The 72089-nt window shown below is 33.7% G+C and overlaps 1 long non-coding RNA gene and 3 other non-coding genes across 4 annotated transcripts; all 4 read left to right on the forward strand.

The window, feature by feature from the left end:
• Positions 1 to 16305: 16305 nt before the first annotated feature.
• On the forward strand, positions 16306 to 17424 carry LOC149578727 (uncharacterized). Its single transcript, XR_016364772.1, has 2 exons — positions 16306 to 16620; positions 16781 to 17424. It is a non-coding gene; the product is annotated as an uncharacterized LOC149578727 (long non-coding RNA).
• On the forward strand, positions 17077 to 17162 carry LOC149578728 (small nucleolar RNA Z196/R39/R59 family). Its single transcript, XR_016358093.1, has one exon. It is a non-coding gene; the product is annotated as a small nucleolar RNA Z196/R39/R59 family (small nucleolar RNA).
• Positions 17180 to 17260, forward strand: LOC149578729 (small nucleolar RNA U31b). Its single transcript, XR_016358094.1, has one exon. It is a non-coding gene; the product is annotated as a small nucleolar RNA U31b (small nucleolar RNA).
• LOC149578730 (small nucleolar RNA Z221/R21b) lies at positions 17274 to 17357 on the forward strand. The gene has a single exon (XR_016358058.1). It is a non-coding gene; the product is annotated as a small nucleolar RNA Z221/R21b (small nucleolar RNA).
• Positions 17425 to 72089: the final 54665 nt, after the last annotated feature.

Genomic DNA, 72089 nt, shown 5'->3' on the forward strand with positions numbered 1-72089 from the left:
CAGGGCGGCGCTCTGGTTGAGCCGCCAGTGTTGGTGGCGACCGGAGCGCAGGCGGTGGCGGCCGTCAGAAATAAAAAATCGGCGCCCGAAAAAAAAAAAAAACCGCCGGTGGTCGTCGCCTATGCCGAAAAACAGTTACCCCTGCCGAAAAATGGGTCCGCGGGCCGGAAAACGGCCTGCGGCCGTTTTTTTGATTTTTTTTTTTTTTAAAATGCCTCGATCTGCGTGCAAAAGGTCGTACGGCCCTGCTGGGCAAAAAAATTTTGCCTCCTGGAGCAACGTTGTCCAAATTGGACAAACTTTATATGGAAACAGGGGTTTTGACACCTTCTGGATCCATCCGTGACGTCCGTTTGGCCTCAACCTGCTTCAAAAATCAGTGACCCCCCTGTTTTCTCAAAAAATACCCAAAAAATTCCATATCTGTTTTGTCAAACCCTCATTCTCCTTTTTCTCCAAATAACGAACAAGCTGCAGCAGATCTGGCTCTGATACCATGAAGGATTTGATCAATACAAATCCACAAAGCCTTCGAATACCTGCATGCAAAAACCTATCACAGAAGAAAAAGACAAGAGAAGGCAAAGGGTTTTGCTCTGAAAAATGTGCTAATGTATTTTCAGAAATGAAAAAGATAATAAAATACAAAGGAGATCAATCCTTATAAAAGGAGATCAAAACCCTAAAAAGGGTAACCTAAAAGGAAAAGCTATTTAATAATTAATAATTAATTATTAAATAGAGATGCAAAAGGTGCATAAAGTAAAATCTTAAGAAGGGAGTAAAGCAAATTTAATAAATGAAATTAAATCCTTGTCCCTATAGAATCAAGTGGTTGCAAGATGAACATGCTTTAGAGGTGAGGGAGCAGTGTCTTGTTAATTTTTAGATTGGGTAGTATATGGATCAAGTGATGTGTAATATTGTGGACATGAGCAATTGACACATATTACTTGCAAATATTATTGTAAGGCTACACATGATTGTGTTGAGAATGTATTTACTATTGAGAAGGGTGGTGGGAAGTTTTCCTTGATTCCTTTGTAAGATGCATAGCTTAGTAGAAGAAGACTAAGTTTTAGAAGATGAGTTGAGCTAAAGGATTCTCAAAGGGGTAGAGATCTGCTTGGAAAATAGACTTGTGGCACACCAAGGAAAGATAAGGTAAACAATTTTTCTTTGCATAAAAGGATTGCATAAGTGGAATAGAGGAAAGAGTGTATACATTAAGGATTTGGAAGATATGTATGTGAAGAATCAACTCGAGGTTTATGTGTTGAATCTCAAAAGACATCCATCCAATAATTGAGGACATCTTTTCACACTTGGGGTGTCTGATGTAGGAGCATCCTGGAGTAGTTGGCAATCCTATATGTTGGAGTGGCTTTTGATTGTGGAGTTAGTAAATTTGGTTGAAAGTTGATGATGCTCAGTCACTTAGTGGTGGTTCTTAGTTTGAAGTCGTTGCTTCACTGATGAACTTGGTGGCTAAATGGGCTTTGGGATTTTAATGGTGCTTGGTGAATGTGCAACTCAATGAATGGTTTTACTCTATATGGTCAATGTATACTCGCTATACTTAGTTGTTGTTGTTGTTGCTCAATGTTTTAGTTCACCGATTGGGTGTTTTTAGTTGTTTGATTAACTAACTTATACATTTAATTTGTGTTGCATTTGATCATGATGCAAATTGATCCTAAGATGCATGAGAACCTATTCTTGGTCTTAGTTCTTTCTCTTATGTGTATTTAATGATTGTTGTAAGACAACTTAAGGCATATTGTATTTGTCTTGAATTTTGGAAATTTCTATTTGTAACAGGCTGACTTGTCATCGTGCAATATAAAAGAAGGGTTTGTTGGCATCTCTAAATTGTCTATTAGTGTCAAACACTTAGTCATATACAAGGTAGAGTCAATTGGTCATCATTGCGATTGTGCTTCTCTATATAGGTCAAATCATGTGGAGACTTGTAAATAAACATGTAGATGTTGAGCTCTATAGGAGCAGAACAAGTCTTTGGTCGTCAAGTATTTTTAGTAAAAGCTGAACCTAGTGAATGCCAAGCATATAGAGCACAATTAAGGCTGAGAAACAACAAAGATAATAGTTATGATCGAGTGTTGATAATGATATGTGCCAAGCAACATAGTGTAAACATTAAAGTTGGAAATGTTGCAAACTTTGAGGTAAATTGTTTCAAGTCAATGTGGACACGACATTTAATTTTTTGTAGATGTTGTTATAGAGAATGTTACACATTAATGATGTGGATCACTGATCCCTATGAGCAATGAAAAACCAATCAAATAAAAGAAAAAAGGGAAGAGTGTAGACAACTCTTTAGAAATCTTTAAATAGGAGGATCCAAACACTATTTTAGATATATAGAGATGCATGTGATCACAAAGAGAGATCATGAGTGAAAGTGCAAACATTGCAGAAGAAGCAAAGTATTTAAGTCTTGGATATTGTATGTAAGAGAGAATTTGTGAAGAATAGAGATAGAAACCTTATGAAGCAGTGAAGGAATTGAAGGGAGGATATTTGTAATTAGCAATAGAGTGCAAACCGAAGGATCAGGTACTGAATCATAACCGAGTCAAGTATAATCTCTTAAGAGAGTGGTTTTAAAAGACATTTCTAAATATCTTAACCAAGTCCTCACTTTATTGTAAGTGTAAAATCCTCTCACAAGGTAAGATCTAACAGTCTCAACAACCTTTAACAAGGCAAACCCCTCACAAGGTAAATCATCAAAAGTGATCAAAATTGTAACTCTAATTGGTTAACTTTATTATTGTAGTAGTGAAGATTTGTGGGTGTCATCCCCACCCACATTTTACCTTCACTTTGGAGGGTTTATGGGTAACCAAATCTTTGTGTTATGTGTTTACATTCGCATGTGATTTATAGTTAGATCTACTCATTACAAGATTTGATTTCACAAGTTACATGTTATGCATGAATTAGACATGAGATGGAAAATATGGTGAATACAGTAAAGTTTTTTGAGGGATAAAAGTTTTATAGATCTTGATTCACCCCCTCTCAGTATCTTAGTTTCCCAATTAACCTCCCAACAGGGTTTGAGGTAGTATTGTAAGTAGTTAGAGGGAGTAGTGAAGGGAAGAGAGAAAGAGGTAGCTGAGAGGACTAGGCAAGACGAGAAAAGTGTAGTAGAGCTAGTACCTGAGTGTGGACTTGGGAAACAAGAAGGTTTCTTGGTGGTTTGCAAGCACAAGTTTAGATCTTTCTTGGGGTTTCTACTAGATTGTTGTGGTATTACACATCTAGGCTAGCTAGGGTTTGATTGGATCTTGTGAGATCTTGCAAAATTGTTTTTGTAATTATTTATATATTTGGTTGTAACCTAGACAACCTTATAACTTGACACATTGCACATAATCAATTGTCAATAAATAAAGAGTTGGATTTCTGTCAAATCTTGTGTTGTGTTGTGCTTCTATTGAGATTGTTTAGCATATTGGCTAGATAGTTTGTTTTCATATCCTCCAACATAGTAGGTGTCATGTCATAACATGCCAGTGGATTTGATACTAGAGTAGCTTTTATGGTTTACTCATGGTATTTTATTAGATCTATTACATAGTAATGTTATTATTATTCATGGATACTTTATTTGCATATCACATTTACAATGACAACTTAGTAAATTGAATACACAAACATGTTTCCATATGATAAATACAATAGCCCTAGATGGATGGTAATGTACATCCATATTTTTGAAGTCTTAATAAAAGTGGTTTGACTACCTAAATAGTATTGAAGCATTTTAAGAAGTTATATGATCCTAGTAAGATCTTAACTAGCACTTTAGACCCCAAAAATAACAACAATAATTTTTTTGGGACATTTTTTGGCGAATTGGTGCACACACTCTTATAGCTACACAATTTTCCTCTTTTATTGTGTATACATCCTTTTCTACTATCATCCATAATTTCGAGTTGCACATAAGTATATTTTCACTTTGAAAACTTATAAGACTTGTTTTGCGCATATAAATGACTTTATTTTGTGCACCAATGACTAACAGAGTTGCACATCAATAACAAAGAGAAGATTATGGGAGTTGTTCTTAGTAGAGTCTTGATCTCACTTCATCTATGGTTTGAACGAATGTTCGTGCTAGTCATATAACAATCTCCATCCTGAGAATCAAACGACCTTAAGTGGTGCCACTAAAGTTATATGAGATGTTTAGTAGGGATATGTGATTCATGTTAGTGGGATATATGGTTTATGTTAGAGGTGTAAACACTCTCTTCCAAAATTGTGAAATGGTTTTAGCTTGCTAGCCAAGAGACCCTTGGGAATAATAGACCATACTTTGTCAAGACAATGTTATACATGCTATTTTCTTAGTTTATGTTCATCAATACATCTTGTATGTTTTGTGATCACATCATGGTAGCATTCATGTTGTTAACATAGTTATTATGGTAGCAAACGTAAAAAAGTTGTGGTGCTTGGTTTATTCATTGTTTCCCAAGGGAATGACAACAACAATTAAATTAAAAGCAATTAAAATAATTTTGTTTCTCAAATATTCTTAACATAATGTTCTTAAAATAATTAAAAGAATGCTCTTGCCACTTGTCAAACATTAATACTAAAATATGATTTTGTCATAATTTTTTTAAATTTTTAAGCCGATAGGCTTATATGTGGGAGCTTTGCTCTCAGATTTTACATTTTTTTGCCAATAAATTGTCAGCCCTTGTCGATTTTTATATTTTTTGATAACATATTTTTCTTTTTGTCAATTTCTGTTTTCTACTCAATTAAGGGATTTTTTTAGCCTTTATTTATAATTTAAAAACTTTATTATTTCTACTTCAATCTCTAAGTTATATTTTATACTCCTCATTTAAAGGATTTTGTTTAATATTTGTGTAGAAAATCAAACTCTTTTATTCAATATGGAATGGTGAAGTTTGTTGCATGAAGGGTTTGCACAATATTTTCTTTTCTTCATGTTAATTTAAAATTATTTGTGTAGATATATTTTATTAATATTTATTTAAAAATTGTTTGTGCAGTGGGAAGGATTTATCTATCCATTTCCTTGATCAACATTGTTGACAACACCAAACAATTCATGCAAAAATGCAAGGTAAGTCTCTTGTTACAATTTTTGTGAGTTTGTTTATGAAATCTTTGAATCATTTTTTGTAATGTTGATATTTTGTGCATTTTTATTGGATTGACATTTTGTCGTCAAATTTATGAAATCTGAATATTTTGTAATTTCTTATTAGAGCATAATAAAGATTCGAAGGGTCTCTATTTCTAATCTTATACATAGCTATTGGTGAATTATACAATGTCTATATCTTGTAGGCTTCAAATGCTACTCGAAATTTAAAGTGAGGTCTTCATTACATCTTTGACATCTAATAAGTTATATATTTTAGGCATGTAGGCCTATTGATGTCAATGTGATATCTAATAAGTTGGATATTTTATTAAGTCTTCATGCCTAAGTGGTTGTGTCTTCCTTACTTTATTGTATATATTCTTTCACAATTTTTCCTTAGTCAATTGAAATGTATTACATGACAAAATCTAATTAGTACAAATCACTACATAAATACCAAAAAAATATATGGGGTGACTTAAATGGAGCAAATGCAATATATTCAAACCTAAGTATATATTATTAAGATGTTTCTAATTAACATTTCTCTAAATTTATCGGGTTGGAAAATAATTTTGAATATAGGAAAAATATTATAAAATTTATAATATAGAAAATTATGAAAATAATTGTATGTTTTGAAAGTTTTGAGTTTACAATTATGATGCCCACTTTTAACATTTTAAAAGTTTGTATCAATTTAATGATGTAATGTTTATATATTTTCATATTTCAATAAAATAAATAAATTTTGAAAATCTAATGAAAATGAAACTTCATATTTTGAAAGATCTTTAATATAACTTAATGTTTTGTATATTTTAGTCGATAGGCTACTTGTGGGAACTTTGTTCCCAGAAATTAAATTGTTGATAGAAAATTTGCAAGAGTTTGGCCGAAAAATTGAAAATCCTTCCCGTTAATTATTTACCGGTCAGTTTAATCTCCCTCCACTTTTAACTCTTGTTTTGATATTTATTAGTTGTTATCTCCACTTTTAACTATTGTTTTTCTTTTTCTATTGATTAGTTATGATCTCACATTAGCTCATGTTGTGATCTATTCAGTTAACTTTTGATTTTTAAAATTGATTTAGATTTTAGTTTTTAAATTTTTTTTTTATATTAGTTTAATTTTTTCTTTAAATATTATTTTTTAGTTTCTGTAATTATTTAGTTAATATAATATTTATTAGATTTTTTTTTTTTGTATTTTTTTAATTATTTTTTTGTAATAGAGTTTTTGATGAGTTTTTTTATATGATTATTTTTTTCATATTTGATAAATTTAATTTAAATAAATAATATTTATTAATCTATTTAAAATATTTTAGTAAATATTATGTTATTTAAATTAAAAATATTAATAATCTAATTTGTTCACATAAGATTATAATTTAAATATCCACTTTTAACTATTGTTTTTCTTTTCTTATTTATTTAAAAAATAATTACTTGTGATCTCCACATTAGATTATGTTGTGATCTCTATTTATTAAATTTTTGGTTAATTAAGTTGATTTAGGTTTTAGTTTTTGAATTACTTTAAATTATTATTTTTATTAGTTTAGTTTTTTTTCTTTAAATATTATTTTTTCAGTTTCTATAATTTATTTAGTCAATAGAATATTTGTTAGAGATGTCGCTATTTTTCATATTATTCTTTTTGTATTTCTCTTATTAATTTTTGCAATAAATTTTTTGATGGGTTTTTTTTTTTTTTTTTTTAAATAAAGGCGTAAAAATTTATTCAAATAACTCCAAATTACAGTGCAAAGGCCAGAGGCCCATAGAACCACTACATATGTCTATCCTCCTATAAAAGTTGATCAATAATCCTACAATAATCATAAGGTAATCCTTCCCTACCACTAATATCCCAATTATCCACTTTCTCTGAAGCCCACTTTGCCAAACAATCTGCCACCTTGTTCCATTCACGAGGGATATGATGAAAGGAGACAGAATCCAAGGAACTACAAAGACTTAAAATTTGTCTTACCAAAGAGGCTAATTCCCAATTAACATTCTCCCAACTCTGGTTATTTAACATATCAACAACAATCTGAGAGTCAGACTCACATGTGATCTTTTTCCAGCCTAAAGAGCATCCTCTCTCAACAACAGTCTTAATAGCCAGGGCCTCCATCAAATTATTAGAGTGCTGACCCTTATAGATAGAGAAAAGAAAAACCAATCCACCCTCATTACTTCTACCTATAGCTCCAATACCAGCATGACCAAGATTCCCCCGAGAAGAGTCATCTGTATTAATCTTCAAGATTCCAGCCAGGGGAGGAGTCCATCTCCCCACCCTACAAACACGTTGCTTACCATAACAATGCCTTTTTCTAAAAGTATGCCCCCGGTTATTACCATTCAGATTCAAATTCCTCACAATAGCTTGGTCACCCAGATCTATACTTTCAGACATATCACATTTTGCAAAAATAGTCTCTTGAAGCCTACCAAGAATCTTCCTCCATAGCCGAGGGCTATCCAATTTGGAATCACAAAATATTCTGCAATTCCTTTCCAACCATAGGTTCTAGAGAATAAGAACTGGTCCAACCATCCAGGCAACCTGCAAAAAGGAAGTCTTTGTTGGAGGTCTGCCCAAGCCTTCCCAAAAGTCAGTGAGAGAAGTGGCATGTATACAACCATGGCACCAAGCCTCCCACCATCTATGCCATATTTCCCTCAAAAAGGGGTAGAGAAAAAACAAGTGAGAGATACATTCTTCATTGTGCACACATAAGAAGTAGATAGAAGGTCCTCGGAAGCCTCTTTTGCAAATATTCTCCCACGTGAGACACTTCTTCTGAGCTAACAACCATAAGAAGAAATTACATTTGGGCCAAGAAAAAATATTCCAAACCTTCTTCCACTAGTGTACTTCCGCCAGACCATGCAGGTTCTTGTCAAGTGTAGCATAGCCTTGAGCTATCGAGAATTTTCCTTTAGGACTAGGACTCCAAGCCAAAACATCTCTTTCCCTGAGAGAGCTACAAAACCTACCCTCCAACACATGAGCAAGAAGAGCACGATCCTCTTCAGAGCCACCAACAAACCACTCTTGAGAATCCTTCCAGCAAGTCACCTCCACCTGATCCAAAAGCTTGACAGTTTTAAAATGCTCCACCTTCAACCAGCTAGCATTAGTAAAAGCGTGACAAAGAGCTTGAAGTTGGGGAAAGCTAGAGATCAAGGGGGGGTGACCATCCCAAGAGTCCTGCCAAAACAGAGCATCTGAACTATCAACCCCAAGAAAATACTTATGAGTAAGAATCTTGACCCAATCCAAATGTTGATTGTTGCACCATCTCTAATATAGCTTAGTAGCTAGTGCCATGACAACTAGAGCCATAGACCTAAGACCGAGGCCCCCAGCATGCTTTGGCCTACAAATATACTCCCACTTAACTAGGCTCCACTTTGATGAGAGGATGGTACCGGACCAAAGAAACTGTTGAGATAGAGCATCAAAATCCTTCACAAAGGAAGAAGGGGGAACTTGCACACAACACCTATAAATAGGGAAAGTTTGCACCATAGTTTTTAGAAGGACCGCTCTCCCAATAGAAGAAACTCATTTGTAAGTCCAATGATTGACTTTGCTCTGGAACTTATCCAAGATCCCCTACCAATACACCTGATACTGAGATCCCCAAGCCAAGGGGACCCCAAGGTATATTAGGGGGAGAGAGCTAATCTGAAATCTAAGGATCTTGGCAATCTTGTTTTGAATACGCTGTGGGGTATTGAAGAAGTAAATAGAAGATTTGCCATCATTTATGCATTAACCTGAAGCCCTTAAGTAGATATCTAGAGCCCACCTGAAGTTCACAACTTCACTAACTCTGGTAGATCCCATCAACGCAGTATCATCCACAAACTGGAGGTGAGAATAGGAAGGGAGAGAGTCGTCCAAACTCCAAACTTGAATAAGACCCTGCTCCACTTGAGACTTAATGAATCTTCCAAGACCTTCTGCCATGATAATGAATAAATAAGGAGATAAAGGATCCCCCTGTCGAAGTCCCTGAGAAGCACTAAACAAATCATATGGTTCCCCATTTACAAGAACATAATAGGAAGTGGAGGTCACACAACTAAGAATCTAGTTCACCCCCTCCTCAGCAAAACCAAATGCCAATAGAATGTTCTGTAAAAATTCCTAGCTTACCTGATCATAAGCTTTAGCCATGTCAAGCTTCATAAACATAGCCCTCTCCTTAGAATTAGCCATAGAATGAATAGCTTCCATTGCAACCACAACACCATCCAAAATTTTCTTTCCTTCAACAAAACCCCCTTGCTCTGGAGAGATCAGAGAACTGAGAAGAGGCTTAAGTCTCTTAGCAATCAACTTAGTGATAATCTTATAAACAACATTACAAAGTGCAATAGGTCTAAATTAAGTCAATTGATTAGCCCCCTCTTGTTTAGGTATGAGAACTAAGAAAGTAGAATTCATGGATCTAAGCATCTGTTTGTTCCTATGTGATTCTCGAACCACTTCAAGGAGGTCAAACTTCACTATTTCCCAAAACTCCTGAAAGAACTCAATCAAAAATCCATCAAGGCCAGGAGCCTTACCTTTCTTCATGTTAAAAACTACTTTCTCCAATTCAGTTAGTGAGATAGGATGTAAGAGAGCCTCATTCGTCTCTGCAGAAACAAGGTGAGGAATGCAGTCCAAGATCTCCTTCTCCTCCTCCCTAGCATCAAGATCCTCCTTAGAAAAGAGATCTAAGAAATAGTTGATTGCAACCTTGGAAATATCACAATTGGAAGAAAGATGATCCCCTTCAGGCAAGATCAACAAGGATAAAGAATTCCCCTGTCTCCGAGCCTTGACCAAATTATGGAAGAATACAGTGTTCCTATCCCCCTCCTGAAGCTAGTCAACACGAGATTTTTGCTTCCAAAAAATCTCCTCCTGAAGCTCCCACTCTTCTAATCCTTTAAGGGCCAAGGACTCAGCTTCACTTAGGCCAACAGTCCTCCCTTGATCCCGAATCAATCGAGTAATGTTGTCTAACCTAGTCTAAGAAACAATCCTTTGAGCTTGTAGGTTCCCAAAACTTTGTTTATTTCACTTCTTAAGCCTGTACTTAACATGCTGGAGCCTCTTACAGAAAGTATACATTTTCGCCCCGTGGGCAGGCATCCCTTCATACCACCAATCCACCATTAGGTCTTGCAAAGACTGGTCTCTTAACCACATTAATTGAAACTTAAAAGAAGGGTTTTTGGTGATTACATAAGTAGTAGTTGAAAGCTTGATGGGCCAATGATCCGAGCCTCTCTAATCAAGAATTTTCGGACTGGTGATCAACCTGCTATTCATCTAATAACAGGAAACCAAAAATCTGTCAAGTCTTTTTGAGATAGCCTCAGCACCACATCTCCTGTTATTCCATGTAAAAACACCATTATTCGGCTTCACATCAATGAGCTTCAAGGAATCTATCATATCTCTAAGAAAATTTGCAGAAGGGTCCAACCTAGCAATCCCACCACGTTTTTCATCTAAACTAGCAATAGAGTTAAAGTCCCCAGCCAAAATTCATGGGAGAAATGGATCTAAGGCTTGGATGTAACTAATATGAACCCAAAGCTATGACTTGCCTAAAATATTAGTAGGAGCATAAATATTAGAAAGAAGGCCTCTTTCTCCGATGTCCAAACAAGATATAACCAAAGAGATAGAAGATCGACTAGAAATCCACCATAAGGGGAGAACTTTTCTCGGGTTCCAGAAACAAGCAACTCCCCCTGAACTATTCTGAGCTCCCACCCCTTGCCAGTTGCCCTGGGGCTAGATGTGAGAAGCACAACTAGCTAAGCCCTCCACTGTAAGCTTGGTTTCCTGGATAAAAACCACATTCGATAACTGAGAATCAATCAATCTACGAACAACCTTTGTCTAGGGATGTTGTTCAACCCCCTAACATTCCATGATAGAACAATCATTTATGGGGGTGAGAGAAATGAGAATCAATGGGTTTCAGAGACCCAGATTCAACCAAAGTATCTCCCATAATCTTAACCCTCTCTTGATTCGTCTTCCTGCCACTCCTTGACGGTTTATCAAGAAGCCCCCTTTTAAAGGATTTCTGTAGTAAGCCTAATGTAGGATGGGCTTTACTGCCTTTGGCCAAATCAGAGGCCCCCTTAGGAGCAGGGGGATATGGAACTACCAGTATCAAACTCATCAGAACTTGTGACCCCTGGTGGTCCCCAGTATCCTTATCCTGGGGATGCAAATCCATATCAATCTGTACATTCTTAAGGTCCTCTGAAGGTAGCAACTAATCCTCTTTCTTTTCCTCTTCTTCCTGAACTTCATGCAGCCCCTTGTCACTAGAAGAAAGCTCAATTGGAATACCTTCCTCCTAAGACAGGTCTTTAAGAACATCAAATATGTTAAAAGTACCCTCATTGTGTCTATCCAACCAAGTTCTCTTCTTACCTTTGCCTCTGTTACGAGATTTAACTTGAGTAAAACCCTCATCATCCACAGGATCAGTAGATGCTGGAGCCTTCCCCTTGTCACCCTTAAGAGGTCCGAAAGCATCCAAAGGAACAGGCTTAAATCAGGGGCATTTACAGAGTAAATGACCATATTCATGGCAAATACGACATCTAAAAGGGAGCGTCTCATAATCTAGCTATTGGATCCAAGAAAAGGATCCCAGACGTATTTCCATAGAATCTGGTAATGGATTAGTTAAATCAACTTCTACACAAATACGAGCATAAGAGATTACCTTATGATCTTGAGTTTGTGTAGCCGCTCCCAGATGCTTTCCCATAAGTAATGAGATTGAATGGAGAATATCCCCCCTCCAAAACTCTAGTGGCAGTCTCAGCAAATGAACCCACACATGTACTTGCAAGGGGATCTCCTCGACTGAATTAAAGCCCATGTGCTAAGGCTTGATAAAAAGCCCCACCTAATTAAAGAAATAAGGGCCTCCTTCAAAAGCCATGTTCCTATCTGACATGCATGAGAAGATAACTAGAAAATAATTATTCGCAGCTAGAATAATCTCCATATCGCCTTCAAGATTCCAAACCCGACGAGCCCAGGAATCCAACACAGGTAAGGAGAGATGAGGCCCAAAAACTTGTAGATAAGGGCATGATTCTACCAATATTCAACATCCTCTGAAATCTGCTCAGGTTGGATGACTAAGACCTGTCAATCTTCATATCTTTCCAAACATCCATTAACTTTTTAAATTCAGGATACTCCCTTTAAGGATGAACCCCCATCCCTGAATGTGGATTTACTCAACAGATCTTCACCATTGGCCTGTGTTGAAGAAGATGACCCAGTCATCTCCATATCCTCAAAAGCAATCTGCAATAATACTGAACCCCAATTCACCATAGGGCCAAATCCACATCCACCCGTTAAAGAGGATGGGACAGGAAGCCCACAGTCTCCAATCCCACCACAACCATTGATCAAAAAACCTGCTATAATGCCAAATCTCAGAAAAACACTTACCCACAATTAGCAAACCTCGCACCCGTCAATACCCCAAGGATCAATCAGAACCCCCCCCCCCCTCACGCACGTAGACACTAGCCCCCTCGCCACACACTGAACTTGGAATGGAAGCTAGGGCACGCAGGCCCTAACACTTAGCTCCGCCTTGCAGATTGCCACCCTGACAATTATCACAAAAAAGTAACACACTTCACCACCAATACCTGACTCAAGAAGGATCATAATTATCTTCGATGGTTTTTTTTTTTAAATGATTTTTTTTCATATTTGATAAATTGAATTAAATGTAAAATATTGAAATTATTGAACACATTTCTTAAACAATATTCAAATTTCCTAAATATTGTAAATTTTATAGTTTATGTTTTAATCTTCAACTTTTTTATTTTTGTATTTTCATTTTTATAAAACTTATATTTACATTATTTAATGTTCATTCTACATTTTTCTTTTAAATCTCATCTCCTATCGGCGCACTCGTTGCACATACAAAAGCATGCGACTGCTAGTTTAATATTGTAATAATAAAAGCAAAATCTATAAAATTAGAAAATCTAACAAAAAAAGAAACTTAAATTTTTTTAAAGATTTTTAATAGATATATGTTTTAAAAAATAGATTTATAATAAATGAATATATATATTTATTTTAGAAATAATTTACCAAAATTTAAGTATTTTTTATGATACAATCTATTTCACTTCTTATGATTTGATGATTGAATTTTTTTTGATCGGTATGATTAAAAAAATAATTCAAAATATAAAAAATGTAAAATATAATAGATTTCTATAGTTTTATGCCATTTTTCATAAACTAGAAAATTTTATTAATTACAAATATTTTTATATTAAAAATATTTCCTGATAAAAATTTAAAATCTTTTATGAAGATTGAAATATTAAAGAACCAAATAAGAAACTTTTTATTTGTTTTTTATTTTCATTAGTTCACGGTTAGACTTTTTGGAACTATAAGGAATGGTTTTAGTCCCTAGAAATTTTGAGAAATAGAGAAGAGCTAGATATGTTAAATAAGATGTGGATAATATTTGAATAAGGTGGAAAATATAAAATCTATTTTATGAATTTTATTTTTACTATTTTTAATAATTAAAATCAAATAAAAATAAATTTAGTCTAAAAAAATTAAATATTTGAATGTCACATACAATTATCATCTAATTAATCATATAATTGTTTGAGACTTTTAATTTTAAGGACAATGACATATCCTTGTAGAAAAATTAACATAAATAGTCTTAACTAAAAAAATGAAAATGAAATAAATAAATAAATAACTATTAAATTTATACTGGCAATCTTCATTGTTATATATCCTATAATAGAAACAATTTTTTATATATTGTTATATATACTTAAATCTTTTAAGACTTTATAATAGAAACATTTGTTATTAAATTAAAAATTAGAAATTATGAAAAAAAATCAAAAAATATTTATTTTAAAAATAGAAAGTATATATTAGAATTTAATTTAAAAAAGAAATATTCAAAGAAACTAATTTAAATCAATAAATAATAATCTAACTAATTTAAATCAATAAATAATAATCTACATTTTTCTGCTAAACCTATTTTTCATAATAGTATTTTTAGCTCATGTTAGGCAAAAGTTCATTATGGGAGAATTTGTTTATATAAAAGATAAAGCCAAGTTTTTTGAGATTTAAATTTATGAAACAACCAAACTATAAGGCCTTAGTAGATTCATAAAGCTTTTCTTAAATTTCCCATTAATTAAATAACCATGACAAATTCTTTGCAATAATATGAACACAAAACCATGTCAAGCTCATCAATATTGAATTAAATCAATTGATGAATTGGGTTTAGCTTTACATTGGAGAATTTTTGAAACATTTTTGAATGTTATCTTATCATATTCAAAATATGTAAGAAAATTTTATAATCTATATTAATAAATTGATTTTGTTTCATTTCTACATAGTAGTCTACTTTATTAGTTATATGTGTACATTGCAACAGATTTATTGATTCTAAATTGTACTTATATGATACCAACTAGTAACTACAATTTTTCATTTTCCACTTATTGTGTATGTAAGATTATTTATAAATATGTATTTACATATTTTAACCTGTCCTCGCAGTTACTACAGAGTTAAATAAGTATTTTGAGAAATTTAGGATTGTTCTAGTTAAGTTTATAAATTTATTTTGTTTTCTTAGAAATTAATTCAACCTAAAATTTTATAATATTTTATATTTATTATTATATAAAAATATTTTAATTAGTAAATTTATAATAATAATATTGTTGTGTTTATAGTTAAGATATAAATATTTCATTATTTTTATTGTTTGATATTAAATGATATAAAGAGTAAAATTATTATTATTATTATTATATATATATATATATAAACTAATACACACTAATTTAAAAATTAAACTTAAAAAATAATGGAAATAAAATCAACTAATGAACTAAACTGTCACCTTACTACCTAAAATTACTATTAAAATAATAATATAAGAGAAGACCTAAAAAAATAAAAAATATAAACAAGAATTTCACATTAGATGTTAGTTGATATAATATTAAAAATATGTGAAAGTATATTTTTGTTATCAACATAATTATGGCATCTTGTTATGGTGGAAATACTAGTAAATATAAATTATTTTAGATTAAAAATAATAATTTTTATATGAATATATTGTAAAACCAAGTGTTAAAAAATGAAAGGGTGAGTGAGTAGTCGAGTTGGTGTGAAGGCGAGTCGTGAGGCGTAGTGTTAGGCTAATGATCTCGGTGCTACGCATCAACTCCGGTTCGAGTCACACTAGGTTTACCACAAACCCTTTTAAGGGTGAGTGAGTAGCCGAGTTGGTGTGAAGGCGAGTCGTGAGGCGTAGTGTTAGGCTAATGATCCCGGTGCTACGCATCAACTCCGGTTCGAGTCACACTAGGTTTACCACAAACCCTTTTAAGGGTGACTGAGTAGCCGAGTTGGTGTGAAGGCGAGTCATGAGGCGTAATGTTAGGCTAATGATCCCGGTGCTACGCATCAACTCCGGTTCGAGTCACACTAGGTTTACCACAAACCCTTTTCAAGAGCTTGAGGATGTTAGTTGGCAGCTGGCCACTGTTGCTAAGCAGATTCTTTTCTTCTCTTCCTCTTTTCAGTTCATTAGGTTCATGTATATTCCTCGTGAATGGAATAGAACTGTTGATTGTTTAGCCAAATGGGCTTCTAGTCATGATCCGGGTTGGAATATTAGGGATAGGGGGCAACTGTCCTTTGAGATGGTGCAAGAATTTGATGATTTTGTTGCTCAGGATCGAGCTCCTTGTTGAGCTCTCCTTGTTGTATTCCTTTATGTCTTAATAAATTTTTACCTCTCTTTTTGCAGAAAGTGTTAAAAAATGAAATTAATTTTTTTTAATAATTTAAAATTGTAATTATTTATAGACAATAGTATAAGGATAAGTTGAGCTTAATAGTTCATATAAATATTTGAATAGTATAAGGATAAATTAGCCCAAAAATTCATACAATTAGCTTTTGAAAGGATTCTTTTGATTAATTTTCTCTCTTCAAATATATCATTCCTATCTCGTTTGCATGTGCTAGTTAAACTTGTATTTATATAAAAGACCTAATAAGACCAGCAACTTGACATAGTCCTAAACCCCGCCCATTCATAAGACCAGGCTAATAGTTAAATTTGTCAGAACATTAAAAAAATCCCGAAACGATAGATAGAAACCTAATTTAGACTCCAATCTTTTATCCCCGAAAATCCCTTTGAAACCCTAAACCTAAGTCATGTATTCTGTCTATAAATCAAAAGCAAAGCTCTCCATACATCAATGGAGGCTCATTGTTTGCAGGCATAGGGCGATCCCAGCAACGGTGTGGTAGCGTTTCGGAGTTACACGGTTTGTGTTCTATTTTTTTTGACTGACAATTCTTTGAAGTTTTCGATTATGGGACTGTATTTCCTGCATCTTTAGGGTTTGTAAGAATCCTTAACTGTAATTTCCTTTTTTTCCCTACCCTGGTCTGTGCTTATGGCGACCGTGTCTAATTACATACCAGTTTAACCCTTGATGTGCATCAATGTCCTACAAGAAACTTTGACCTAAACTGCACAGTTCTTAACAATTGACGGCCTCTGGTATCTGGTGCCCGGAGCTATTAAGAAAGCAAGGATAGGGCATCTCGTAAACAAGGCCAATATTTACACAGCAGCTCTTGCGACACGGATGGCTTAACTTCCTAGCTTGTCTGTTACTTTTTTTCTGCTGACATTTCAAACCTTCATTCTAGGGTTTCACTTCTTTCTTTACCGCCTGAAGTCATCTAAGTGTTCTTATCGAATTACAAGAGGTCTGTGCAGTTGGGGATGAAGATTTGTATCTTGCTGATATAATATATGTGATTATTTATACATTATCACCATCTTTCGGCTGAAACTGCACTCTCTTCAAAATATGGAAATGTGATGATTATGATTGTCGCCCCAGTCTTATGGCACATAGTTATGCTATATGAAGATTGACAACTACAGTCTGATTTCATTTAACAATTGAGCCAATGACGAGAAGTTAATGTCATGCACCACTCTGAGATAAGATGTGCTGATTATGACCCATCACCATTGATTTCTGAGGCTATTGTATGTTTTAAACTTGTTTGAGTGCCTGGCGATTTAAATATTTTTAAGGAACCATTCAAATTGTTCTCTGGTGTTACTCGTTGCAAACGTAATGCTGCTTGTGGGTGTCAAATGTCTTGACTAACTGTGGGATAGCATTGATTGTGGTTACTTTTTTTTGGGGCATTTTGAAGTCTTTGTCTTCTGCCTCTTGACGTGTATCTTCCGTAATTTTTTATTTTGTTCATGGTCGACAGAATCAAGAGTTATAAAGAAGGGTTTTATGATGATTTCATTATTATTAAAATTAGTATATTCTTGATGTATTTTCGACAACGTAAAGGGGTAGTAGTCTGGTTTCATTACTGAACTGATTATTTGAATTAGACAAAATTGCTTTGATGTGTATTGATAATTAATTCCACTGAAAAGACTCGAGCAAACTCAATTCGTATGAGGGAAAAGATGAACATGTGGTTAATCATTAATCAATTGTTAGGTAATAATTAAGATACATCGATGATATTATTTGCTTAATGAATCAAGAAGCTGATGTCATGGGTGTTCCTTTTGAAAGGAATTTTTCTCAGTAGCCAAATATATAGCATATACTTGTGCTTAATAAAAATTATCAACATCTAGGGACAATTGTGAAATGATATTATCAGTCATATCACCTGTACTCTATTACCATCATATGTTCGAGAAAGCTTTTAGGGGTTGGCTTCTGCGGGAAAACACCATCTGCTTTCTAAATGTTGCATTTGTAGGTGTTCAATCCATATAATAATTTAGGTCTACGATTAAACATGAAACGATAGACTTCAGACAGTGGTTGGCTGTCTACACTACCCAAGATTGCTAACTCTACCTGACTCTGCTGGTCGAAAAACATGATACATCTTGGAAAGTGTCGTTTGTTTAGGTGTCATGGTAACTTAAACAAGTTCCATTTCTGGACAACCACTTGCTCCAGTTTCCAATCAACTTCTGTGTAGAACTAAGATAAATCTAGCCCTTAAAAGAGCCCTGCATCTGTCAGATTGTTTCGTTCATATAAATATGAAAGCTTCCAATACATTGTTTCCTTTTCAACAGCGATTTGGATGTGTCATTTGATTCCTATAAATATACATCCAACCTCATGGTATGTTGACTTGAATGTTTATATTCCTATCGCACGGGACTGCTTACTGCCATTCCCAACCCCTCTTTTCTGTCTTGGCTTTTAGCTCAATCCTGTGATCTGGATTGCTACCGCTTGATGTAGTACTACTATTGGTTGACTGTTTTAGGTTTTGGTTTCATTGACGACTCTTACTAAGTTAGTTGCTGTTGATTTTGTCCAATGGAATTGACACCAACCCTTTTTTTAGTTTCCCTCTAATTGTGTGGACCCTTTTCTTATTTCTATTGCTCTGCACTAGCATGTGGTTGTCTCATTTTTGGTGTCCTCGAAGATTTTCTGATCGTTTGATTGTAAAGAAAAAATACATCTAGATTCTTATTCTTCTCCCAAGGTGATTTTCTCATAATAGAGAAGAAATTAATCTAAATTTGTTTCGCGTGTCCCATGTTGGATGCTTGTTGTGTGTCCACATTTGATGTGGGTTGAAGTCTGATGCTAAGTATGTTGTCACACTGCCAATTATTATTGGGTACGTACAATAAGGATCTCTGAACATACTATAAGGATCTCTAAACACGAGTAAAGCAATATAACATAACGTAGATCTGAACCCAAAATTCATGAGGTTTTCCACTCGGGAGAAGGACGGGGACTTAAATACTCTCGTAACACACCCCTTCAGAAGAGATCCATTGGATGGTTTTTGTTGGGATTTGACTCTACCTGGTGTAGTGCTAAGCTGGGCTTCTAGGTGCTAGGACATCTGCTCTTGTTGGTGGTTCTAGACCTGCTGAATGCTCTAGAGAATTGTCTCTCAATTTTTTGTTGAAGGAGCTATGCTTGGGCTGTGAAGTCTCATGCAAAGTTTGTACTATCATGTGGTGGTAACATGGGCTTCTATCAGTGCAGAAGTTTGGTCTGTAAATTTTATTCTCTAGTGCTTTTCAAGATTTACACCGTTGGGTTACGAGTTCTCGGGAGTCCCTAATGTTTGGTGACATTGAGCTATACCTATGCGAAAACCACTCAAATGTGTTTTGTTTGGGTTTGTCTTCCTCATCTTTAATTTCACTTTTGTGAGTTGTTTTTCCCGAGGCCAATGGAAATTCCCTTTGCTATGTCCTAAAATTGGACGGAGCTAGTACAATTTTGGGCTATTCTTTGTTTGTATTCTAGTTGAAATTGAAATCTCTCCAGTTCAATCATGGGTGATGAGAGGCCATGGGTGAAGCATTGAGGGTTTTCCATTTTGTTGTAGACATTGCATCTCTGTAGTATATACATGCCTAATGATTGCCATTTTGTGTTGGAAAGGTGCTGTCACTTGATGGAGGGTTGTGAAAAATGACCATTTGACAATTAGAGCTTCTGATTCTGTTTTTATTTTTCCTTCAAGGACTTGTTTGCGGATGAAGAAGAAACTCTTTTTGATAATTTTGATGCTTCTCATGCTGCAGGTCTGAGCTAGACTTCTACCGCTTCCATTTTTGTCACTATTCTGGATGTTAGCCCTAATTTCGGGTGTAATGCCCACTAGCCTTGTGGCCTAAGTTGTTGATGTTATTGCCCCCACTTTTGTTTTGAGCAAAATTCTGCTGATAATGCTGACTCTTAAATCACTCTTGGGCCTTGTTGACAGGTGTTGTAGTGGAATTTCCCTTGTTGGCAATCCTAACAATAGCATTGCTTAGACTTTTGTCCAACTACATAGGAAGAGTATTTTTTTCGTTGTGTTGTTGATGCCTTATGTTTATCCCTTGTTTGTGTGAAGGTTAATAACCCCTTGTTTTGGCTGTTACAGAAAAACAAGATATTAATATTATCCTTTCAGATTGAACAATATTAGACTAGGAGTGATACTATTTTGAAAAATACAAGAAGCCAAGGCTACAATATACACTCGCTAGCTGAAGCAAATAAAATCCTTCCAACAATAATTAGTAAGAACCATCTGGATTGAATAAACACAATTGGAATCGTGTGTAAAATTACCTTCTGGTCTTATAGAAGTATATCCAAGGAAGCAACTGAATTAACATTTCTGCCCGCTAGCCTTGTGGCCTATGTTGTTGATGTTACTGCTCCCACTTCTGTTTTGACCAAAATTCTGCTGATAATGCTTACTCTTAAATCACTCTTGGGCCTTGTTGACAGGTGTTGTAGTGGGGTTTCCTTTGTTGGCAATCTTAACAATAGCATTGCTCAGACTTTTGTCCAAACTTCATATGAAAAGTTTTTTTTGTTGTTGTGTTGTTGATGCCCTATGTTTATGCTTTCATCCCTTGTTTGTGTAAAGGTTGACAACCCCTTGTTTTGGCTGTTACAGAAAAACAACATATCAATATCATCCTTTCAGATTGACAATACTAGAGGAGGAATTATGCCATCTTGAAAAATACAAGAAGCCAAGAAACACCTAAAATTTATAAAAACTCAAAAAGGAAATATCTTTTGAAAAAGACACATTAGAAAATTTTACACAATCACTAATATTGAGAAAAGCCAGGAGCATAAAATCTTCAATAATCCCTCATCGTTGAACCCCCCAACATCACTCAACAAGAGTACGCACCACCGGCTATCTGATTTTTTATTCAGAAACTTTCACATCAGCTCATATTCTTCACTGGATATTTATGTTCTTCGAAGGAACTATGTTCCTATCTGCTTGCATGATTTTGCATCATGTCCAATTTTTTAGTAGTGATAAAACATCAAACCATTCTGTTATCTTCTTCAGTCTGCTCTGTTACTGCTTCATCGAACATTCTTGTTTATCCTGCATCGCTTTTACTCCATGCAACTTTATGGTTATAGCAAATATACATCGAAAGTTTTAGCATATTTGACAAACTGTTCATCTATGCATCCACTACCTATTGCTTTATTCACACTGAACTGCTATATGTCCGTACATTACAAAAAAATGTTTTATGTTAGTTATTGACTTCTGATTCAACTTCTGCAAAAACATGACCATAACTGTTGCACAATAAATATTTACCAATAAAATTTGAGCAATACTTGGTTTTCACAGAAGGGGCATTTTTGACTTGTTTTCTAATGTGGTAAGGTACCTTTTCTATCATAGATCTGAAAATGGATCCCGTCTTCCATTGATCATGGTGTGTTTTTTAATGTCCGCTATCATAATTGTAGTTTTTGACTGTTCTTTTGCATCTCTTAACTTATCCTTTTGCTTCTCTGTATCTATTTTAATAAATTTGATACTGACTACAATGTCCGTCCATCCTTTGATTTGTTTCCTTATCTATTTCAATCAACATTTCCGTTAACCTTGCTGTTTGGCTTTCTTCTATCAGATTTTGTGCACAAGTTTCAATCTGCTTTTCTTCTTTCCTCAACCGGCTCTCATACCTTTTTTTGCTTTTGACCACTTCTTATACAAGTATGCGAAGTTTCCATCTGTTCTAATCCTTGCAACAACTAGTTTTTAGTAACTACTCATTTCTAGTTGCAAATCCAATTTTCCTAACATAACGTTAACTCGGCATCTGAATGACACTTGAAAGTTGTGTTTCAGGCTTATCATCAGCTTCTCCAGCAAATTTCACATATCCTTCGTATTCCTCTACATTTATAAATTTGTCCACGTCCAATTTGATTTCAACATCTGAACTCATAAACCATTCAACAAGTTCCATTTTGGCATTGAAGGCAATAATCTTTTCTCTTGGTTTGCTAGTCTTTCTTGGATATTTTCTTCTATAGCAAGAAATCATGTTTATAATTGTCACCTTCATCTTGGTTAGAATATCCCTCTATACATCATAGACTCCTCTTCCTGTGCTTTTCTTTCAATCTTCTTTTTGACATTCTCTCTTTTTTTCTCATTATGTCCATCCTTTGATTTTGCTTGAAACTAACAAGCCAATTGACTTAATTTACCACCATTGGAACATTTTATAGAGGTAACTTTATATTTTGGGAACCATCTCTCCATTCTCTTTACAATGTATGCTTTGGTTTCAGCCATGTCTTCTTGAACGTTATGGATTTGCCAGGGACTTCGTACGTAGCTGCTTTCTCTCTTTTTTCTTGATTTCATCCATCCCAGCAATCTCAAATATGACAAGTGAGCCTAGTTGATACTAGGCACAACTATTCAAATTATGACCTTAATTGGATATCTTTTTCATCTTGCTACTACTCTAATTATGAATGACTTTCATCAATTGTTTATCTTTTCGTCTTGTAAGGATTAGGTAGATTTTATCAGTGGGTTTCTTACCACCTCATTTTCTTTGCCAACATAATAGCGTTCACAATCTCATTCACCCTAATGAATGATTCCTTTAACAGACTCAATCATTTGATAAGTACGAGATGATTTCCACAGCTAGTCAAATTGTGATGTGAATATCAGGATTTAACTGTGTGATTTTGAGTCAAACTCGATGACCCATGTTTCATGAGTAGTGATTCAACATGAATCCATCTCTCATGAGAATAAATGGAACACTTAGCACTCATTGGATCTAGGTGATGCTCACAGGGGTGAAGCACCGGGACTTCTCGGGAGGTCACCCATCCCAGTACTACTCCAGCCCGAGCGCGCTTAACTACGGAGTTTCCTCCACAGTTAAACCCAAAGCTTGCAACCCCATTTGCAAAACCTTCACCAAGTGTTGTGCCTTATGAACCATTCATTATGAGCTTAAGGGGCTTTCTAATGAATGGTTCATAAGGCACAACACTTGGTGAAGGTTTTGCAAATGGGGTTGCAAGCTTTGGGTTTAACTGTGGAGGAAACTCCGTAGTTAAGCGCGCTCAGGCTGGAGTAGTACTGGGATGGGTGACCTCCCGGGAAGTCCCGGTGCTTCACCCCTGTGAGCATCACCTAGATCCAATGAGTGCTAAGTGTTCCATTTATTCTCATGAGAGATGGATTCATGTTGAATCACTACTCATGAAACATGGGTCATCGAGTTTGACTCAAAATCATACAGTTAAATCCTGATATTCACATCACAGACTATCATTGTCCATTTTTAGATTCTCGAATGTATGCTTTTGATTTGTTACTTTGGCTTCCTTTCGTCTTAGATCTCCTTTATACATACTGCTGGGTTTTTGCCAGATTTTCTTTGCAGGCTTCAATCCTGTAACCTTCTCAAATGCGTCATTGCATAAACAATGGCCAACAATACGAATCAATTGCAAATATGTCTCAACCTTATTCAATGAAATATATACCGAAATTAATATCAATCTATATGACATGTGCAAAACATTTCATTTATCAATGATAAACCTTCAAATATATATTGAAATTAATATGACATGCACAAATCATTTCAACCTTCAAATATATATTGAAATTAATATGACATGCACAAATCATTTCATTCATCAATTATAAACCTGCAAATATATATTGAGATTAATATAATCAATATGACATGTACAAAACATTTCATTCATGAGTGATAAGCCTTCAACACGTCTCCAAATATAATTTTACATACACAATGGTTTTGGCCAGTCTTGAACCCAAGTATTAGATTATGAAGGAACCCATTTTGTGCAGGAGATGTTCAAAACATGACATGTTATAGTATGACTTCAAAATAAAGCTATTAAATGCAAGTTTTGTGGAGGATGAAAGTACCAAATAAAACCATGCTAAGCTCAAATATTAAATCCTAACCTCAAATATAAATTCTTGATAGCAATATCACAACTTCTCCAACACCCATAATTGTCTCTTATTATTGAGCAAAATCTCTTAAGAATTAAGAATTTCCTCTTATTATTGAGCAAAATCTCCTAGCTAAGAATTTCTTGTATAAAGTACTTTATCTAGATTGATGATTTCATCATTTCTTTTATTACCTGGGACATCAGCAATAAGAAAATATTATTTAAACATAAGAAAATACTATTTTAAATATCTCCAATTTAATGATATCCAATTTAACGACTCAACAAGACATGATAAAAATTTAAAAATTTATCATTGACAAGAGACAAAAATAAGCTGGTTGGACCTTCCACTCCCTAAAAATAGATCCAAAATACCTTTTAGAATTTCACCCTCACACAACTCAATAATAAATAAGAAATTTTTTTTTTAACATCTCCAATTTAATGACTCAATAAGATTGGATAAAAAGTTAAAAAATATATAATTGAAGTGAGACAAAAATAAGTTGTTTGGAACTTCCACTCCCTAAAAATAGATCCAAAATCCCTCTAAGATTTCCACCCTAACACATTCTTATGACTTTCAATAATTATCCATTTACCATAGAAACAATCTACTTAAAATAGAATGTATGATTTCTAAAGTATAACTAATTATTTTTCATTTTTAATTTCTATCATTTATTAAGTTGAATGGCTTGGTAAGATCCTAATAGATTTGAAGAAAAAATCCTCTAAAAAGGTTGACTTTTAGAAGGTGCTTGAAATCACTTAAGGAGATCCAAACAAGAATTTGTAAAAGCTCATAACCAGGGTGAAACATACTTAACCAGGTCTCCGTATTCTTGTTTAAGCTCATAACCAGGGTGAAACATACTTAACCAGGTGTCCTTAACGAGGTGGATAGAGGTGGATATAATTTCTCCTGACATGACAAACATATTACTACAGTAGCGATATTCGTGAATACTTTCTCACCATTGCATTTCCATCTAACAAAGGGTTTCCATGTGAAAAATATTGTTGTTACTTTGTCTCTTGTGTGGATACATGATTTACTTAAATGCATTGTTATTCATTATATGCTTAATATTGTGGAATATAATAATTTAAAGATTTTAATATGTGGTTTCACTAATTTGCCCCATCTTATTGTCATCTAGTATTAACAATTGGTATCAAAGTCAAGTTCCCTTTAAGAAGCCTAACATTGTCAGAAGGATCATTAAGGGTCCAAAACCAGTTATTCTCCAAGTTCGACTCCAAAACCAGTTATTCTCTTAACCACTTAAAATATGTTGGACAGCAACCACTTCAATAACAACACAATGATAAATGAAGTAGAAGTATGGAAACTCACATTCATCAATGGACACAAATTTTTATGTGGAAACCCTTGATGAAAGGATTAAAGCCATGGTGGGGATAATTTATTGACCTGCCTTGTATTACACATAAAAGGTTGCGAACTTTAATAGGATTGTAGACTTTTGCTTTAATGGGGACACTAAGCCATTCAATTGCAATGTGAAAGGGAAAGAGGGGAATTTGAAAATATGATCCCACTTCTAACCCTAATTAGATTTGCAAGGAAATATTAAATCCAGATTATTAGAGGAATATAATATAAGAAAGTGTACTCTTTGGCCCTTTGATAGGATGATGTGAATGTGAAATTGAACTAATTACTCAAGAGATATAAATCTAGATGCTATGTCCACGTAATCAGTCCAATTAAGATACAAATCTAGTGTAAAGATGTAAAAGAATCACCTTGAAAATTGTAGGTTCCATAGCCACAATTATTTTCACTCCCAACTTGCAATAAAAAAAAAAAAAGGGTTTGGGGGTTGTGGTTTAACGACGGCTAGTTTTGGTCAAGCCCTAGGTTATGGAATTAACCATAAATGAGAAATGTAAATGTAAATGATTGTAAAGAACAAGATAAATATTCGAATTCATTTTGCTTGTGTTATGTAATATAGATCTTGAATTAGTGATGTAGGATATCTCCACACTTTGCAATGGATCTATCATAACTTCGTCATGGTGCCATGGACATGGACATGCATCAATGAAGAGGATGAATGCTTCAATGCGGATCTCCTCCTTTAATGACTAACAATACGCGAGAGCTTGAAGTGAATTCTCACAAAGGTTTCTCTAGTGCTAGATAGATTTCTCGTTACTTGAATGCTTGAACTCCTTGAATGCAAAAGACTAAAATCTTCACCATAGAGAGAGCTTGAGTGCATGAGATGATTGGGATAAGAATTGCTTGATGGGATCTTAATGAGATATATGAAAATGAAGCCTCAAAGTCTCCTTATATATGAGTTTTATGACAGGAAAACAACATAGACTGACTCGATAACGATAAAAAAGTAATTAAACCCTTGAGGACTTTTGGGCCCCAAGATTCAGAACTACTGGGGACTAGTCGACCTAGTATAGGACTATGTCAACCTAGTTTGGACAAGGTCAACTTGAGTCAACCTAGTCTATGAGGATAGGTACAGGGTGCTACATAAAGTAAAGACATATATTAGAGAGAAAAGGTTGAAAGATGGAAGAGAGGAGGGAAATAGAGTGAGCATGAGTGTATCCATGGTTTGAAGAGGGAATCATGAAGATGAGGGAGCTTGAAAGTCTTAAAAGGCAAGTGCGTCCATTTTAAGGCGATACATTTAGCCCCTACTTTAGCTGGAGTACGAGTTTCCTCAAACTCATGGTAAACTAGATCAAGAGAAAAAGAACATATCTTATTATGATTGAAGATGAAAGAAATCATCAAGCCCCCAACAGACTTGTTTAATCACATCCAAAGTCAAAATAAGAGAGATAGGTGCTACAAAACAAATAGGTGTAGTTGCTTTCCCAATAAGGTTTGTGTGCCATATTGTGAACCACACAAGGAAACGGAACAAGGGAAGAACCAGGGGGAAAGGTCTCTACAAAAGGGGATGGCATTGAATAATCTAGCAAGTATGTGCGGCATGCTAATCAACCCATTGGTTCATAGGTTTTTGTGCTATTTTGGGAACCATACAAGGAAAAGGAACAAGGGAAGAACCAAGGGGAAAGGTATCTACAAAAGGTGATGGTGTTGAAAACTCTATCAACCCATTGGAGATGAACAAAATGGTCTAGCGTGTGTGGAATGCTAGTCACTCCATCAAGGGATTCAACTTCAAGGGAACTCCATGTCCCAGAAAGAAGAATTAAAAGGTGATCTAGTAGGCATAAGGGTATGTGTGTCCTTATAGGTTCAATATTAGGCTTCCCAAACTGTTAGTAGTCAAAAGAAGGGTCAAATGCAAGGATCAAACTTCCCAAACTATTAGAGTTTAAAGAGAAATCCAAAATGAGACCTTCCTGGAAATAGAGGAAAAAGAAAAAAGAGAGGATAAAAAGACATGAAATAACAGTTCATAGATTTCAGTATACCTTAGAAATCATACAAAGTACGAAGGTTGAAGTACTCCAATATATACACAAAATTTTTATTTGTATTCCATGGAAAAAGATGAGAAGAGTGTATGCCCCCTTGTTAAAGTGATTGCAAACACCTTAATGGGAGCAATAATTTTAATGAAAGTGTAAAATACATCGACAAAATAACATTTCCACTATGAGATGCCCCCAAGAGAAGAAACATACCAAAGGAAATGAGCACATACAAAACAAAAAGATAAGGCACAAAAGGGGTCTACTAACTAAGGGGTCAGTAAGATCATATGATAACATATAATATTATGTCAAGTATGATAATAGCATTATCCCCAAAGGAAGTAGAACTATGACACAATGGAGGAAACAATACAAAAGAGATATAAAGAAGAGTCTTTTTTTGGGCCATAACATAGAGACCAAAAAGAATCAGTGCTACCATATCATAAGCAACCAAGAAAACTAGACAAGATCATTAGTACAAACAATAACTCATGCACAACATAGTGTAGAACAACATATAAAAGAAGAGAGATACAAATAGAAGAATGTAGATGATAAAGCAAACACTTTATTCCCTTGTGCTTAACAAAGCAACAAGGATTGTCTAAAGAAATAGAAAAATAGAAGCACAACATAGGAGAAACACAACACGAGAACACTAAAAACTACCATTATGGATGGAGTTCATGTCGAGCATTCCGCGTGCTCCTCCCACCTCGGTCCAAAATGGTAAGGGAAGGATGACAACTCGCGAAAGGAACCATATCCATAATAATAGGAATTACGAGTTCTAAGCAAGGACTTTGAGAGTCACTATGCTCATTACTAAGAGTGATTGTAAGTTGTGTAGAAAGCATGTTAGGTAAATCATTATCTACAAAATTTAAATTATCATTGCTATTATATAAAGTATCTTCCATATCTAGATTAACAAAATCTAAAATATGAACATAATAATCATGTTTATCCAAATTCATAGTGTCACCTTGTTGAATCTCCTCCAAAGACACGTAGGGTGTGATCAAAGGAAGGTAAAGGTTGAGATGAAGATGTAGGTTGAGAAGAAAGAGAACGAGTTTGAGCCTTAGCTCTAGCTTGGTGATTCTTGCGATGTTGATGAGCATGTTAATTACAAACAATTTTACGAGGGATAGTAGAAGGATTAAGATTGACTACCATAGGTTTTGAAGAAGGAACATCAATGAGTTGAGATGTGATAGTAGATTGAATAGATGTAGAAGGTAAAACAAATGCAAAAGTAGAAGGTTCAAATGAAGTAGGCAAAACAGTTTGAGGTAAACAACCCTTAGGAAGACTAAACTCCATAATCTTTTATGTTGTTTCTATAAAGATGATTAAGATGAGTAAGTGTTTTTTAGGATGAGATGGCCAATAAAAATAAATCTTAGCACAATCTATAGGATGTAATGGTTTATAAAGAGAATTATTAACAATAACAATGACTCCATCATAAGGAAATCTAAGACATTTATGAGTAGGAGAAGTAACAACTTACATGACTTGAAATCAATTAGAAGTAGGAATAACCACAAAGGTAGTGTTGGTGTATTAAAACTATTAAGCAACAAAATGCTCAACACCAAGATGACATTACTCACACAATCTAAAGATTAGCCAATTCTTATTAACAATTGTATGTGCAAACCATTTGGGCCCAACTTCAACAAAACCAAGGGTGGTTTTCTACTCTTCAGGCTCTGCAAAACTAGGGTGGGTATACCCAGGGATGATTCAAGACTAGAAAACACTGTATGAGGAATATTTTAGTTTCATTCTGATTCTCATCTCAAATCCTCAAATACATGCATAATTCACGATAATTTGCTAAACACGTCCCATATAACAGATCTGGCCAAAAATTCTTCTATAGGTCTGCAGATGTTCTCAGCAATAGTGGCTAATTGAAGCTAAAACATTCCATGCAAACAAGTATAGGCCAACTTTGAAAATCTTCAGGAAATAAAAGTAAAATTGATTATAATTTTGCATCTGAAAACCATTTATGATAAATCTCTCTTTTAGCTGAATCAATTTGACCAGTGCCTAATCCATTGGGGTTCAGAGTCTACAACAAATCCTTAGATCTAATTTGTTGCCTTACAACAAATTTTATGAGCAATTCTTATCAGAATTCATCATTCAAAAATCCTTTCCCCTATTACATCAATCTTATCAAATTCATCAAAGCTTTTATTTAATCCATTAAACTAATAGTAGTGATGAACATATATACAAACTAACTGGATTGCATTCAATTGCACAAGCCTTTACTCATACAATATCAAGATAACCAAGTAATCAAAAGGAGACAAGATTCAAAAAGCACTGATATGAGGACAACTCATAATTTGTATTCATTTTCTTTGAAAATTGTATACATTTTCAGTAAACTCATAATGACCTTAGGAGGAAACACAGGGATCATTCTATTATTCATGTATTCTCAAGAATTGACAGAGAAAATACATCATAAACTTGCTCCAAACATGGGACCAAAAATAGACTAAGCATATCACTTAGAAAAAATAGAATTTGGACCCTTTCTTTAGCTCTGGAATCTCACTTATATAGTGTGAGATGCAACAAGCTTCAAGCTAAGAGAAAATGACAGGTGTCCTTTACAAGGAATATTTATATACACCTATCACAAAATGACAAAAATGTGGGTAATAGAAGATATCCAAATCAAAACATTCTTTTTGGTGGGTCAACTTCTGTCACATGTTCTAATGTTGTTGAGTTGGCTATTAATTTGATTCTTCTTCATATGCAACTGCCAAATTAGCCAACGATGAAGTTTGTTCTGACGATGGCACATTAGCCTCCACCTGTAGGCTTTCACCGTCTTTATCCTATATGGTAGGAACAACTTCTACCTTTTCCCCTTCTTTAGTTGTATCGACATCCTGTGGTCTCGGGCCTGCAATTGAAAGTGACAGATTATTCTTGTCTTCTTCTGGTTGGGCCCGAGTAGTGACGGTGTCAATGATTTGGATTTCCTCACCCTGCACCTCATCACTGTCAGTTTCATCTTCATCAAACTGTTCACCAGGAACCATTTCTGCCATCCACTTGTCAAATAATGTGTCATTTGGCCAATTGAATTGCAAAATATCCCTCCTGTCTTTCTAGTATATACTCAGCCTCATTATCAATATAAACAAATTCCTGTTTTAAAGAATCAAAGAATATTTGGGCTTTCACCATTTCTTCTATTGTGGTGGCCCACCATGCATGCCCTGTTTCATTTATAATTCTGTTCATCCTTAAACAAAAAATATCATCAAGCTCCTTCGCCCATTCATCTTTGTTTTTCAAATTGTTGCTTTTATCTAGGGCACGAGGAAACAAACTGAATTTTTGGCTCTTGTATTTGTTCAAGTAGCTTATTATTATTCTCTGTAAATGAATCCTTTTATTGTCAAAATCAACAAGATCAGAAACAATGTCAAAGGTTTTTTCAATCTGATCATGAGAATTATTTATAACAGATAAACACAAAAAGGTCATTGCTTTCTCCCTTCTTACCCATTTATTCACGATAGGCTTTAGAGCCTCATCATTTGCTTTTAACTTCTCCCAGATATTAATCACCTTGGCCAATTGATCATGGATTAGTGGCCATTCAACTTTGTCTCCTAAATATGTGAGAGCTTTTCTTAGTTTATCTTCATACTTGGACTCCAATTCTACATGTAAGGCCCACAATTTACTCTTTTCTTCTTCAAAATCCTCAACAGTGTAGTATTGTGGCCTTTGGGGTGTATTTGGCATTTCTATGAGGGGGGTGGATTTGAAAGCTTCAACTGGGGGGCAAGGGTATGTTATTCTTGGCCTAGTGGATTTTCCCAATAGCTTGTTCTTAAGCTCAATTCTCTTTTTTACCTCTTTATTATAGGCATCCACCACTGTTTCTTACTTATTCTGTAGTTCAAACATAGCCTGTTCCTCCTCCTTAGCAGTGGCCAAAAGAAACTCGGAAGAATCCACATTCGAGTATGCCGGGGAGGTATCAACAACCCTTCTCACAATCATGCTTCCCATCAATCCAGACTCATCTGGTTGTGATGATGGGGCTCTAGATCCTCTTCTCAATGACCAAATGACTAATGCAACTTGATCTTCAATGAATGTAGTGCTTTGGAAATCCCCTTTATTTGGGTCTTGCAACTCCAATTTATTATAAATAGAATTGAAAATCAATTCATCTGCAATATCCCAATTGGGCAATAATAGAATGTTAGATGTCTTTACCATTTGCCTTCCCTCTTCAGGGGTAATGTTCTGAAACTCTTGCATCATTTGTTCCTTTATTTATTTTTGGATGGAGGCTTCATCCATTTCTAGATGCTCTGTTTTTAACTTTTTACATTTTTCTTCAAACATATTCATGTTTGCCCTCCAGGCAAACTACTGAAAAGCCCTATATTTCACAAAACTGTCATCAACAAAAAATTGATGACTTGCCTGTTCTAACACAGGGTCCAATTCCCTTCCTCTATAGTTAGCTATTGTTAGGTCCAGACTTCGTAGAGGAGGCTCTGGAGGGTTACCTTCATCCAATTCTGCTTGAGTAATAAAAATACCTCCCTGTGATCCCATCTCCTCAACTTGCTCACCTGTGAGTTATTCTTCTCCAATCCTCAAAGGAGATTGAGTGGGTGAATATTCCTCAACTTGAGGCCTCTCTTCTCTTATTATCTTCTGCCTCTTGGGACTAGGCTCATCAGGTCTCTCCTCTAGGGCTGCACTAGTGGATCCTATTATTTGTTTGCCCTTATCTACAGGAGCCCTTTTATTGTGAATTATAGTGTAACTAGGCTTCTTCTGTACAATTATTTGACCAGCTCCTATATTAGGAGTGAAAGCCAACCTCCTCATGAATTCTTTGGCCTTATCAGGATAAGAATCAATAAAAAATTGTTTCTTCTCATTCATAGCTTCCATTATTTTAGGGAAGTTACTCATGAGCTTATTTATTCTGTCAGCCTCTGTGTTAGCATTATCTAAAGGATTATAATTCTAATCAAAACAATGAATGAATTCTAGGACTCGGGAGTAAACTTTCCATTTTTCTTTTTTAGTTTCTTGTTCCTGCAATGAGAATTCATTTCTTATAATGTCCTCTGGATAATATGAATCATGTTTGACTGGCCCCAGCTTAATCCTATGCCTCAAAGTCTGATTGAAAAATCTCTCAGAATCACAAAAACGGGGATGGGAGATAGCCATCATATACTGATCCAAAATTTTATGCAAAAAGAGCCAACCTCCTTTGGTAATCACGAACTGATGGGCCACTATGCAAGTAGGGAAAATTGACCCTAGTTGCCTCTTCAATAGAAACATTTCTTCTACTCCTCCTAGTTGCCACAAGACTTCTGCCATTCCTACCTTTAGAGGCACTTGGTAAGGCAAGACATGAGGACTCCCTTTAAAACCATAGATTCTGAAAACTGTAGAAATAGGGTAAGGAATGATATCTCCCCAATTGTGTGAAACTTTCAAGTTATGGAGCTTGTCCATAGGTCTGAGGAGATCCATTAATACTTTAGGGATTCTGGGATTGTCTCTTAATATGAGACATATCAATTTAGAAGCAAAATATCTATCAAATCTGACAAAACTGGCATTATTTGCATCCCAGGTCATATCTACGCTCCACAACTGGACGGGTAGTGCTTCCCTATTTTCCTCTTTGTCCAATTCCATTTCATTACCAAAATATGTCACCCCCTTGAACAAGAACATATGCATTAATAGAGAATAGTGGCCAAAAGTTTTCTCCACTTTGCCCTTCGCAATTCCAACTAATCCAATGTGAATTTCTTCAGCCAAAAAGGAAGCAAAATCAAAGATAATATCTACATTGAAAGAAGCAATTTGAACCATCATATACATAAGGCCAATGGGCATGAAATCCTACTCATCTTCACCAAAAACACGGCACAGGGTCCTGTATATCTCTACAGCCCGAGAAATGAAAATACTCTTTTTGAAAGGTTCTCTAGAGGCTGCAGTAATTACTGGCAGAGTTCCTATAGTACCAATGTGTGCCCTCAATGCACCTCCCATAATTACATTTTTCTTTTCTTTGTATTCATTCTCTAATTCTAGCAAATTGATTGGCACGTGATAATCTGACAATGGTTCTAGGTGAAAAAATTCTCTAATTTCTTCAACGCTAATTGAGACCAGAGGCACACCATCATTTCTTCTCACAACCCTAATGGCTTGATCATAATTTTTGGCAATGTCTTCTAGCAAATCATAATCCATGAAAACACTTGGAACTACTAGCTTTCCCAAATCAAAATTCCAGATATTAGTGTGAGGGGCAAACAAATTCCTTTCTGAAAACCACTTTTTAAACAAAACAAGGCCAGTTTGAGTAGTTACTGCATCCCTAACCCAGTTCCCCTTGTCATATAAGCCATCAGCAATTTCAAGCCTAGGGTTTAATGAAATTAACCTTTTAACTTGAGCAGGCTCTGTAGTGGATCCTGGGAGTAATTCTAACAAATCATCGTGGACATTCCTGTCTATATAATTAACTTGCCCAAAAAATGCTTTCTTAGGAGACATCTTGATTGTAATAATGGGAACTAGAATGTCATAGAGGTTATATATGAGTACTTACTTGACTTGCCAGAATTATCCTTCTTTGAATTTCTGTAGTTGCTCTCGAACAGATGTGGGATTGCTTCACGTCTTTACCAAGCTTAACACAATGTGATCGACAGGTTTTTGTGCTCAGAAATCATGAAATCTTTGTTTGCATGGGACTGAAATGAATGAAAATCTTTTGTATTATACTCTGTTTTTTCCCACACATGAAGCTTTCATTCATCATAAATGCGCGGAATAGAAAAATAGAGTAGCATCACACTTTCTTTTAAATTTGCGCTGTTGATCTTTGAAAAAACTTACGATCTAGGAATGAAAACTAGGTTGACTTAATGTTCTTCTTAGCACACTGGCAGTCAAACCAATAAACTGCCTCCATCTGTACCTTTCCTTCAAAGCTGGCGTTTCAAACTAGGCCCACAGATGACCAAGGACATGTGTCATCAACTCGCTAACTCGCTATACTTATCTTTCGAGCACCTTTTCATAGTGAGCTAGCGATAACCACTGATCTTGCTTTGATCGTATGGCAGATATTTGAAACCCACTTTTTAAGGAAGCAACGGTGGGTCCCTCGCTCGCTAACTCTTTATACTTAAACTTCGAACATCTCTTCATAGCGAGTTAATGAACATCGTTGATCCATACTTAATTTGGTGGATAACAATTTACTGCAACAATGGTGGGGCCCTCACTCGCTAACTCAGTATACTTATCTTTCAAGCATTTTTCCATAGTGAGTTAACGATGGCCTTTGATCCTGGTTTGATCTAACGATTAGAATTCTTTGTATGCTTTATACATGGGGAGTAGGTCCATATACTGCAGTCGTTGAGATGGCTGAACACACTGCCACACACATACTCTTTTTTTAAATCTTTTAATGACATCACATGTTCTTGGCCTTGCCGCGTTTGTGACTTTCAGGTGCGTCGCTACATGGCTACCGGCAAAAACACTAAATATCTGGCTAGCGATACAGTGAGTTCTGATGAATCTAGATTTTCCAGCTTATAGATGCTCAATAGGATGCTACTGTGTAATTTGATTTGCACAACTCAACTTTATCATGTCACTCGTTTGGGGGCCCACCTTTGAGGATTTTCTGATACACCACTACTTCTCGACCAATCGCTACATTGCTACCGGCAAAAAACCCAACTATCCGGCTAGCGATACAGGGACCTCCCAGTAAACATCAAAACTGACGTTGGGAAATAAAGCACAACTTGCACAGAAGTAAAAAGAAAAGTCTGCATAAGATTTTCTTCGAAATCCTCAAAATCATTCTTTGTTATAAAAGAACGCCATCTTTTGCAATGATCGGGCCCTTGCTATGTCGCTACCAGAAAAGTGGTATTATTCTGGCTAGCAATATAGTGACCTTTGACGGATTCTCAATTCTGGTGACGGAGAACAAAACACACATTGATTGAAAAACTACCAATTAATGCTGGTGTTAGAGAAGGTGGCCGTGCACATTTATAATACTGTGTGGGAACTTCCGTGGTCATATCAACTTTTAAAAGAATACTACCTTTTTGGCAAAATTTGGGCATTCGCTAGAAACCCTATTCACCATCAATGGATTCAAATCTGACATAGGGTTTGAACAAAAATTTTCATAGGTTGATGAATGGAAGGTTTAGCTAGAAACCTTATTCACCATCAATGGATTCAAATCTGAATTTTTATACCTGGACAAAGGAAAATTATTATGCAAAAATTCAGACCAACAGGTAGCAAAAATAGTTTTCTTTAAAACAATAATAGATGAAGTGATAGAACTTTGAGATCGATAAAGAAAATCTTTACAAGTTTGAATCCATATAGGAGTTGAACAATAAGTATCTCTATGCAACATTTTATTAAAAATGTGTTATTCAGTGATAACATTCACAACACAGGAAGGATCGACCAAAATACCATGAGATAAGATAAGGTAAATTTATTAATGTCCAATAGGAGACTAACAAGGGTCTAAGGGACTGGAAATAGTATAAAAGGCAAATGCTAGTAGGGGGGACCAGAAATTAGTGTTCGTAAAAAGGATGCGAAAGCAAAATAACAAAAGAACCAAGAAAATGAATAACAACTAAGAACCCTTCATAGGCAAGAAGTAGTCCATAATGGAAAGGTGGGCATTAGAGTAATCAGGTACTTTAGAAGGTTGCTATCAAGTGTGATCTTTGTGGGGTCTTATAGATCTGGTGTGAATTGAGATAGTATAGGGAGGCCGCTTCAATCCTTGGGAAGGGACTATAGGACTGAAGAAAGAGGTGATGAGCTATGTAGGGGTCAATGTCGAGCAAAGCTAGAGCTATATAGTGTGCTCACGAAGCCACATGGTTGCCTAAAGGTAGAGTGCAAGACAGTGCTGGTCAATATATCTGAAAAATGAGGGAAGAGATTGACACTCTAAACAAATAGTAGAATCTCCCTTGAATCTCATAGTAAATGAGACAACAAAAAATAAAGTGAAACTCGGTCTCAACCTCCTTGAGGTGACAAAGTTGGTAGATCTTGTCCTCCTTGTCGATTTGGTGATTAGTCTGAATACATAGCAGGTGAGATCGCACTCTAAAAGATCCCAAGGAGATGTGAAGAGTGTGAGTCCAATGAACGAGTGAGGTACTAGGGGTGTAAGATGATCCTGTCCTCGATATCAAGGAAGTGCCCAACATATAAGGCCATACATGGGCAGAGCCCACTTGGGGGATTCCTCTAGGTCATGATAACATACTATTTGTAGATGACAAGTCTAACATGCTCATTCAACTCCCACTGAGGTGGAAGAAGATGGGCTAGAGCATCCAGAGAAAACTGAAAGGGGGGAAGACAATCCAAACTAATACCAATCGAACCCAAGAGGGCAAAGACTTGGTTGTACCAACACCGAGACTTGTGGCCAGATTCTGAACCTGCAACCTCCATAGAGGAACAATAAGCCAAGTAGGAATATTTGTGAAGACCATCGGAGGAATCAACAAAGCTCCGGAGCTGGTGAAGAAGCCAAACTAAATCAAAGATGGTCCCCAATCTGAAAGGGTGAGCACCAAACTCTACTAGAACGATGTTGTGCGATGTGGACCGATGACCTCTGATAATGCGCCGAAGGAATGAGGCACTCTATATCTTATCTTATCTCACTCATACACACTGACTAGTGAGAAGGAATGAGGTACTCTAGCAGCAATGTAAAGAGGGCCATTAGGTGCCTTAAACATATTACTGACTAAAGCTAATAATAGGTGGTGTTTGTTGAGGATCAGGTGGAGAAGAAATCAAAGGTTGAGACTCTAACTCAACATGATTAACCACATGATTGACTTCTTCTATCTTCTCATCATAATCAATATGGTAACCAGAAGAAGAAGGTTGATTAGTTGCATTCGTTGAGTGTGAAGACAAAGGATTAGTGTAAATTTGCAAATTTTAATTAGGTAGCGCAATAGATTTATTCATATGATTAAATTGAGCATCAACATAAATGGCCTCAGAACCAATAAGGTATTGAATAACGTTCTTCAAACCATAACACTTTTGAGTGTCATGACCCAATTCACAGTGATAGTGATAGAAAAAAATAGAATCAAAAGACTTAGGCAAAGGTTTACTAAGATCAATAGGGAAAATAGGAGGAAGATTAAGAACATGAGCGCAAATAAACTTAGTCATCACCTTAGACAAAGGCTTAGATAAGTTAGTATACTGACGATTAGGATGAAATATAGAGGAAAAAGTAGCCATAGCTCAAGATGTAGTAACCAATTGATCACCATCTGTATGTGGAGATTTGATTTTGATAAAGTTGTTAGATTTAGAGAACTTGTTTGAATGTTTGACGACATCACTCTTATCACTAGAAACAAGAGCCATTGAAGTAGAGCTCTCAAGTTGAATCACTTGTAATTGGTAATGGTAAAGCATTGCACATAAGTGTGAAAATGAGGTATACTCAGCAAAGAGAATCTTATCCATAATGTCTTTTTGTAAATTATAAATAAAAATGTGTTGATTATCATGATGAGGCACACAATAAAAAATCTGAGCATACAAATGTTTAAATCTACCAATAAATTCAATAACTTTCTCTTTAATATTCAACTTACAATGCATTAAATCAATTAAAGAAACTGGTGGACCAATATTATTCTGAAACTATTGAGTTAAAGAATTAGCAAGAGTTTGAAAAGAATCAATAAAATAAGGAGGTAGAGAGCAATACCATTACAAGGCTCTATCCTGAAAGGTGCATAGAAACACTTTAGCCCTAAGCCTATAGCCATGAGCAAAATTACTAGGCATAGTTTGGAGAGTTTTAACATGAATCACATGATCTCCCTTATCATCAAAAGTCTCAAGATGAGGTACCTTAACATGTTGTAGAATAACATGGAGGACATATAAGGAAAGGGGATTCACCACATCACATGTAGGAATATTATACTTTGATTGGGTTAAATGAGTAAGTTGTTGTTGTAAAGCAGAGACAATTTAAACAAAGGTACTATCATTATGATCAAAAGAAACACTAGTAGCCATAGGTATAGTAGATGAATTAGGAAAGGTATTAGAAGCATAAGGAATATGTAAGGATGTCAGTTGAGAATTAGAAGGAATGGGTAAAGGGTTTGAATAAGTAAAAGGAATTGCATTATATGAAGGCAATGAAGAAGGAATGGACGTAGGAGGAACACTCATGGGAAGTGAAAGACTAGGAAGACTAATACTTTTAGGATTGGAAACTTGTGTAGAAGTTTTCATAAGAGGTAGAACATAGGTAGGTATGTTGGAAAGTGTGGTAGAAATCAAGATAGAAAATTCAACAGTTGTGGAAGGAGGGTATCCTAACTCTTGAGAACATTCCTTCAAAGACTTAGCATGAGTATTAATAAGGTGAGATTTACTACGTAAGAGAGAAATGTTATTATAATCATTATTAACAAGCTTCTTAAGAGATTCAACAATAACAATGCTATTGGGATTCTGATTTTCTCGAGCAAGCCAAGTTTCCAATTTATCAAATTCACTAGAATGATTATAAACTTACGACACATGAACTCTAAAAGAATCATTCTCATTTTGAGATGAGTGAGAAGAGTTAGGATCTGTGATAGGATTATGATCATGAGAAAAAATGTGAGTATCATCAAACGAACCCACGAGTCTATGACTATGCCAAACAAAATGCTATAGGTAGGGCTTCGTGTAATTATGCTCATAAAAAAGGAGATCACAAAAGGAAACCCTAATAAGATCTAACCATACAAATGTAATAAAGAACATAAAAGAGAGATCTAACCACACACAAGCTAGCTAAATACAAGTCTAAGAAGAAAGAGAAGGTAGGGGCACAAGTCAGGTTCACCAAAAGGAAGGTAAATTCCTAAAATAAGACAACAAAGATTAATGGATCCAACTCCAAAATCAAAAAGAGGGTTCATGTCAGGTTCACCAAAATGTTTAGTAGTAAAATAGAAGCACTTTAATAGAATTGGAAACTTTCACTTTATGGGGATACAAAGCCATTCAATTGCAACGTGAAAGGGAAAGAGGGGAATTTTCAAATATGATTCCACTTCTAACACAAGATTAGATTAGTAAGGACCCAAAAGGAGAAGGTGCTAATACTAAATCTGGATTATTAGAGAAATGCAATATAAGGAAATGTACTCTTTAGTCGTTTGATAGGATATTGTGAATGTGAAATTGAACTAATTGCTTAAGAAATATAAATCTAGATGCTATGTGAACACAATCAAGCTAATTAAGATGCAAATCTAGGGTAAATATATGAAATGAAATGAAATGTTAAATACTTACCTTGAAATGCATAGAGGAAGATGTATTTATGCTTAATAACTTTTGGATTTGAAACCTTCCTAAACTTCTGATCATGGATCACAAAGTAAAAATGACGAAAAGAACAAAACCCATAAATCTCTCCAGAATCCAAGATTCAAGCACTAGGTCAACTTGGAAGGATGTCCTACAACTAGGTTGATGTATTCTGTGGCTTTAAAACTGATGACCCTAGAAAGCTTGCAAATTGTAGGTTTTAGATATGCAACTCTTTTCGCTCCCAACCTACTAATCAACACACAAAAGAAAGGTTTGGGGTTGGGGTTTGATGAGGGCTTCCCTTGGTCAAGCCCTAGGTTAAAGAATAAATGAGAAATATAAATTTAAATGACTATAAAGAACAAGATAAATGTTAGAATTCACCTTGTCTTTATGTATCTAATGTGTATGTGATATAGATTTTGAAATAGGAATGTAGGATATCTCCACACTTTGCAATGTATCTATCATAACTCCATCATGGTGCCATGGATATGGACGTGCATCAATGAAGAGGATGAATGCTTCAATGTGGATCTCCTCTTTTGATGGCCAACAATATGCTAGATCTTGAAGAGGAAATTCTCATAAAGGATTCTCCAATGCTATATAGAATTCCCCTTGCTTGAATGCTTGAACTCTTTGAATGCACAAGACTGAAATCTTCACCAGAGAGCAAGATATTGAGTGCATAAGATTATTGAGATATGAATTGCTTGATGAGATATAAATGAGATAGATGAAAATGAAACCTCCACGTCTCCTTATATATGAGTTTTTGGGTAGGAAAACTATATGGGCCGAGTAGATAACAGTAAAAAATTCATTAGTTTCTTGAAAACTTTTGGGCCCCAAGATCCACAACTGTGAGACTAGGTTGACCTGGGAGGATTAGGTTGACTTGGGTTGACCTAGTCTAGACTAGGTCATTTTGAGTCAACCTTGTCAAGGAGGACAGGTCTTTGGTGCCACAGAAAGCCATGACATATACTAGAGAGATAAGGTAGAAAGATGGAAGGGAGAAGAGGAAAAGAGAGTGAGCATGAGCATATCCATGGTTTGAAGAGGAAATCATAAATATGAGGGAGCTAAAAGGTCTTAAAAGGAAAGTGTGTCCATTTTAAGATGGTACACTTTATATTGAAGCATGTTCGGTTGAGAGCTCACAAAATGATTATAATAGTTAAAAAGAAATCAAATATGATCTATACTATATGGAACACCTTGTCTAATAGATCTCCAATGTGTACCCAGAAGATACCTCGATCTTCTCTTGCCACTTGGGTGATCCATGTAATAGCTTTGGTATCAGTACTCTCTTTCTTTGCTTGCCCATGTCAGCGATGTATAATAATGCATTGGGTTGATATTTCTCTTTTTTCTTTTCCTCTATTTACAACACTTATTCTACCTTATTTACTTGTTCTCCTCATCTTTGGATCTCATACTACACATCCACTTACCCCACACATAATGTATTCACATGTCTTTTATGATATGCCTAACCTTATATTTGTGGGTGTCAAAACCATAAAAAAAATCTTGCTTAAACCAATGAATTTAGAATTAGAATTATGCTATTGACCAATTCATGAACAACCTATGTCACCTATGTCATAGGATCCAGATTGGAAGCTCTGCTAGTTTGTACTTGGTCTAGCCTTAACTTCTTTGTCCTTTCTTATTTTTGACATTTTTTCAAATGATGTTCTAATTGCAATGCTTTCCATGTATGCTTTTGCCTTTTCATATGGTTGACTCATCATGACGACTATAATAGTCTTGATAGTTTCTTTATCTAGAATGCAGACATGTGTAGATGTCTAACGGTATCTATGAGATGGTATGCTTCACTTGACCTGTTGCTAATCAATGCAAATATTTTGGTGTGTAAAATATTTACAACACCAACTTTCCTTCATAATGCCAATGATACTTGTAGGGTCAACAATTCACCCTTTGTCATTAATGGAAAAACTTATGGTCCTTCTTGATTTTATCACTTTGTGCTTCAACTTGCTTGGATTAATATTGGCAGAGTCTTCACTAGTAAGTGAATTTAGCCAAAAATTATTCACTTTTCTTCACCACTTGTCTTTGTGACTCCCCATGTCTTTGTTAATCTCTTCTTATGTTTATCCTACACTTTGTTCTTCTTGAATTTCTCTATGTAATCATTTTCTCTCCTGACATACTCTTTTGGTGTCTACTCGACATGATCAATATACTTCCTTTATGTCTTCCTGTGCGTTTCATTCTTCTTTCTTGATAAACCCCCACTACCATTCATATCCCCTTAGGGTCATCTCCCCTTACATATTCATATCTTCCTTCTATTTCATCTTCTCTATGACGCAGGAGCATTTTGCATCATAAAATAAAGGGGGGTGTGAAAAAAAAAAAATTTAAAAAATTGTGTAGGAGAGAGAAAGTGATGAAAATTGGAGAAAAAGGATAAAAAGATATTTAATAGGTGGCATTATTCAATATAACTTGTGGCTTGAGGTTTTATTTAATGTAATTTTCTAGCCCTACTTGTGGCTTATGCACATATTTAATGTAAGGGTTTGTTTTAATTTGTAATGGGCTAGGATGACTTGTGGCTTATTTGGGTATAAGTTGGAGGTCTCGTGGAGTCTTTTATGCATTCATTTAGTGGAGTGATCATAGAGAGTGTGGGATCCATCTTGGAGAAGAGCATGAAAGATGGAGTAATTGAGTGAGTGAAGTTTTCCTAAGTGTGGACAGAGTGCCGAATGTGAGGAAGTCTACATGTGGATCTTGGGTAAAGTTTGAGAATGACTAGTAGCTGAGGATTGTGAAACAAGGAGATTGCTTGACGGGCTTGCAAGCACAAGTTGAGATCTTCCTTGGAGGTTTCTACTAGAGTGTAGATTTGGACTAGCTAGTGTTTGGGTTGGATCGTGAGGGATCATGCAGAACTACTATTGTAATTGCTATTGTATTTGGCCGTAATTGGGAAGGCCTTACATCCTGTCACATTGCATGCAAACAATTATTTATGAATAAAAAGGTTCATTTGTATCACATTGTGTATCTTGTGTTGTGTTTCCATTGTGTGGTTATTTGCTAGGGACTAGGACATCTCCTTTGGGGATTCTCTTGCCTTGCACTACACCAGATGGCATTAGAGCACAATTGTTCTTGAGTGTGTAAATAGATCGCCAAAGCTGAGGCAGTTTGCATCAAGACCTTGGGTTGGAGAAGTTGATTGAACATCTTGATCTAGTGGTGGATTATTCTTTCTAGAGTCCTTGATATCTTTTTTATGAGGTGGCAGATCATGGTTCTAACTTACAATTGTAGAGGACATGCAGATGGATGGATGGTTGTGAAGATGGGAGGTTGATCTTGTTCGAGAAGATTGATCTGTTGATGATTTTTTGCAGAGGTTTGCAAAGATCTTGGAAGATACCTCTGAGAGGATTGGACCCTAAGGTGATTGTAAATCCTTGTGATGTGGTGGAGAAGAGGTTTCCAGAGATGTTTGCTCAGTTTGAAGTTGGATTGACCAATCAAGTTAAGGAAGGGATGTTTGAGTTTCATAGAGATTTGTGGAGCTGGAGTCTACCAATCTAGAAGAGAGTTGTCTGCTCGATTAGAAGACTTGTCCATGAGAGAAGATGACATAGTAAGGTCAAGGTGGAAGAGGTTGGTTTTGTTGATTAGTTTGTGGAGTTTGATGCAAAACCTACAGAGAAACTTTAGACTATTGTTGAGGATATTCCTAACCTTGTTGATGTTGGGATGGAGATTTGTTTTCATGATCAGTTGGTTGGATTTGATATGGAAATTGCAGAGCACTTAGTTGTGGATAATCAGGTTGCTGTGGGTGATGAGTTATATGTTGCAGAGAATCTTGTTGTGAGCATTGAGATTGCTAGTTTTGAGAGTTTGGCATATGTTTATGAGGAGTTAAATATTGTTGCTGATGTGGCTTTGGTCTTGGATCTAAATGTTTTCATTATGGATGTGGAGTTGAATGTACTTCTTGTTCATATGGATGGATGTGATAAGTTGTATACTAATTGGTTAGTGGTGATTCAAATGCTTCTAATGTTTGGATGGTTGAAGCAGATCTAGATGATGTGCAAATTGGTTTTCTTGTCCCTATTGGAGTGGAAGCCTTTGGTGAAGATGAAGATGGTTGCAAATATTTATTTTGGCGTCAAAGTGTGGGACACACTTTTCTATTTATCTGGGGAGTCTAATGCAACAACATTTTGCATCAAAAAATAAAAGGGGGTGTGAAAAAAAAAGAGGAAATTTTTTTTAAAAAAAAATTTGTGGAGGAGAGAGAAAGTGATGAAAATTAGAAGAAAAACAAATAAATAAATAAATAAAAATGGAGAAAAAAAGTAAAAAGACATTTAATAGGTGGCATTATTAAATGTAACTTGTGGTTTGAGGGTTTATTTAATGTAATTTGCTAGGCTAACTTGTGGCTTATGCATATATTTAATGTAAAGGTTTATTTTAATTTGTAATGGGCTAGGCCAACTTGTGGCTTAGTTGGATATAAGTAGGGGGTATTGTGGAGTCTTTTACACATTCATTCATTGGAGTGAGTCATAGAAAGTGTGGGATCCAACTTGGACAAGAGCATGGAAGATGGAGTAGCTGAGTGAGAAAAGTTTCCTAAGTGTGTAGACAAAGCGCCGAATGTGAGACAATTTACACATGGATCTTGGGTAAAGTTTAAGAAGGGATAGTAGTTGAGGCTTGGGAAACAAGAAGATTGCTTAGTGGGCTTACAAGCACAAGTTGAGATCTTCCTTGGAGATTTCTACTAGAGTGTAGATCTAGACTAGCTAGTGTTTGGGTTGGATATTGAGAGATCTTGTAGAGCTATTATTGTAATTGCAATTGTATTTGGCCATAACTAGGAAGGCCTTACATCCCAACACATTGCATGTAAACAATTATTTATGAATAAATAGTGGAATTTGGTATCATATTGTGTATCTTGTGTTGTGTTTCCACTGTGTGGTTATTTGCTAGGGGCTAGGACATCTCCTTTGGGGATTCTCTTGCCTTTCATTGCATCACTTTATCTTTTATGTCTCCCCCTTTCATACCCTTTCATTACTTCCCCCTTTTGTGTCTTTTTGTCATCTCCCACTTTTTTCATCAATGAAAAAGGGTCATATAATGGTCATGTAACTTGTCTTAGTAGCATCCAAATGTGTCTACTATGTGTGGTGGAGGTTTCTAAGTGATAGTAAGAGGCTTGTGAATTTTGGTAGGAGACTCTTCATCTCTTCGATGGTATTCATGGGGCCGGTGGATAACATTTTCTCTTCCTCTTATAGATGCTCTTGAATAATTCCTATTACAGAGGATAGAAAGCATTGTAACTCAAAGAACGTAGAGGTTCTCTTGTTTCCATTCTATGAACTTTTCTTGCATTTGACCTATATACTTGGTTGCTGAAATTGCTATGATGTCAAATGATGTCTGAGTAACCTTTAGTGCTTCATGAGTCTTTTTTAGAGTATCATCCAAATTTGTCATGTAATTTTGCGAATCTGACATCTTTTGTAGAATGGGTAAAATATTCTTTAGCAAATCTACTATTGTATCTTTTTCTCTTACAAGTTTTTTTGTATTATGCTCAATGTGGTACATGAGCTTCTCCTTTTGTTTCTTTTTACCAATTTCACTGTTGAGTCATTGATATCTACAATCTTGAGTAGTTGCTCAATTTGATCTATGAGATCTACATCAGTATCATACTTGTCATTAATGACTAGTCCTTTAATCACTTCTTGTACTTTATTTTGATCAATGTCTATCCTTGTTCTTTCTTAGGTGATATTGTCATATCACTTTGAGTTTTCAAACCAATTGATGATGGTGATCAAGCTCTTCATTTCTCATCTCCTTTACTCTTCCTGCATTTCTATCTAGCTCGTCCTTAATTTTGATAGGGTTTTATGCTACTTGAGAATATTTTTCAAATAAAGCTGCTTCATCTTTAGATGATGATGATGATGATGGGGATGGTAATCTCCACCTTTGCCTCCATTTCTCTTTCCTTTCTTTTGGTTCTTCCCTTTTTAGCCAAAGTTTCCTCTTTTTGGGTTTGGGCTTAATTGAGCCTCGATTCCTTTAGGTGACACCAATAGTCATTCTAGATTTTTATAGAGTGGTGTGACTGACCAATGGGTCATCTTCCTATTGCATGGCTCCTTGTATAGGTTTCAATTGGTTTGATCCAGTTATATCCCTTTCTAGACTCTTCTTATCTTTGATAACATTGTCTCTTTGTGATGTTAATGTATCCTTTGCATCCTTATCTACTTCTTCTATAGCTTTTGTTGTTGGGGTCATCTTTGCTTGCTGATCTTCTTCTTGTATACCTAGTTGATTAACACCTTTATCCTTTATTTCCTCAAGTTGTGTTGTGCATGATTTTTTTGTATCAACTAATTGTGGTAGCTCAATTTTTTTGGGACTCAATGTATTCCGATGCTGCTAGAGTGGTGTGTGAATTAATCAGTTCTAGTGATATCTCACTTATTGGAACAAATCCACTATGATTTGTTGCATATTATTTTCTTGTTGGTGATGTAAAAGGGTTGAAGTCAACATGCATCTCTTGAAGTCCTTAAAAAAAAACCCCCCTTCTTCAACTACTATTCTTGATCTGATGGGCTTGATCTTCTTTTCTTGTATCTAAATGTCCTTACATTTTGTATCTACAAAAGTTTAAGATATTTCTTGCTCAATTTTCTTCTATGCACATATTATCTCCATTTTCTCTACTAGTCTTCTGACACTTGATTGAAAATTCAAATACTTATTTTTTCCCACATGTGGTAATCAGTGCAACATTTTTACGAGTTCCAAATTCTTGTAAGTATGCTTCCACATATATTTTCCTTTTTGATGGAGTATATCTAACATGACCTTAGATAGTGCATCATCTAGAATTTGTTTGATTTTTCTAACTTCTACTTGCCACCTTTTCCAAATGAAAGACACTAATTCTTTTGGTAGCTCACACATCACAACTTTAGATGTCCTGTTGTAACTCATATTAACTAGAAAAATATGAATAACACTGTTATGATGTTTCTCACTCATAAATGCATATATATATACATATATATATATATATACATATATATATATATATACATATATATATATATATATATATATATATATACATATATATATATATATATATATACATATATATATATATATATACATATATATATATATATACATATATATATATATATACATATATATATATATATACATATATATATATATATATATATACATACATACATACATATATATATATATGTATATACATATATATATATATATATATATATGTATATATATATATATATGTATAGATATATATATATATATATGTATAGATATATATATATATACATATATATATGTATATACATATATATATATATGTATACACATATATATATATACATATATATATATACATATATATATGTATATACATATATATATATATGTATACACATATATATATATATATGTATACACACATATATATATATATATATACATATATATATATATATATATATATGTGTATACATATATATATATATATATATATATATATATATATATATATATATATATATGTATACACATATATATATATATATATATATATATATATATATATATATATATATATATATATGTATACACATATATATATATGTATACACATATATATATGTATACACATATACATATATATATGTATATACATATAAATATACATATATGTATATATACATATATATACATGTATATACATATACATATATTTATATGTATATACATATACATATGTATATGTATATACATATACATATGTATATGTATATACATATACATATGTATATGTATATACATATACATATGTATATGTATATATATATATATATATATACTTTATTGTGTTGTAGTTTTCATAATGAATTATATCATTTATTAAATCATTAATTAAAAGTGGAGGGGTTGGATTTCTACCTCTTCTTACAAGTCTTGTTGTCCTTGATAATTCTTCTATTAATAGATTTGATCTCTTGTGGAGAAGTGATTGCTTCTTCTTTTCTTCACATTTATTCCTCTTCTTCTTAGTGGCATCCTCTTCAATCATTTCAAGTTCAAGCGAGGACAAATCTCTTCCCAAGTCAATATTCATCTCTTCACCTTCGTGCCTCTTTGGAGTTGGTGTCTCTTCTTCAATAATATTTATCTTCTTTCTTGAACTAGTTTAAGATTGGTTCTACCTTTCCTTTTGCTATCTTTATTTATGGTTTGGTCCTTGTCTTTCTCAATTCTGATGACCACACTCCTCCTCATTGTGCTAGTGTTGTGCATTTTCATCTTGGAGCAAACATGCATTGACAAAAGTAACTAGATAAAGGGTCTAGCCTTTTTATTTGTCAATTCATGTTAAAATTTTGTAAGCTAATGTGTCTTGGGCTTTATCTTGTAAGGCCCCTTTCCTAGTGCCCTATTATAAATCTTAGTAAAATGAATATGATTAGATCTAGGAATGTAAAGGAGAGGAGATGTTATGTTTCTGTCTCATGAATTATAGCCTATTACCATACACTATATGATAGAATGATGATAAGAAGGTTTTAAATCTAAATATGCCATGGTTGGCATTTTTATTATCAATAATGAACTAGAGATCTTATTAAGATTGATGTATATTTTAGTGCTAAGTACCCTATTTAGAATTACATTATGTCGATAAGCTAAGACCTATGGAATAAAGGCTCAGATGTCATAACCTAGAAACTATGTTGATGGGTTCATGATATTGTATGGGCTATTAAGATAATTGAATTTTGGAAAGATAAATCAACATGCACCCTTATGAACATTACTAATAGTCATAGATGAAAATTGTTATCAAATTTGATAAGGGTCTACACAATAGAACTCGGTATGATGTAATACAATAAGCCAATTATTGTCCAAGTGGTATTAGGTGGATATGTGGATATTCATGAGGACAAATTATATGGCTCAATAAAATCTAATGGATTTATTGTACGATTGATTTTGAAAACTATGTGACTATGCAAACCCTTGATTTCCTGACATAATTGATACACCTTATAATATGTTCTATCTCATAATGATGATAGAATATTGTTAGTAATCAAACTATATTGAATCAAAGGATACTAGTCATTATGTTTACATTTTGGTAATGTTGACCTAAGATATATATTTAGAACTAATTCCCATGTTGGTTGGCTTAACAGTATAGATTCAACATTTCATCACCATGATAGAAATGGAATATAATGTGATTCAAAATATTAATTTGATCATGATTGGGAAAGATTAATGTTGATATGTAGATTTTGATATCTTAATGTTTTGAATGCTTTTTATATGAAAACGATTAGAAAAAGAAAGTTTAATTATGGAAATTTGAATATGTGATCATGAAATATTAAATTTTTTTCATGCATCTATACACATGTATTTTTATATGATTTTTATTAGACTATTAATGTTTGAGTTTAGTGTGCAAGCAATTCAACCATGGAATTTAATCAGGGAAACAAGGCCCAAACTTATGTGGACACAGTTTAGCCAAGGAAAAACTTTGGAAGATTCAAAAGTCTCGTTGTGATGTGTTTATTTCATCAGTGCAATTTTGCATGTGTGTAATAGTTAATTCATATATCATTAGAGACATGTCACTATAAATGTAATGTGTTATTTTTATGTGTCACTTGACACTTGTATTGTCCTTGTGTTGATGACTTATAATTTAGTGTTTTTGGGAAAATTAACTTAACCTAAACCTAACCCCAACATAGTACCCCAGCGGACTTCACATTAGAAGATATTAGGATAAGTCCCTATCCATTTGAATTTCGGATTCCAATTTTTGATTTACTTTTAGGGATAAAAAAGTGGTCCTAGGGGGTTACTTGGGTGAAAAATAAGTGTCCACATTTAGTACTATGGGTTGGGGCTCTAAATTTAACCCTTAGTAGGCCTAGATGACCTTGGGAACCCTCCAAACAAGTCACTTTCCTAGAATTTCAAAATTGAAGAGTTCACATGTTTCTCCCCCTTGGTCAAGAATACAATTTTAGAAAGAGGAATGATATAAGAAAAGGGAGGCTTCTTGTTTGGTCCATTTTTAGCTAAGTGGGAAGTTAGAAGCTTTTTAAAGGGTTTGAGGGGAAATTAGTGGGTTGTCTACCCACTTTCTAACTTTAGAGACTCTTAGGGTTTGGAAGCTGGGAGGGAGCTCTTCTACAACCTTTCATTATCATTTTGGCAAAGGAATTCAAGTTTGGTGTTTCTACCATGTAGTTAATTTCTTCCATTTTGAAGTTGAATCTTGGTATTACATTCATGAGAATGTAGGTAGTTAGAATGCCATTGTAAGAAAGAGATGTTGTATTATTTTGTATCATGTTGTTGTGTTGTGATGAGCATGAAGTTTGGAGTTAAATTGTTCTTTTGCTCTTATTTTTCCATAATTGTGTGCATGAGTGTTGTTATGGGTGTGAGGCCTTCACTCACCCTTTGAGAAGGGAAGAGAAGTCTAGGGTGAAGGGGTTAGTTGGGCTTGAAATATAGTTGATAACCTTGGAGTATGGACTTGATTGTATGCCATATTCATTCATATCTTTCTTTGGGGGTGATAAGGGAAGTATGGTGTAGAAAGGAAGTTTATGGAGTATGAGCTCTAAGGAAGATATAGCTGATGGTAGTGTGTTTGGAGGATGATTATGAAAGCCCTGAAAGGGCATAGAAATTGTTGATTTGTGAAAGCTCCAAAAGGGCATGGAAATTGTTTATTACATATATTATTTGATATGGCAAGTCTCCTATTTGAATGCACACCTTCACCTTAGGTTCAAGTTTCCATAGGTGAACCATTGTGAAATATCCTTAAGAGGGAATTGTTAAATGTTGTAATGTAATGTATATGCATTTGTAGGATTGTATGTGAAACCCGGTTTAAGCCTTGTTCCCCTAGCTTGGGGGTGATCTCTTTGGAGGCCTATGGTTGGGTGGAGAGTACCCATGGTTCTTGTTGTTTTCTTTATGATGTATTTGTAGATTTTGTGCTCAAGGGAGTAATGGAAAAAGCTTGGAAAAATCATCTTGTAGATGTAGCTTGAAGGAGAAAACTTGTCATTATGCATTGTACACGTATTGGAGAATCCCTCTCTATCTTATTTATGTTGTTTCAATGAATCATTGCTTAGTTTCAAGGAAGGGATAAGCCATTGTGTGATGCATTGAAAGGGTGCAATCCTTCTCCATGTTATTGTATATTGCATTGTAGGAGTTGGAGCCTTTGGTTTTGTCATTTGTATATTGGATTGTAATAGTGAGATCCTCCCCTTTTATGTACATTGTTGTGAAGGATTGTTCTAAGAAAATAATGAAGAAGTTATAATATAGACATAGTTAGTTGCATTGTAATATTGTTACACATATAGTTGGCAATGAAATAGAAATATGGTTTCACTTTCATAGTTGTAAATGAGAGAAAACTTTAAAAAAAGTTCATGTAAAAGAATAGTCATTTCTATGATGCCTAAGTAGTGATTATGCAAATGAATAATTTATTTGCATGTTGATTTATGAATCAAAATAGTAGATACGTTGTCATAGATTTCTTTGTATAAGAGATTCTTTTCAAGGATAGTCATAGTGTGTGAATGTTCAAGAAATGAACAAGTAAATATAGAATTGTATTCCTTTGGATAAGAAAATGCATTTGTCAGTAAAAACCTTCTTTTCAAGAATCATCATTGGTAGGAATACTTGGACCTAATAGTTCATACTTGATGATGTTCTCATATGCACTACATGAATATAATTTATTGTTCAAGTGAAGTTTTTAGATTTATAAATCTAGATATATACATTAGTATGTTGGAGTAACATCAAATTAAGAAAATTCACCATACCATAGTTGAGTAGTAGAGTAAAGGAACTAATAGATAACTTGATATAAAATATTTATGAAAGAAACTTGCTTTAGATGTATATTTGCTCTTTGGACTTTGTATGGGGAGTAGGAAATAAATCCCCTCTCAATTATAGACCATTATTTTATTCCTAGGGATATTCCTTGGAATCTTCCCTATATAGTCCTTAAGAAATGAAACCTCTAAAGCTAAGCCAAAACAATAAAACAATATTTTAAATAATGACGGAGACCCTAACATGCACGTGACACTTAATTTTTTTTTGATCATCTATTCTTAATACTTAGTAAGCCTCCCTTTAGAAGTGCATAACTATGTTGATAAAAGGATAGTGTTTATAATAATATTATACCATCACCTAGATGGTTATCAAATTCCAAAAGGAGCCATGTACATGTTAGGAAAGAGGTAAATAACAATGAAGTTTTAAATCTAAAGCCTAACCTAGGAAGCGGCCATCACACTCAACTCATCACTAAATTCAACACTAGTAATACATATAATAGGAAAATAACCAACCAAAATTGCAAGAAACTCTTACCAAGGTCGACCACCTTTTTGTCACATCACCTACCACCCTCACCTCACACGTGGGAAGAACTTGCCTAACTTTGCACTCATGCCACCACTCCCCAAAAAACAGATGACCTTGGGACTAATGAAGAAAAAGAAAGGGAAACTTGATTGGAGGGAAAAAGTAACCCCAAGAAAATGCAGAAAGACACCTTTTATGGGGCATATGGATGAGCACCAAAAAAAGGGGTCACTTGGGAGGTGGCGTCTCCACTCACGTGTGTCATGTGCATTTTGGAGGACCATGCCTTGGAATGAGGGAGGGAGTTATGTGTAAGGAGGAAGGGCACTAAGGAGAAAAGGTAGGATTAGGAATTAATATAATAGTTAGGTTTAAACTTTAAATAGGTTCATGAGTAATGGTTAGTGTTTAGAAAATAGTTAAGAGTTAAAGCTAGTATATAATTTTGTGTTAGTAGTTAGTTGGTTTTAGTTAGTAGCTAGTATAAAATGGTTAGTGTATAGTGAATGCGAAGCTTAATAGTAGTTGGAATTAAATTATGGTGAATTCTAGGGAATATGTTAGTAGTATATCACTAGTTATTTAGTTTTATAATTAGTAATGTGTAGATAGTGGTAGGGAGTGATATATAATGTTTTAGTTTTTAGATAGTATAACATGTAAATAGATATGATGTAAAATTTCATAGTGTAGATGTGGATAAGTGTATAAGGATCATATAAATTACAATTAGTTGTAAATTTTTTTAATAAAAATTAAATATAAAAATAAAGATAATTGGTATAGTTGTTATTAGTTGGTATTAAATGATAATAATGTTTTACATAATTAGAGGCTGATTAATATCTAATTATAGGGGATCAAGTGATTAGTGATGATGCTTGAAATATTATTTAGGGATTAAATGTTATAGATTTGATAAGTGATATATATATATATATGATGTCACTATGTAACCATATTGTTCCATATGTCTTAGTTATAGCTCTTAATACTTTGAACATACTGGTATCACTTTGGGTGTCTAGCAAACCTTGAATTCATATTGTACATTACACTTAAAGAAGGGTATAGGCTAGAATCTTCATTGTGAAAACAAAACAAATATCTAATAATGTCAGTTATTAAGGTAGGTGGAATTATTAAGCTTATAGACTATTAGTGGTGAATGACTTATAATTCGGGGAAATGAAATGTAATGATGCATATTATAAAAGATAGCTAGTCATTATTCAATATGCTCAATACTTTAACCATGACCCCTACTCAAGTGCATAATATACAAACATTTAAGTCTTCAACAAGTATACTTGTTAATGTAACCCCACCCTGGATGCAAAATTCATGGTTCATACTAAGTTTAACCCCTCGAAAAAACAACTAGTAATCCCTAATGTATACTAACATTGTGAATACAAAGATGTTGGACTTCTTTCCATTAGATTACGAAGATGCATCATTAAACTACTTCCATGGTTTTCAATGTCAGTTAAAAGTGAACCTTCAACCAACCCAGTAAGGATCGCTTCCATTAGGGGATTAAAAGTTTGAACAACCCTATAGGCATAATCGTTAGTTATCCTAATCTCTTGACCATTCAATAACTTAGATGTCAATGTATAAGACCATATGTGATATTCTAAGTTTATCTTCAAAATAAAAAAATAAAAAAATTGTAGTTGTGTTCTTGCCCTATATTTTTGGGCATGATACATCTCCTATATCATGCATGTGTCTATCTAGGCTAGAAAACATAAATCTTATTCTTGTATTCTTCTACCAGAGTAAAGGGAATCCTTTCCGTTCTTTGTATAACTTCCTTAAAACTATTAAAATATCTTTTTAACAAATCATCTTTATTGTCTCCTAGCATGATATACATGTTGAATTTTTTTTCAGAGATGGGCATGTCTCTTGACAGTTGACTAATCCTTATCTAGGATATTCTTGTTTAAAATAGAAGCATATATATACCAAGATTTCTCCATAGTTGTATAGATATGCCTTGTAGTTTTCTTTAATCCTTGTTAGGTTGATCATCAGTTGTTCATGTAATCATCCACTCAGGTCAAGTGGGGCATTATTGTGGATAATCTAGTTGGCACTACATGCAGATCCATTGGACATGCTATTCTAATAAAAATATGATTGGAACAATTGTCATGTTGTCATTGATGTCAAACCTTATTGGTAAGAAATTTTCTAATAATGTAGACTACTATATTATTTGATTTATGAAGAATATTTGAAAAGAGAGATAACAAGATGACCTAGTAAAGTGGTTGAGTAAAGAGGTTGAGTAAGTATGATGGAACTGCAAAGGGCACTTGATCGGTTAGTATTTGACAAGAAAATATATTGTTTTATCGTTCTATTAAGTGAAGATGAAAGATGCATTAAAGTGTAGAAGAGATGGTTGATAGAAGTCAAGAAGTTAGGTAAAACACTAGTTTGGCCAAGTGATAGGTTATTAGGTCAATGAAGAAGTCAAGCATTACTGAGAAGAATATTAAGGAACTTAAGTACTAGCTGCATGATGGTAATGATCAAGCAAGATGAAGAGAAACTGAAGTAGTGGCAGAGCACAGTGATGGTTGAGCATGCCATTGTGTGCCAAGTGAGATAGATAGGTAGTGATCAAAATACCTAGTGATGACTGAGATGAAGAACAAAATGATGACTGAGTGTCAACAAATTAACAGTTTGAGAAAGAATCAATATTTGAGGCTGACATACTTGAATTTATGGAATAGTAAAACATGTTAAAGATGAGGATTGATGAGATGACATATTGAATTCATGAATTAAGTTTAATAAGTGATATAAGACAAAGCTTTAATGAGAAGTTTCCAAAAGTTTCAAGGAAAGAAGAAGAAAAACAAAATGATGAACGAATTAAATGAATTTGATCAAATCCTAAGATATACAGTTATGTTTAAGTGTAAAAATATTAAACATGTCTATTTAAGGAGGTATTTGAGATGTTGTGCATGTTAGTTGGCTAGTGAATTTGTGAAGACTAATTGGAAGAACAAGAGTTGTAGAGGAAAAGTGAGAAGTTGGTGAAAGTAAGATTAGTTGAGGTGTTGCCAAGAAAATCAGAGATAGAGAGTGTGATGAAGACCTACGAACGAACCTAGAATGAGATAAATTGAGATATAAAAAATGCAAAGTGAGTTGTCATTTATCAGATCAACCTAGCTATTACTTTTAACCATTGTGGTAGTAAAAATCCTTTAATCAAAGTGACATTCTGATGGGATGATTTTGAAGACCTCTAACGAGGCCACTCCTAATAGGGTGATTAAATCCTTTAACAAATAATAGTGTGTTTTGTAACCTTTAAATGGTTGGCTCTTAACCAAGCTTACTTTAGAAGAGTGAAGAAGTGGTAGCATGTTACTTGATGGTTTTTCCCTAATTGGGTTTCCACATTAAATCTTGGTGTCATACTTATGTGAATGTTGTTTTCATGTGTTATTCTATTTACTGTTATATGTTTCTGCAATTCAGCTAACACTAAAACAAAGAGCTAAGTGTTGATATGAATAAGTTGAATTACTGATGATTTTCTATATTGATCGTGTGGATTTACGAGTTTGATTAAGTTGTTTGAAGTTGTTAAAAGTTAAATTAGTACATATGGACCTAAGGATAAATGATTCACCCCCTCTCTTAGTTATTCTAATCATTCTAAGAATTGGTATCTGTTAGGAAATTTTGAAGGGATTAAAGCTAAGGATCAAGATGTACAAAAGAGAGGTACCTAAGCTGAACAAATAGAACTTCCCAACATGGAAAGGTTTTGTAAGATTTTTCTATATGGAGTTGGAGATTCTACACTATACTACTTGGATACTAAATACATAGAAGCACCTAGACCCATGACAATTGAGAAAATAAAAGAAAAGGAGCACAATCAATTGATGATAGATTTGACATCTTCCCTAATTTATGCTGAGTTTGATGATGTGAAGGATTACACTACTACAAAGTGAATGTGGGATAAGTTAGCACAAATTTATGGAGGATACAAAAATGTGTTAAAGGATAATGTTAAAATTTTAAGAGGTGAGTTTGATGACATGAGAATGAAAGAAGGAGCCAAATCAAATTGGTGAATGCAATCAAAGGTACTAGAGAAGACATACCTGAAGAGACTGTGATCAACAAGGTATTAAGAACTTTACTTCTTGTTTATTCCATTAGAGTATGTACAATACAAGAACTAAGATGTACACCTAGTAATGACCTAAATTTTTATAGTCTAATTGGTATAATCACTGCATTTGAATTGTAAAATTTTGATAATTATACACCTTCTAGTGTGAATCTACTTTCAAGTCTCAACTAACCCTTGACTGCTCTAGATGAATAAAAAGTTCAAAAAATAATCTTGTGAATAGTGATAGTGAATCAAATGATGACCTTGAGGATCTAGAAGCATTACTAGCAAGAAGGTTATTAAGAGGAAAAAGAAAATACAAAGGTAAACTTCCTATAATATATTTTACATGTAATAAAGTTAGTCATATTGGTGCAAGATGTCCTAATAGAGATGAAAAGTAGGAAGGAAATACAAAAACTATAAAAGAAGGAGAGACAACAGAGACAACTGAGGTAATGAAGACTACAAGGGAAAATGTAAGATATCTTGTTATATTGTTGAAGAATATGGTTCCGAAAGTGATTATATGAACATGATGAAGAAGTTGTTTATGTTGCAATGAAAGATGAATCTGATGAAGATGAAAAGTTTGAGGAAACTTCTCTTATTTCATATGTTAGTAAGAATAATAAATCGATAATTAATAGTGGTTTCTCACATCATATGACTCATGATACAAGTAAGTTTGAAAAGATAGAACACTCTAATGGAAGCTATTTCAAGTTTGGAAATGATGCACCATATTATGTGAAATGTAAAGGATCTATTATATTGAATGAAAAGATAAAATGTGATAATGTATATTGGGTTGATGGATTGAAATATAATCTATTGAGTGTGGCACAATTAAATAGTTTAGGCTACCAAGCTGAATTTAAAAAAAATAAGGAAAAAATCTATGATGTTTTTGGTGAATTGATTAGAAGTGGAGATAAAACAATAGGTAACTTGTTCTATCTAGACCTATCTGAAAATACATGTTTATTTGCACAATTTGAATATGTTTAGTTATGGTATGAGAGGTTATGTCATGTGAACTTTGATAATTTGATAAACATTAGTAATATGGAAAGAGTAGGAGGATTACCAAGATTGAGAAAACTTGATAAAGTGATGTGCAAATAATGTCAAATGGGAGAAATGACAAAGTCTAGTTTCAAAAGAAAGACCTATTCTTTTGATGATAAATTTGAATTTAGTTTATATTGATTCATGTGGTCCTATTGGAGTGCAAAGTTATTATGGTGATAATTATTTTGTCATATTTATTGACAATTTCTCTAGAATGATGACTGTGATATTTCACAAAGAAAAATATGATGCTTTTCAAATGTTTAAGTGGTATTTGGTTAGAGTTTTAAAGGAAACATAAAAATTCTAAAATTCTTAAGATTAGATAGAGGAGGTGAATTCATATAAAAGGAGTTCAATACATTCTGCAATGACAAAGGAATCAAAAGACAAATGTCTACACCAAGTAATCTACCACAAAAAAGGATAGCTAAAAAAGAAACATATCAATCATGGACCATGCTAGAATGCCAATGATAGAATATAATGTTTCACAAAAGTATTGGAGAGAAGATGTAAGTACTGCTATTTATACACCTAACCAAGTTCAATTAAAGAGAGGTACAAACAAAACCCCTTTCCAACTATGGTATTTCTATGTACCTAATCTCAAATATTTCAAATAATTTGGAAGGAAGTGTTATATATTGAGAGATTCAAGGAATGCACAACTTGATGCAAAGAGTGATGAAGGTATATTCTTAGGATATTCTACCAAAAGAAAGACATACAAGTGTTTGAATACTAACACTAAGAATTTTTTGGAAAGTGTAGATGTTAGAGTTGATAACTTTGCAAAAAAGAATGAAGAAGAATGCAAGAAGGAACCTAAAGCTTGCATAATTTTTTTATACATTTAAGGAGAACCAAGTACTTTACCTAAACTAGAGAAAGAGTTTATTGATCATCAACAAACACACACTACCAAGTTATAATAGAAAAGCTCTATTGAGCATCAATAAGCTACTGAGCATTAGGCTATAGATACCAAACATTAGATAGAGGAAGCTAAGTTACAATAGGAAACACCTGAAGAAGATGAGCCAGATGGTCCAAGTGAAATATAACAAGGGTAAAGAAGATTTAAGCCCATTTTATCAAAATATGTGAGGAGACACCACACTCCTGATCAGATCATTGTAGATAAGATAAGATAAGATAAATTTATTAATGTCTAATAAGATACTAGCGAGGGTCTAAGGGATTGGAGATAGTACAAAGGGAAAATGCTAGTAGAGGGAGCACCAAATGGTGTCCACAAAAAGAACATGAAAGAAAAACAACAAAAGAACCAAGAAAAAGGAATAACTATAGCTAAGAATTCCTCACAGGTGAGAAGTAGTCCAAAATGGAAAGGTGGACATTAGTGCAATCAGGTACTCTGGAAAGTCACCAAAAATTAGGTGGACATTAGATAACAATTTAGGAGTTATGATAAGAAACAAGTTGAATAATGATACATGTCTACAATGGGAGTTTGAGCCAAGAATAGTTAAAGATGCATTGGAGAATGAACATTGGATTAGAGCAATGAATGATGAGATTGATCAAATAGAGAAGAATAGAACATGGACATTGGAACCATGTCCAAAGGATAAGAATGTGATTTGAATCAAGTGAGTTCAAAAACAAGTTCAATGAGAAAGGTAAAGTCACAAGAAATAAAGCATGACTAGTGTTGGCTCTCAAAATTATTCATTGAAAAGATACAAGTCTTGCCTAATCAATGCTAGAAATTAACACAATATGTGCCAATGAAGAAGGTTGAAACACAATCAATCAACCTAAAAAATTTAGGCTCTACAAAACCTAGGTGGTTGTACCTTTTATCTCAACTCTTATAGAGGAGAAAAATTGCCAATGCAAACTTATGATTGATACTCTTGAGATGATAAGTATATCTTCAAGGAGAAATCAAATATATGAATGTTTTAAATACAAGTGAAATATCAAGAATAATTTATACAATAGTTGTGGACATAATTCTCCTGGTCTTCAATTGTATATGTCAACTTATGATGAAAATAAAAGGATCAGTCCTCAATCCATTGGGAAATATAGTTAACACTTAAGTTATCTTATCATCAAACCTTAAGAGACATATGCACCCCATATACTATTAGATAGAAAAAGAATAACTATAATTCTTAGTCTAAATGAATTTAACCCTAATCAAAGGAGACCAATTAGACATATACTATAACTCAGTATCAAAATATATGATAAATTAAATTCATACATTACTTTAATCCATCATAACATTATATTTTAAAATAATCTTTTTTGTAGGGGCTTAATGCTCACAAATAAAGGCCCATCTCCATGAGGGCTTTATTATGCTTATTGTAGGATATTGTAGGGATAGGTCCCCAGGGGTTTCTTTATCCTCTTCAAAGAAGTGGAAAATTGCTAAAGGATCCCTAGACTAGACAAATATTAAAAAAATGAAGAAGGATCAAGATAAGATTAAGGATTTGGATAGTTGGGGTTGGGGTATGGAGACAAAGTTACATAGTTCCTCTGAAGACAGTGAGGAAGAAGTGAGGAATCAAGATAAAAAGGAGAAAAAGAGTAATAAAAAAGGAAAAAGAAAGGTCAAGGATAAAATTTTGGAATAAGAGACTATGGATGAGAAGGAAAATTTAGAGGATACTGCTAGTGCTCATGAACGAGAGGTTGGAATTGATAGTGGGGGTTGTAGTTCTAACAATGAAGATTATCCTCAAAGCTAGGGTGAATCTTCTATTAAAACTATGAGAACTGGGAGTAATGTAGCTAGCCCTAAATATGACAAGAAGGAGATGATTAAGGTTCCCTACACTACTCCTTTGGAGGTTAAGAATAGCCCATTTAAGGATAACTTCTCTAGAATGGAGGTCAGTAAGGATTTAGCTGATTCTCTAGATAGGATTGATGGGTCTTCTGAGGCTTAGCCCATTTTTCCTTCACAGAATGAGCTAAATGAAACAAAAAATGTAAAAGGATTTGGTAAGGATTAAATGGGGCTAAAGAGAAGATGGTTTTATTTAGGGAGGTTGAAACTATTCCTAAAGATCAAGGCACTATAGAGGGTAACAAGGTTGCTGAGGAACCAGAGGAGCTGAAGGGTGAGGAGTGGAATGGGAGCATGGAATTCCTCCATAAGGAAAAGATGAAAGCTGATATCTCTCTTTTGATAAACACTTGGTTGTACTATGACATATCTTTTGTAGAAAAAAAGGTCAAAGACTTGCAAGTTACTCTTGAAGTTGAAAAAAAAGAAAGATTGGAGTTGGAAGTAAAGGTGGGTAATATCCTTGGGAAGCTACTTGAATATGAGGAAAAATCATGGTAACTGGTCAAAGATAATGAAAAACCTATTAATATTGTCACTTCTATCCTATGTGCTACGGTTGCTAGTCTTAGAAGAAGGAGCACATAGGAGATTGTTTCCTTGATTGTTGTTTCATTGATAAGGGGTCCTAATAGGCAAAAGAGGTTGAGCATCAAGAAAGCCATTGATGCTACTCCTAGTTTTACTACAATAAAATCTATGGAGGATATTTCCAACATTGGGAAGAATATAGAAAGAGCAATGAAGTAATTTCTATAGGTTGGTTCTTGTATGGTTAGCTTCATGTATTTTGGTTATGGTCTTTGATCTTGGTATCGGGTCCCATTTTTTGGTACTAGTTTCTTTCTTTGTCTTCCTTTTTGGGTTTTTATTAGATTGTTTATAACTCTATATTTAAGTTCTAGGCCTTATAAACCTAGCTATTCTAATGGCTGCATTTCACTTTAGGTTCCAAGTCCTTGTAAAACTTGGATTTTATGGTTAGCTCGTTGGACTTTAAAGAGGATTTTGGCTATTTTTGTATGGGGTTTTGGGTCCCCTCAAAACCTATTTTTACATTAATATAAACTCATAACAACAGCATAATCTCAAGGGATAATAAAGAATATGAGTAATTATAAACCATATTCCATTATAAATATAAAGGAAGGATTATCACATGATTTTTATTCATAAAGCAACACAACAAAGTGGCTTCATTGCATATCCAAAATATGTAATTGCATAAGAAAAAAACAATTATTTGACTGTGTTTATTTTTACAAAGTAGTATCCAAAAATATCCCTCCTTTTATCTTAAAATCATCTTTACTTAAATAGGATCTTGGTATCTTTTCTCATAAAATTGAAAAAGTGCAACATAGCTTCAAATCCTTTCATAACATAATTGATTAATTAACTAAAATATAATAACATAAAACATGAAATGATCTTAATCTTCTTCATTAGTAGCCACAACATCTCCTAGAGCATCATTAGGACTCTTGAGATAGACCTTGATCCACCTTGCAATCTGGGCATGAGTAGGCTACACAAAATTTGAAACTGTTGGAGCAAAATCTTACAAATCCACCCACTTCTTGAGAAATCTTAACATCTATTATGAACTTTACAATTTTTCCCTCTGTAGCAATTATTTTACTCAATAATCTATGGAATGAGTCAATCTAGAAGTTCTATTCCTCCCTAAATCTATTTATCAGTACTTATAGAAATTTTATGAATTTATGCCTCCATTCTGCCAATTGTTTGATCTTTCCCTCTTCATTCTTAATGACAGGGAAACAAGGATAATTAACAGAAACAATTGTATTCAACTTATCTTCCAACTTTGGGTGCTCTTGATTTATATAACTCAGAATTTTTGTAGCAGTACTAGTGAAATCAATTTTGGCTTTAATATATGAAGGGGTATCTAGATCTCTCTTGGTCACTTCAAATATTTTATTCAATTCATACTTAGAGGGTTCCCATTTTCTTTCTAATTCAAAAAGTATATCCCTTCCCTTTACAAAGAAATCCAACATATTGTAAATGTTGTTAAATCCCTCATGTAATTCATCACACTTAAACAAGTATGATTCATTATGTAAACAAGAATCTCCTCCAATACTTTGAAAATACATTCTTTGTGATCAACATCTATAACTATCTTCCTATTTGGGCTTTCTTTAACATCAACAATCACACTTATGGACCACAATAGCCTAAGTGGTTCCTATAGATTTTGAATCATGTAATTCCTTTTCTAATATTTTGGTTTTCACATGCATTTTATTTATCATTGAGTGCATCTCCATTTCTCTTCTCTACAGTTCTATAATTAATTCATTCATATGTTTGATCTGATCTTGATTAAACATAGATTCATGTGTTAATCTTGTTGCAACAAGCATGGGATCTATATTATCTACTATTTGTACTAATGCCATTCACTCTTGTCCTATAAATATATCAATCATCCTAAGCATGTTTTCGTTGAATGTTCCCTAGGTGACAAGTGTTTCTATCTTAGGATCATATCTCGTCCCTTCTATTTTATCCAATGATTCAAATTATGACACAAACTTAGAGTCTTCTTGTTTCATTACTTGATCAAGTAGAAACAACTCCAACATAAAACTAGGAAGAATCTAACTTTTACCATTCTTAACCATCTCTCTAGCCTCCTCCTTAGTACATGAAATGCTATCCAAGTTCAGTACATCCATCATCTACTAGATGATTGAAGCATGCTCAGATTCATCGACTCCCTCAAGTCTTTTTGTCTTCTTCTCATCAAAATATTTCATCTTATCCAAAAATATTTGAACTCTTGAGTTTGAGTGAAATTATCTTGCTCAATGAACCTAAGGGAAATTTCTTTCCTCTCATCATTAGTATCAATTGGATCATCATTGGGCATTGTTTGAGCCTAATAACCATGCTTATCCTTAGAAAAATTAGGGGGTGGTTCCAATGTCTCAATATATTTCTTCTCCTTTATGTCCCTAAGAATACTAACAATTTCTACTCACCCTTCATTATCTAAATCCTCATAAGATACCAAGGGAGTACAAGCCTCATCTTCTTTCTAAGGCATGGTAATAGATGAAATAGAACTTAAGCTTGCTAGACTCACCTTTCTTTTGTTTCCTTGAGGAGGCAAAGGAGATACCTATTCAAAATTTTTCACCTTTTCATGCTCAACATATTCTTGATACAATTTTTCACAATCATTAATATATTTTCAATTCTAAGAAATTCACTATCCTTTTCAGAATGGAAACAAGTCAAACCTTCTCTTAACCTCTGGTTTTGAATCCTGTTCAAGAAATTCCACTTCTTAAGCCTTTAATATATTTCCTATGTATCATCACAATTGTCTGATAATATCCTCTTCAACATTTAACTAATGTGCATACTTGACTTTATTTCCTTGATGTACCCCTATGGATCATAATCCCCACCTTTATCATTGATCAACCAAAACTTGTTCATGAGGGTCTCTTGAACTTCTTGGATCATATTGTATCCAATTGTATATCCATCAAATTTTATTAAATGAGGCATAATATTATCATTTCTTCTAGATTGAGCAATTTCTTTCTCAATGCATAGTAACTTACATATGAACTTTAAAAAATCTAGTCTTTCAAGAATAAATAAAGACAATCTATGAGGTGGCTATATACACCCATACAACCTTATCAAATATCATTTTGGCTTGAGAATCCAATCACCCATATTATATTCATAATTTTTTTAAGCTAAACACTCCTTAGGTCTCAACACATCCTTAATTCATGATGGCATCTGTGTGATAGTTCCCTCAAGCATTCTTATCATCCATTGCACAAATACATCCTTGAACACTATAAAATCTCCACCCCTTGCATGCATATCCCAAAATGAACACCAAAGTTGAACAGGCTACCTATTTCCCTCTTCATTAATGATGAATTTTTTTAGAGTATTCCTAAATTGACTAACATTTTGGTAAAGAATCAAATAACATATAAGGGAATAGTTCTTAAAAGACTCAGTAGATTTCCACTTGACTAGTTAGTTATGGAGAGTTTTTTCAATCTCATTAGAAAAGTCAAACTCCAAATAAGTGCGAGTGTTTTGAATCTTCATGCATAGGTACTTGTATTCCAAAGGAATTTTCTATTTCTGATCCTCTTTGAACAATTGTAGCCAAGCATATAAACTATATTTGAAAAACATGATGAAAGCTTCAATAGGATGGGGAACCATATTGTTATCATAAATCATTTTGTTGTTATGACCCCCGTACATAAAATGGGCAGTGTCCCTAAACTTTCCAAATTTCATTGTTATTTGATACTCATTTTTAAAGTGTTATCTATCAATCTTTTTTAGGGCTTGGGTTCTCAACCCAAAGCATTCTTTGATAGATGACTTTGTGATGACAAGAAAAGGCATATCATCCATTTTTCTCACAGTCATGGTAATTAGTTCATAGTGGTTAGCTATAATGTTTATAAGCTCTATGTCTACAAATACATTTGGAATAATAGTTTTCTCCAAGTCCAATCTCCATGGGTTGTCCCTAGGTTCATTTTTATCTCTATTTGCATATAAATATCAAAATAAAGACCTACCATGCAATGGAATTCTAGTATTTGCGCAATCCTCAAATTCATCATGAAAGACATACATTTGACCCTTGATAAAAGAATTAGGGAAAATTTCTAACAACATCTTTTGAATTAAATTCTTAATGGGAACTTCTTTTGATTCCTTAATGTTACTATCTTTCTTTGCATGAATTCTTGCTTTATAAAATAATACTTAGAGTGAAAGAAATATGACCTTACTATTCTCGACAATTTCCCAAGTCAACCTTCAAGCTTGCATCACCAATTTCTATCTCAACTCCACTTCAATATGAAAAGACTCATTTTTGCTAAGCTTTTATTTCCTATTTATGATTCATAACTTTTCATACAAGAACTAACATCAAGAATAGTTCATCCCGTCACATTTTTGATTACTCCTTTTGTACTTAAATTAATGATTTGTCCTTTATAAAACTTGATGACAACTTTTTTTGATTTTTTGTACATCTATTTTAGAGTGACTATCAAATATTCATTTTTTGGAATTCTGCCAAGCTTTATGAAATCTTTTTCCAAAATTGTGATTTTAGAATCCATCTTTTATCTTGTTAGTGAAATCACGATTTCAGAAACTGCTCAAAATTTGCTATCCAAAGTCATGATTTCAAATGCACCTATTTTCAAGTCTTCCATAATGTCAAATTTTGTTGTTTCACAAAATCCTTAAGTTTTCTTCTTTGAATTAGCAAAAACGTATCAAACTTGTGCTTTTTAATAAAAAATCTTTTCTGAGGTCTATCAACTAGTTCTCAAGGGATATGAACAAGATGAAGGAATTGACTATGGAGAGATATTTTCTTTAGTTGCAAGGTTGGAAGGATTAAGATAATTACTTGTATATGCTACTTAAAAAGGACTCAAGGTATATCAAATAGATGCAAAATCTGCATTTTTGAATAGAATCTTGGAAGAAGAATTATACATTGAACAACCTGAAGGATTCATTGAACCTAGCAAGAAGAACATGGTATGTAATTTGGACAAAGCATTATATGGTTTGAAAAAAGCCCCTAGATAATGATATGAAAGACTACATGCATATTTGGTGAGAATTGGTTTTGCAAGAACTAATGGTAGTGAAAATCTATATTTGAAAAGTGAATATGAGGATAACATATTGTTAGCTGAAATATTTGTTGATGATATCATATTTGGAGGATAATATATAATGTGCAAATAATTTTCTAATAGGATGAAGAAAGAAGTTTGAGATGTTAGTGTTTGGAGAGACAAATTTTTTGTTGATTTACAAGTCTATCAAATGAAAGAAGGTATATATATTACACAGTCAAAATATATCAAGGAGATACTAAAGACCTTTGGAATGAAAGATTCAAGACCAGTTGGAACACCCTTGACTACTAGATATAAAATTTCAAAGAATGATGATTTTGCTAAAGTTTTATAAACATTGTACAAATCAATGATTGACAAATTGTAATATGTTGTTCATGGTAGACCTACCATTTTATTAGCTATTGGAATTATTACAAAACGGCTAATCTTAAGGAGAATCACCTGATTGTTGTGAAAGGGATATTAAGATATCTAAAAGGAATAAAAGATTGTGGTTCATGGTATAAGAAGCATGAAAAATTTGAGCTGAAAGTTTACACAGATGCTGATTGGGCTTAAATTATTGATGATAGAAAGAGTACAAATGGAGGAAATTTCTTCCTAGGTAAGAGATTGATTTCACGGACAAGTAAGAAGCAAAATTGTATTTCAAAATCCACAATTAAAGATGAATACATTTCAACAACAATTAATTTCTCAAATATAGTGTGGATCAAGAAATTATTGGAAGGTATGAAAGAAGAGACTACTAAACCTATGGTGGTATATTGTGACAACATAAGTGATATAAACATATCCAAGAATCCTATGATGCACACAGAGACAAAGAACATTGCAATCAAATATCCTTACTTAACAGAATTAGTACAAGAAAAAGAAGTAAGACTAGAATATGTGAATATAAAGGAGTAGATAGATGATATACTCACTAAGGCATTACCCAAGAATTTATTTGTGTATTTACAAGGTAAGTTAGGGGTCATTCCCCTATCTTAATCAAATTAAGAAGGGATGCAACAATGCATCAATTGATATGATCAAAATATCTTATAGATTGATGCAAGAGATCACACTCTAGATGCTGCCTAAAGATGTAAAAAGAAGGACAATAGTATGAGTTGATAAAGATGGAAGTAGACATATGGTGATACAGTCAAGGAAAAAGATAAACAAAGATGAAACAAGGAGAGATAATTCAAAGACCAATTTGTACATAGGATAAATGTCTTTAACATTATTGTAAAAGAGGGAGATGTATACCAAGTTACCAACCAATATCTAAAGAGGATGAGAGATATGTCAAAGAGGGAGCCACTAAAATTGGTATTACAATTAGAATCTCAATTGGTATCATAAAGGGAGAAGTGAAAAGATGAAGCATATTAGAGATCCATATAGATGGGAATCAAAATGAAACTAAGGATATTGCATGGATGAGAATTTGAATGAAACTAAGGATATTAATGAAGATTTGATATAGATCATAGAGGGAGTTGATGGTGAAAATCCAAAGAATTTTTTTTCCATTGCAAGGTAATTAAAGGCATTGCCATCAATGTCAAAGAGGGAGATTAGTGGAACTACAATTAGAAAAATTATTATGTTGTCTACATTGATGTCAAACATTACTAGTAAGACATTTTCTAATAGTGTAGAGTGTCATATTATTTGATTGATGAAGAGGATTTGAAAAGAGATAACAAGATAAACTAATAAAATGGTTGAGTAAAGAGGAGTAAGTATGATAGAACTACAAAGGGCCCTTGATTAGTTAGTATTTTATAAGATAATATTTTGTTTGATCATTATATTAAGTGAATAATAAAAATGAGTTGAAGTGTAGAAGATATGGTTGATAGAAGTCAAGAACTCAAGTAAAACACTAGTTTAATTGAGTATCAAGTTACTAGGTTAATGAAGAAGTCAAGCATTGCTGAGCATGAGATTAAGGAACTTAAGTACTAGCCAAGTGAAGGTAATGATTGAGCAAGATGACATGAAAATGAAGTAGTGATAAAGCACAATGATGGCTAAGCAAGCCAATGTGAGCCAAGTGAGACATATTAGTGGTGATTGAGCTACCTAGTGATAACTAAGCTAAAGAACATAGTGATGACCGAGTGTCAGAAAACTAAGAAAGAATCAATATTTGAGGCTAACATTGTTGAATTTATAGAACATTAGAAACATAGGTTTGCAAATAAATAAGAGGTGATGATAAAGGACATGCACCTCTTGTATAAGAGAGTCATGATAAAAAAATCATTCTTTATAAGAAAAAAATGTCACATTAAAAAAATTCCACTATACCAAGGAAAGCTAATTCTTAGATAGATAGAGAGAAATAATATACAAAAAGGCCTTGAACCCCAAGTAGGAGACAAGAAAGAAAATATATGATAAGATTAATCCATAATATCACATGAGATATAAAGAGGTAGGCAACAAGAAATAGTTATGTGCAAAACATCAAATATCAACAAGAATTATTATAGAATAATGTCACATCATAAAAGGATAAAACATAGAAGACAACATATGATAGCCTAAAGAGAAGATATCACATACGATGTAAGCTATACACAATTTTTAAATGATAAAGATTTAGAATCAAACATATCAAAAGACATTTGTTAGAAAAAAGACCCACGATCCTACATGTAATAAAAGATTTTTCATAACTAAATATAAAAAATATTTCATAAAATAATATGATCTATAGAGAAATGATTGAAAAGATAGAGGAGAATAAATTTTTATTTATAATTAGAGATAACATGATGAAAACATCCATCTAAATAAGATCTTTATAATATACATAATACAAAAATCAATTTTTAAAATCAATCAACATATATATATTAAAAAATACACACCTAAAAAGGATAGAAGGATAATGGATAATATAAGAGACTATATTGATACAAAATATGCACTTAAGAAAGGATATATAGGTATCAAATAACCAAAATTTAGATCCCAAAAAAGAGTGATCCTTTCTCCCCAATGAAGGGAAACAAGGAGAAAAGGCTTATTGAACCACTTCTAAACATTATGCAAAATAAAATAGAGTGGAAACAATAGGGGTTATAAATACTACATATTTTTGTGAAGAATACAATAAATATTTTGTGTTTAAGACTGTTTACCATCTTCAATGTTACCATGAATATATAGAATAAATCCTCTACAATAATGAAGAGAATATTCATTAGTGTAACAAAAAGGGAATTTAAATATAGCAACAACATTTGAAATTGATGGTTGATATTGTAAGGTAGGATCTTGCAAAAGGTAATGATAGACCCTCAAGGCTAAAGCTTCCCTAGTATCAATAGGAAAAATATGTGGAACTAGAAGAAGAATATGTAAAGGAGGTTGAGGTGGAGGATACAAAGAAGAAGGATTACTAGAAGAAGGAATATGACCAAGACTTGGCTTATGATGTTGTGTAGGAGGGTCGTAGGGTTCTTAACACCATGTTCATTAATTCCAAGACCTAAACCCTTATAACCTTGTCGAGTGATAATGTTATAAACCATAGTATAAGTATGACATTGGGTAGGGTCATAGGGTTCTTAACACCATGTTCATTAATTCCAATACCTAAACCCTTATAACCTTATTGAGTGATAATTTTATAACCCGTAATATAAGTATGATAGTGGGTAGAAGGAGAAAAAGTACTATAAAAAGAAGTATGAGAAAATGTAGTATTAAGGAAGAATTATATGAGTAGTGTGAATAGAAGGTTTAGAAGTAGGAGGAGGTGATGGAGGAGATGACTCATTTAAAAACTCAGAAATATCAGGATCATGAACCATACCTTGAATATATTAAAATATACAAGTAGTTTCATCATTAGAAAAAATAAGGCTTAGGATTAGGTTTAGGATTAGGAGGATCACTAAAAAAAATCTAATTCCATCTAAAAGATAGATTATAAAACCACATAATATTCTAATAATATTCTAGAAATATGCCCTATCTGAAAACCTTGTGTTAGTTAACTATGAAAGAACAAATCAAAGAAAAACATGTAAAGATATAAATAACATAAAGTGATATAAACTTTCATAAACATCATAGGTATGATAAATACATGCAAGAAGAGTAGTAACCATAAGAATCATGATAGACCAAAATAATACCATAATTAACATCCTAAACAGTATACCTTATAAGGAGGTAAACACTTAAGAGAGATCTAGAAAGAAAGATCCAAATCTAAGAATCTTGATAGCTTGTCAACATGCTCAGTCTCTATTATATTGCTTGACTCATTCATCTTCTCTTTTACTAGCTAAATGCTTGAAAATCATCAACATGCTTAGTCTCTATTATATTTCTTGACTTGTTTATCTGCTTGGTTGCTATTGAACACTTGACAATCACTATCCTACTCTGTATGAGCATTATATGATCGACCTTTACTAGATAACTTAGTCATAGTGATGACCTTTTAATCTATCCTAGTAAATGACTTAGTGTTTAGACACTAATTGGAAACATAGGCTTAGAGATCAAAAATCTCCCCCTTTGACATTAGTGGCAAAAACACTTTGTCATGAAATCATATATTGCTAAAAATTGAGTACTCCTCGTGAGACCATTAAGATCTAATGTTTGATATTTGATTTGCATATTGACTCTCGTTATCTTATTTGTTCATGCCCTAATATATCATATTCATATTGTTCAAATAAGTATATGGGAAACAAGATACTAAGATGGGGTGGGGGATGAATCAAGATCTTAAAATTTTATTTTCATAACCAATAATATAAATCTACACCTAATTCATCTCATAGATCTACCATAATAATTGAAATATTGTAAAATAAATAAATACATCACATCCATAAATAGTTCAACACAAAACACAATGATTTGGTTATCCATAAACTCTTCAAGATGAAGGTAAAACTGGGGTGGGGATGAAACCCACAAATCTTCACTGTTACAACAATAAAGTTAACCTATTAGGGTTACAATATTTGATCATAAGATATGATCTACCCTATGAGGGATCTGCCTTATTAAAATCTTAAGAGAATATTAGGTCTCACCTTGTTAAAATATTTTACACTCATAATGAAGTAAGGATTCTGTTAGGAGGTTTACATAGATCTGTTAAGATCACTCTATTAAGAGATTTACCCTATCTCAATTAACAATAACTAATTTAGTACATGAACTTTAGTTTCCTTTGCAAGCTAATCTTGGGTCTCCTCTTTACTAAATCTTTGATTTGATCCTCTAATCTAATAACCCCTCTGATTCTAGGTTTATAATCCTCTTTAAATAGATATCATGTGAAGGTTCTAGATCTTGATCAACATCTTACACTTCATCATCTTTTGTTGCTTCAATCCCATTTTCTAATTGGTTGAGTTGTACACCTTGGTATGATTACCTTCTATAATGACACATAATCAACTCCTTATCTAGCTCTAAAAATATTAAATATCATAGAAAAGTTGACCAAAATGGTATACATATGTGTTTGTGCCATTACAAACTTATATGTCAAAACTGAACTACTCGGCACTTGAGTGCTTTGAAACTTGATCATGAAAACATCTTCATGCTATTATTCAAATTATATATAACTATCTACTAGGCTCTTGATAGCTTGTCAACATGATTAGTCTCTATTATA

The sequence above is a fragment of the Cupressus sempervirens genome, chromosome 1, assembly GCF_028749045.1.
Source record: "Cupressus sempervirens isolate cs-2001-9-10 chromosome 1, ASM2874904v1, whole genome shotgun sequence".
In the NCBI taxonomy this organism is placed as follows: domain Eukaryota; kingdom Viridiplantae; phylum Streptophyta; class Pinopsida; order Cupressales; family Cupressaceae; genus Cupressus; species Cupressus sempervirens.